Source organism: Somniosus microcephalus, unplaced genomic scaffold (genome assembly GCF_052327205.1).
Source record: "Somniosus microcephalus isolate GS21.2 unplaced genomic scaffold, FLI_Smic_1.0 scaffold460, whole genome shotgun sequence".
NCBI classification, from domain to species: Eukaryota; Metazoa; Chordata; class Chondrichthyes; order Squaliformes; family Somniosidae; genus Somniosus; species Somniosus microcephalus.
The window spans coordinates 54,417-126,505 of record NW_028225647.1 but is presented as its reverse complement, the minus strand read 5'-3'; the positions used below and the strand labels follow the sequence as shown (position 1 = coordinate 126,505).

The window sequence follows — 72,089 nt, the reverse complement described above, 5'->3', positions numbered from 1 at the left end:
AGCGGTTAGCCTGAGGATTGGGATACTTTTAGAAATCAGCAAAGGGGGACCAAGAAATTGATAAAGAAAGGGGAAATGGAATATGAGCATAAACTAGCGAAAATTATAAAAAAAGGATTGTAAAAGCTTCTATAGGTATGAAAAAAGGAAAAGACTGGCAAAGGTAAATGTAGGTCCTTTACAGTCAGAGACAGGAGAATTTATAATGGGGAATGAGGAAATGGCAGAGAAATTAAATAAATACTTTGTTTCTGTCTTCACGGAGGAAGACACAAAAAACCTCCTAGAAATACGAGAAAACCAAGGGTGTGACGAGAATGAGAAACTTAAAGAAATTATTATTAGTAAAAAAACAGTACTAGCAAAATTAATGGGACTAAAAGTCAATAAATCCCAAGGACTAGATGGCCTACATCCTAGGGTTTTGAAAGAGGTGGCCATTGGAATAGTGGACGCATTGGTTGTCATCTTCCAAAATTCTATAGATTCTGGAACGGTTCCTGCAGATTGGAGGATAGCAAATGTAACCCCGCTATTTAAGAAAGGAGGGAGAGAGAAAACGGGGAACTACAGACCCATTAGCCTCACATCGGTAGCTGGGAAAATGCTGGAATCTATTATAAAGGATACAATAACTGGGCACTTAGAAACTAATAGTAAGATTGGGCAGAGTCAACATGGATTTATGAAAGGGAAATCCTGTTTGACAAACCTATTGGAGTTCTTTGAGGATGTAACTAGTGGAGTAGACAAAGGGGAACTGGTAGATGTGGTGTATCTGGATTTCCAGAAGGCCTTCGATAAGGTCCCACACAAGAGGTTGGCGAACAAAATTAGGGCACATGGAATTGGGGGTAATATACTACCATGGATTGAGAATTGGTTAACAGACAGAAAACAAAGAGTAGGGATAAACTGGTCTTTTTCAGGATGGCAGGCTGTGACTAGTGGGGTACCGCATGGATCGGTGCTTGGGCCCCAGCTATTCACAATCTATATCAATGATTTGGATGAGGGGATGAAATGTAACATTTCCAAATTTGCTGATGATACAAAGCTAGGTGGCAGTGTCAGTTGCGAAGAGGATGTGAAGAGGCTTCAAGGGGATCTCGACAGGCTCAGTGAGTGGGCGAGAACATGGCAGATAGAATATAATGTGGATAAATGTGAAGTTATCCACTTTGGTAGAAAAAACAGAAAGGCAGAGTATTTCCTAAATGGTGAAAGATTGGGGAATGCAGATGCTCAAAGGGATCTGGGTGTCCTTGTACACGAGTCACTGAAAGTGAATGTGCAGGTACAGCAAGCCATTAAGAAGGCAAGTGGTACAAGAGGATTTGAGTACAGGAGTAAAGAAGTCTTACTCCAATTATATACGGCCTTGGTGAGACCACACCTGGAGTACTGTGTACAATTTTGGTCTCCTTACCTAAGGAAGGATATACTTGCCATGGAGGGAGTGCAACGAAGGTTCACGAGATTGATTCCTGGGATGGCAGGACTGTCGTATGAGAAGAGATTGAGTAAACTAGGCCTGTATTCTCTTGAATTCAGAAGAATGAGAGGGGATCTCATTGAAGCATACAAAATTATTACAGGGCTTGATAGGGTGGATGCTGGGAGAACGTTTCCCTTGGCTGGGGAGTCTAGAACCAGGGGCCACAGCCTCAGGATAAAGGGTAGGTCATTCAGGACTGAGATGAGAAGAAATTTCTTCACACAGAGGGTGCTGAATCTTTGGAATTCTCTGCCCCAGAGGGCTGTGAAGGCTCAGTCATTGGGTATATTCAAAACAGAAGTCGCTAGATTTCTGACTAGTAAGGGCATCAAGGGATATGGCGATAGGGCCGGTGAATGGAGTTGAGGCAGAAGATCAGCCATGATCTCATTGAATGGCAGAGCAGGCTCGAAGGGCCGAATGCTTCTATTTCTTATGTTCTTAAAACACCGAGCTGAGGGGGCAGACGGGTTCTCGGTTTAACGTGTCATCTGAAAGATGGCACTTCCAACAATGTAATATTCCCTCAATCCTGTACTGAAATGTTTAGGTTATGTGTTCAAGTCCTGACTGGGGCTGATTTAGAGATAAGATTGCTGCCACTGCACCTAGGCTGATACTGTGGGGGAGACTTTCAACTTGCTGTTTGAGCATAAAACTGGAGTCTGTTCATTACAGAAACTGCCCGATGTCCATTGAAGTCAAATTAGGTGAAAATCGGGTGATTACTATATTGGGCAGCTGATTTACAATTCCAGTTTTATGCCCAGCTAGCAAGTTGAACTTTGCCAGATCCCTCCCCACACCAAAGACCCATTAACCTCCCACCCGAAATGAGAGAACAAGAAAGGAAACAGGCAGAAATAGAAAAGGCACAGAGATCGAAAGGAAGGGAAAGACAGAGAAATGGAGAGCAGCAAAAGAATAGCAGAAGAGAAACGTTGAAACAGCAGAAGCATATGAGCAGGGATAGATAATGGAAACAGAGCACCAGGAGATGAGATAAAAAAAAGATCGGGAGATAAGAGAGATAGTAGCAGAGGACAGGATAAAGAGAGAGAGTTAGAAGCAGAAACATGAATACGACAGAGACAGATACGTAAAGGTCCGGAGTTTTCGGTCAGCGGCGAAGCGACCTCAAAGAAAGCTGCCCACAAAGATCTCACGATCTCTGTGGCAAAAACTTTAGCTTTCGTTACCTTAACTTGGTTGTAGCGCTGTCTAAAGGGGATCCCCAGTGTACATTAGCAGTGATGTCGTCAAGCTGTCACGGCAGCCGATCACACTGAAGGATTCTCACGCTCGGCAAACCAGGAAATAAAAGCACTTTTTAAATATTATACAGAGAGCGAAATAAAGTTTGGGACATACACATGGGGGTTAAGTTAGAAGCCAAAATACCATACACATTTTAAAAATTTTTTTAAAGGATGTTAAAATTCTAGTAATTTTTATCATAAAGAAGAAATCTGACATTACACAAAGAACGTCACTTGTAAGCTGCACTGCCTCCTGCCTCTCCCAATGTGCAGCCCATTCAAATGTTTTCACCTACGCAGTATCTACAATGCAAAAGCCTGTGAGTGGCCTGCGCGGGACCTCTCAGACCGCTGCGCGGCCGTGCATGGGCACACCTTAGCGGGAACTCGCTCCGCAAATATAAAACGAGTTGCTTCAGGGCCAGAATGCTCGTTCAGCAGTCAATACACTGTTAAAACCCCAGTTACACCTATTCCGACAAGGCTCAACCTTTCATGGGGTGTTTTAACAGCGATATTAGAGTGGAAAAGGGGACGCTTTCATCAGTTCCAGTGATTTCAGTGGGGGTGGGCATCCACAGTGCAGCCTGTGGCGCAAGCAAGGAATGACTGATATACCTATCAATTCGTCCAATAAAAAGCGACGAGTTAGGAACGTAACTAAAGGTTTTTATTGACTAAATAACAGAGCCCACCCTCGTGGGTGATCGGGTCCAACAAGGAGGAATACCAGCCAGTCGACTACCTTTATACCTGGGCAGGTAGGTGGAGCCATGGGCGGAGTCGGAGGTGGTCAGCCCAGGTATAACAGCGCGACAAGAGGCGACCTCGTATCGTGATACAACAGTGATAACGGTGATAACAATACAACAGTGATAACTATAGTGTAACGATAAAAGTGGTTTACCACATTCACCCCTTGTTTAGATTTGAGTCCGGCGGGGTGAAGTGTACTACCAGTTCTGGTATGTCAGTCTGTCCGGAGGCCTCGTAAGCCTCTCCGATCGTCGCAGCGGCGGTGCTGCATTATCCGGTGTTAGTGCTGGTGTCTGCGTGGTCGGCGAAGGCTCGTGGGGTTCCGGCATGCCGTCTACCTGGGCTGGAATTGGGGGGGTGGTGGGGGGGGGTAAAGGTGGTGTCTCCGGAGTGCCCGAGGGTGTGAGGTCTCGTAAGGAGACAGTGTCCTCCCGCCCGTCTGGGTAAGCCACGTAGGCGTACTGGGGGTTGGCGTGCAGGAGGTTCACCCTTTCGACCAGGGGGTCTGTTTTATGGGCCCTCACGTGCTTTCGCAGCAAGACGGGCCCCGGAGAGGTCAGCCAGGTTGGTAGAGTGGTTCCCGTAGTCGACTTCCTGGGGAAAACAAACATTCGTTCATGGGGGGTGGCGTTAACGGCAGTGCAAAGTAGTGACCGGATGGAGTGCAGCGCTGTCGGGTGGACTTCCTGCCAGCGGGAGGTTGGGAGGCCCTTAGACTTTAAGGCTAAGAGGACGGCCTTCCATACCGTCGCGTTCTCTCTTTCCACCTGGCCGTTCCCTTGGGGGTTGTAGCTGGTGGTCCTACTTGCTGCAATACCTCTTGCTAATAGGAACTGACGGAGTTCCTCGCTCATGAAAGAGGAGCCCCGGTCACTATGTATATAGTTTGGGAACCCGAACAAGGCGAAGAGGTCGTTCAGGCATTTAATGACCGTGGTACTGGTCATGTCTGGGCAGGGGAAGGCAAAGGGGAAACGGGAGTACTCATCAATAATGTTGAGGAAGTACACATTACGGTCAGAGGACGGGAGGGGCCCCTTAAAGTCGATGCTCAGGCGCTCGAAGGGGCGGGTGGCCTTGATCAGGCTTGCTCTGTCCGGCCTAAAGAAGTGCGGTTTGCACTCGGCGCAGGTCTGGCAGTTCCTGGTTATGGTCCTGACCTCCTCGATGGAGTAGGGCAGGTTGCGGGCCTTAATGAAGTGGTAAAGTCTGGTGACCCCGGGGTGGCAGAGGTCGTTGTGGAGGGTCTGAAGTCTATCACTTTGCGCGCTGGCGCATGTAATTCGTGACAGAGCATCGGGGGGTTCGTTCAGCTTACCTGGCCGGTACAAGATATCATAATCGTAGGTGGAGAGCTCGATTCTCCACCTCAAGATCTTGTCATTCTTGATTTTGCCCCTCAGCTTGTTATTAAACATAAAAGCGACCGAACGTTGGTCGGTAAGGAGGGTAAATCGTTTGCCTGCCAGGTAGTGCCTCCAGCGTCGTACCGCCTCCACAATCGCCTGGGCCTCCTTCTCGACCGACGAGTGTCGGATCTCAGGGCCCTGTAGGGTCCTTGAGAAGAAGGCCACCGGTCTCCCCTCCTGGTTAAGGGTGGCGGCTAGGGCGAAGTCGGATGCATCGCTCTCGACTTGGAAGGGGATGGACTCATCCACTGCGTGCATAGTGGCCTTGGCAATGTCTCCCTTAATGAGGGAGAAGGCTGCGCACGCTTCCTCCGTAAGGGGGAAGGATGTGGACTTCATGAGGGGTCTGGCTTTGTCCGCATAATTGGGCACCCATTGGGCATAGTAGGCGAAGAGCCCCAGGGTTCTCTTAAGTGCCTTAGGGCAGTGGGGGAGGGGTAGCTCCATGAGGGGGCGCATTCTTTCGGGGTCGGGGCCGATGAGTCCGTTCTCTACTACACAGCCAAGGATGGCAAGGCGCGAGGTGTTAAACACACATTTCTCCTTATTGTAGGTGAGGTTCAGCCGTTGGGCTGTACGGAGGAATTTCTCCAGATTCACGTCGTGGTCCTGCCGGTCGCGGCCGCAGATGGTGACGTTATCTAGGTAGGGGAATGTGGCCTGCAGTCCGTTCTGGTCAACCATCCGGTCCATCTCCCTTTGGAAGACCGAGACCCCGTTGGTGACACCGAAGGGGACCCTAAGGAAGTGGTATAGGCGCCCATTCGCCTCGAAGGCGGTGTACTGGCGGTCCTCGGGGTGGATAGGGAGTTGGTGGTAGGCCGACTTAAGGTCGATGGTCGAGAATACGCGGTATTGTGCAATCTGATTGACCATGTCAGATATGCGGGGAAGGGGGTATGCGTCCAGCTGGGTGTATCTGTTTATGGTCTGGCTGTAGTCGATGACCAGGCGATTTTTATCGCCGGTCTTAACGACCACGACCTGGGCACGCCAGGGGCTGTTGCTCCCCTCGATGATGCCCTCCTTCAGGAGACGCTGCACCTCAGAGCTAATGAAAGCTCTGTCCCCAGTGCTGTACCGCCTGCTCTTGGTAGCGACGGGTTTGCAGTCGGGGGTGAGGTTAGCGAACAGGGAAGGTGGTGGCACCTTGAGGGTGGATAGGCTGCAGGTGTTACGCGGTGGGCGGTTTAACCTTCGCTGGTTGTCGACTGTGAGTGGGGGGAGGGGTCCACCGTATGCTAGGGTTACACTTTGGAGGTGGGATTGGAAGTCCAGCCCTAGTAGGACGGCAGCGCAGAGCTGGGGGAGGACGAGGAGTTTAAAGTTTTTATACTCTGTACCCTTAACCGACAAGGTCACAGCACAGTAGCCGCTAATGTCCGTGGCGTGGGACCTCGATGCCATCGAGATTCGGTTGCGCGTTGGCAGGACAGGGAGGGAGTAGTGGCTCACCGTGTCTGGGTGGATGAAGCTCTCCGTGCTTCCGCTGTCGAACAGGCAGGTCGTGGCGTGGCCGTTTACTTTGATGTCCATCATCGACTTGGACAGGTGGTGTGGGCGGGCTTGATCCAGAGTGACGGAGGCTAGCGTGTAGGTAAGCGAGTCGTTGTCGTCTGCGGGCGAGGCGGTCGTCGGGTCCGGGGGCCCGGTGGCAGTCGGGCGTGGTGGGTAAAATGGCGTCTCCCACGAGGTAGGACAAAATGGCGGAGAAGATGGCTGCCCCCATAACTCACATGAGGCACTATTGGGGTCGGTTGCCTTGATCAAAGATGGCCGCCCCCATGACTCACGTGTGGGGATACTGGCCTCAGTTGCCGTGAAAGAAGATGGCCGCCCCCACAGTTCGCATGAGGCACTGCTGGCCTCTGAAGATCCGCTCCTGCAGGCCTTAGAGACGTGGCCTTTCTTCCTGCAGGTTGTGCAGGTAGAGTTCCTGGCTGGGCAGCGCGACCTCGGGTGCTTCTCCTGGCCGCAAAAGAAGCAGCCGGCGGCCCGATCGCGGGTGCCCGATGTCGGAGCCGGTACCGGGGGTGGCGGGCCCGGTCGGGTCCGGGACGCCGACGCTGAGGTAGGTCCCGGGGGCGGCGCTGCGAAGGGTATTGCGGTAGGGGTCGGGCCCGAGTCCCAGGGTCGCGAGCAGTACCTGGAAAACGCCTCCTGGTCCTGATGGGCCACCTCCAGGGAGAGAGCGAGGGCTTCAGCTTTGTCCAGGTCGAGGTCTTTAGCTTCAAGCAGTCTTTGCCGTGAGTAGTCAGACCGTAGGCCTTTCACAAAGGCATCGCGGATATTATCCTCCGTATTTTCAAGAGCCGTCACCGCTTTAAAGTCACAGTTCCTGCCGAGTGCTCTTAGCGCCCGTAAAAATTCAGCTACAGACTCTCCTGGCTGTTGCGGGCGGGATCTTAGGAGGTGCCTGGTGTACATGTAATTTACCGGGCTGCGGTACTGCTGTTTCAGTAGGTTGATAGCGGCCTCGTACGTAGTCGTGTCCTGTATGAGTGCGTATACTCTCGGGCTCGCTTGGGCATTCAGAAGTCTTAGTTTGGATCTCTGCGGGGCGCCGGATTCTTCCAGGTAGGATTCGAAGCAGTCCAGCCAGTGTTTGAAGTTGAGGGCTGCGTTTGCTGCCTGTGGGTTTAGATCCAGGTACGGTGGTTTGAGGGCTTGCAGCCAAGCCGGCTGGTGTGGCTGTGCTTCTGGGAGGGCTTCTGGCTGGCCAGTAGTAGACATCTTTAAAATTTAGTCAATAAAATTGATATACCTATCAATTCGTCCAATAAAAAGCGACGAGTTAGGAACGTAACTAAAGGTTTTTATTGACTAAATAACAGAGCCCACCCTCGTGGGTGATCGGGTCCAACAAGGAGGAATACCAGCCAGTCGACTACCTTTATACCTGGGCAGGTAGGTGGAGCCATGGGCGGAGTCGGAGGTGGTCAGCCCAGGTATAACAGCGCGACAAGAGGCGACCTCGTATCGTGATACAACAGTGATAACGGTGATAACAATACAACAGTGATAACTATAGTGTAACGATAAAAGTGGTTTACCACAATGACTGACCGCAACTTCAAGATTCCCGCGTTTATCTGCGCATGCACTAAATCCTGAAGTTACGGTCAGTTTCAGAGGGGTAATGATGGTGAGCGCCGACAGTTTTGCCGTCATTACCACCGCAAAATCCGAGACTACGGATCCACTGGCTCATTGTGAGCAATGCCAGGGGACTGGAAGCATTAACAATGCCAGTTTTTTTGAACGAAAATGCTGGTTTCCACTCATACCAACTCCATTTAAAAAGTTATTTTTTTAATGATATATAGAATTTATACCCATTTATGTGCGTTATACAACATTATACTATAGATAAGCTACCGTAACTTTTACATTGCGTGATAGTCAGACTTCGCTTTGGGATTGATCCTTTGTATGCAACATGAAGAGTTTAAAAATGTGATTAAAAGTAACAGAATGAAAATTAAAACAGTCGGAAAAATAAATGAGAACAACATACCTCATGAAAACTTGCTCTCTATCTGTAAGTCATGGTTTGTTAGATAAAGCTTGGTTTAAGTCAATAAAAAGAGATTTGGTCTGGGCTGATTTGTACATCCATTCCAAAGAGACACAGGAGGAACTGCTGAATTACGTAAGATCTTTGACAACTACACGGTGACTGTAAAGGAACACTCCTTAGAGGCGGCACTAAGACGCACGTTAAAATGATTATGCATGACACACCCCCTTTGGAACCACCTTAAAGTTAGTTCATTACAAAGCAGTGTGTTATGTGTAATGATATCAGCAAATAGTGATGGTATTTGCCTGTTTGATTATTTATGCCTTACCAGCATATTTGCCTGATTGATTATTTATGCCTGACCAGCAGAGGGCATGTGAGAGACAAGCAGTTTAGTTTTAGTTTCGTTTTAGATGGATCTCTAAGATGGTGTCTCCTGTAATGCTGTTAACTGAGTTGAACATACTTTAGATAAAAAGTCATTCTCTTTCATGAATGTGTCGTCATTGAACCCACAATAGAAATCAATACATTATGCAGGCATTATTTCAAAATGACTGCATCCAATTTTCTTTTGTGAATTGTTCCCCGTATCCGCCCCACACCAAAAACGAGACGCCAATTGTCTGACAGTCAGCAGCTTTCTGCCCGTGAAGCTGCCAAACTCGTGATACTTTTCATCCTTTTTCTCGTTGTGCATAAACAAGAGGAAAGTCTCATGCCAACATTTGGGGGGGGTTGAATTTCAGGTGAGAGTAGGGAGCTCTCCTGGTGTCCTGGTCAACATTATGCCCACAATCTATAACACCAAAAAAAACCCAGATCAATTGGTCTTGCATCTCATTGTTGTTTATGGGGTCCTGCTGTCACAGGACGTGTGCAGCATCTGCCTATTCAACAATGACTGAATCTCACATGTGAAGTGCTTTTGGGGCGTTTCAACTTTTGAAGTGTCAGCCAGTGGCTCAGTGGGTAGCACTCTCGCCTCTGAGTCAGAAGGTTGTGGGTTCAAGTCCCACTCCAGAGGTTTGAGCGCAAAATCTAGGCTGACACTCCCAGTGCAGTGCTAAGGGAGTGCTGCACTGTCGGAGGTGCCGCCTTTCTGAGGAGATGTTAAACCGAAACACTATCTTGAAGAAGAGCAGGGGAGTTCTCCCTGGTGTCCTGGCTGACATTTATCCCTCAACTAATATCACAAAAAAAAATGATCACATTGCTGTCTGTGGGAGCTTGCTGTATGCAAATTGGCTGCTGCGTTTCCTACATTACAACAGTGACTACACTTCCAAAAGTACTTCATTAGCTGTAAAGTGCTTTGGGACATCCTGAGATTGAGAAAGGTGTTATATAAATGCAAGTCTTGCTTTTGAAGTCATGACACTATAGATAACCATGTGCTATGTTTCTCAATCATAGTCAGCAATCTTTCATGCAGTGTTTGCTCGCCTATAATTAATTTTTCTGCAGGCCTTTGGCAGGTCAGCATTCAACCAATTGATTGCCCAACAAGTCTTAATTAGCTGTTTCTTCAGTCAATGCTAGAAAATACCCTGAATCCACTTGAACTGGTTCTATGGCAACCCCAGATTTGCCCTTGGCTACAACTGCTCTATGAGTAATGTCTATTAAAAATATTCCTCCATAATCTTTGTTCTCAACTTGTATTTTAAAGTGGTATAGCCATCATTAAAAGTTCTCTGCTGTATTGAAGTTCTTGTTGTTGTCAGGGACGTTTAAAATAGATTTCCCCTTAACTATTTGGTGAACAGTCTGAAACTCTGAAGCTTGCTTCTGATAATTCTTTCCAAAACATATCTAAACCAACTTGTCTATAATAGAAACATAGAAACATAGAAGATAGGAGCAGGAGTAGGCCATTCGGCCCCTCGAGCCTGTTCCGCCATTCAATGCGATCATGGCTGATCATCCAAGTTCAGTACCCGGTCCCTGCTTTCTCCCCATACCCCTTGATCCCTTTAGCCTTAAGAAATATATCCAACTCCTTCTTGAATATATTTAATGAATTGGCCTCTACTGCCTTCTGTGGTAGAGAATTCCACAGGTTCACCACTCTCTGGGTGAAGAAATTCCTCCTAATTTCTGTCCTAAAAGGCCTACCCCTTATCCTTAGACTGTGACCCCTGGTTCTGGATTCCCCGACCATCGGGAACATCCTCCCTGCATCTAGTCTGTCCAGTCCTGCCAGAATTTTATAAGTTTCAATGAGATCCCCTCTCATTCTTCTAAACTCCAGCGAGTACAAGTCCAATTGACCCAATCTCTCCTCATACGTCATTCCTGCCATCCCAGGTATCAGCCTGGTGAATCTTCGCTGAACTCCTTCCATGGCAAGACTATCCTTCCTCAGATAAGGCGACCAAAACTGCACACAATACTCAAGATGTGGTCTCACCAAGGCCCTGTACAACTGCAGCAAGACATCCTTGTTCCTGTACTCAAACCCTCTCGCTACAAAGGCCAACATACCAAACTAATGAATAACCTTGTGAAAAGTTTGCGTAATGGGCTGGGCCAATTCAGCTATTTCAGCGAGCCTTGGGTAACAGACGCAGGTCAACTAATTTTAGAAGAGATAGGGTAAACATATTAAGCTGTGTTTGATTCAGTGTATAGAAGGTGCAGAGCCAAGCAAACATCAAGGAAGGAACCCTCAAGTGGTTTTGACTGAGTCTTGGAGAGAGTGAGTAACAAGCAAATGCTAGATCAGGCTCGGTGGGACGTATGCCTGCACTATCCAATGAACCTGCTGTAGTCTGTTCCTCGCTATATGTCTTTATTAACATTATCCCACTGGTGAGTATGAAATTATGTTTGTGCGACTTGGAAAAACAGGAAGGCAAATTATTATCTGAATGGCAATAGATTGGGAGAAGGGAAAGTGCAACGAGACCTGGGTGTCCTTGTGCACCAGTCGCTGAAGGTAAGCATGCAGGTGCAGCAGGCGGTTAAGAAGGCAAATGGTATGTTGGCCTTCGTAGCGAGAGGGTTTGAGTACAGGAACAAGGATGTCTTGCTGCAGTTGTACAGGGCCTTGGTGAGACCACATCTTGAGTATTGTGTGCAGTTTTGGTCGCCTTATCTGAGGAAGGATGTTCTTGCCATGGAAGGAGTGCAGCGAAGATTCACCAGGCTGACAGCTGGGATGGCAGGAATGACGTATGAGGAGACATTGGGTCGATTGGGCTTGTACTCGCTGGAGTTTAGAAGAATGAGAGGGGATCTCATTGAAACTTATAAAATTCTAACAGGACTAGACAGACTAGATGCAGGAAGGATGTTCCCGATGGTCGGGGAGTCCAGAACCAGGGGTCACAGTCTAAGGATAAGGGGTAAGCCATTTAGGACAGAGATGAGGAGGAATTTCTTCACCCAGAGAGTGGTGAACCTGTAGAATTCTCTACCACAGAAGGCAGTAGAGGCCAATTCATTAAATATATTCAAGAAGGAGTTGGATATATTTCTTAAGGCTAAAGGGATCAAGGGATATGGGGAGAAGGCAGGGACAGGGTACTGAGTTTGGATGATCAGCCATGATCTCATTGAATGGCGGAGCAGGCTCGAGGGGCCAAATGGCCTACTCCTGCTCCTATCTTCAATGTTTCTATGTTTAGATTGTGTGTTCATTCAATATCCCTAAACCTATGTTATGTCAAAAAACTTACATGACTTAGCAAATTTTGAAGGTTGTTATTTTCTGATTTATTGCCCCTTCCATTCCTTCAGACCAACCCTTGTCACTCACCACAAAAAAGGTGGGTAAATAACTTCCGACGAAAGGTCATTGACCTGAAACGTTGACTATGTTTCTCTCTCAAAAGATGCTGCCTGACCTGCTGAGTGTTTCCAGCATTTTCAGCTTCTATTTCAGATTTCCAGCATCTGCAGTATTTTGCTTTTGTACGGGTAAGTAACTTGTTCGCTAGGCCTCTACCTCTGGCACTTTACTATCAACTGCCAGGATGTGCACGAGAGATCCTGGGCAATTGGTTCTCTGGTAGTGATTTCCCCCATAAATTATACCAATATTTAATCATGTCTTGGAGTTTTGGTCAGATCCTCAATTTATTTCTGCTTATATTTTAGGCTGCATATTGTGACGCCACATAGTTCCGGCTAGAATGGAGATGATTGGGTAATTCCCCCTTCAATCACGCTGTAAGTGACTGGGATTTATTTTACACACACAATCTGTATTACGTAGCTATCGTCCACTCACTGCATTTTGACGGTGAAGTAATCCCGCTTTTATCGGGAGTCTCTGCTGTCGTTTCGGTTACGAGTTCTGTATGCTGTAGTTCATAGAGGCTGTGGGCTGGATTTTCATTGGACCGTGGAGTCGGGATTGGAGGCGTGTGGGGGTTTAAAATCCCAAAATCGGGGGTCCCGACCCCATCCCACCCCCCAATCTGCCTCCATGCCAGTTTCAAAAGAGGCGGGTACCCGCCCGCACTGGGACCCGCCTCCTGGAGGTGGGAAGGGGATTAGTGCCAATTAACTGCCTGTTAACAGGTAGTTAACAGGCAGTTTTTAGCCTAATCCCTATTTTCATTGCTGAAATGTGGGATTCCCGATGGCTCCAAACCACGCCAAGTTAGTGAGGTGGGCCGTCGGGATGAAGGGCTTGGAGGTGTCGAGATGTCCGGTGTTCAGGTGAGTGATGGGTGCATGAGTGCAGAGGTAAGTGTGTTTGGTCTGTGTAAAGCGTTTAAAGAAGTTCTACTAACCTTTACTTACCTTTACAGCCTTCCTTCCTTCAGGTCTCGGGAGTCCCTCATCTCACCAGCACAGAAAGCAGAATGGCCACCAGCTGTCAAAATCTGCAGCATTCAGCTTTCTGTTCCAGGGAGATCCCTAAATCATCCTGAGAGGAACAAATTAACCTGGAGTACAGATTGTCAGTGTTTGACAGCTTCAAACAGCTATCGAACGCTGATATTTCATCTGTCAAAAGGTCTTGACAGATGAAATTTCAATCTGTGATGTCACCTGTTGCTGGGTGGCCCTCAACAAGGTCAATCAAGTTAAAATCATGTGGGTTGGCTAGAACTCGATGGAGGCGGGACTACAACCCCGAAAGTTGTAGTCCCGCCTCCTCAATGAAAATCCAGCCCCGTGGGCGTGAAAATGGGCTCGGTAGCACCCGTTGATTGAACATTTATAAAAACTATTTACAAGAGTCCAAAGCCTGTGGTTCTGCTGTGAGCGAGACTGAGCGGGAGGAGGTAGATTCTGCAGGAGAGGGGCTCCCTATTCTCTCATGCACCTGTGCCTCACCCCTCCATGTGGACGGCCCTCTGTGCCTCGGAGTCCGACATGTTGGTCGAGATCAGGGAGTGGCGAGTTTGTGTTCCGGATGTTGCTTCCGGGAGGGGACACGGGGAAGTAGGCAGGCTGCGACTAGTGCCACCTGCCTCCTGTGACGGGGCAGCTACTGGCTGGCATCCCCTGGAGGATCCTGGCTCCTGCAAGGCGTGTGGGTCGGGCACAAAGCCTTGGGGTGACCCTGGGAACTGCTGCCTTCCGGCTCGTCAGCAGCACGTCCCCTCATGGCCCTGGGTCGGTGTCCGCAGCGACTGGCGTTGCAGAGGGCACACTGGTGTCAGCTGCAGTGCGGCTGCACCCGCGACAAGCAAGTCAATTGCCCGTGCAACAACCTGGCAGAGGTTGTCCAGTTTCTGCCCTATCATCTCAGTGAGGAGCGTCACCTGGCAGTCGGTGGGCATGAGATGTCGCAGATACCTGCAAAGCTCCTCAATCATCCTCCTTCTCAGTCTTGGATTCCTGTAGCCCTGATCCCAGGTGTCCTCACGCTTGTCTACCTCGTTTTATAGGGGACAGGGCACAGTTCCCCCAGCTCCCAATGGCCCCTCATCCCCTTACAAGTCAGAGTCAGTTTTGCGGCTATCTGTGAGAGGGGAGATGGGTGTGTCTCATGCTGAGATGGAAGGGGTCAGAATGCTGGAGAAGATGGTCAAGTGTCTCTCTCTCTCCCCACCCCACATCAGCACCCTCATGGTGCAGTGTGGGGACAGGAGTGTCTATGGCACATCACCTGCATTCAATCAATGTTCCAGCGATTGCGGGAAAAAATAAATGCGATGTACACACTGAGGTAAAAAGTCGATGGCCATGAGATGTGCCATTGCAGCAATTTCTGGCCCATTGACATCGCTGCGCCATTATCGTATACGCCATGCAGCCTTCTGCTGGTCACCAACCCCCCGCCCCCCCCCCCCCGCCCATCCCTCCTCCACCCGCTTGTGCATTTAACAAACCTCAAATGTCCCTCCTCTCTCTCTCATCCTTGGATGGCTCCTGGCCAGGAGACAATGCACAAGGAGTTGACAGTCGCCAATATGGCTCCAGCCACCGCACAGGCCACAGTTCTGGGATCTTTCTTTGTTTTCTTCTTGAGAAACACTTCAGTAGAAAAGTTTATATTCAAAACTGTTAATTACTTTTATAAAAAAGTGTTTTAAAAAGTTTTTTTTTTAATTTTAAAAACTTTTTCAGGTCTTTTCAGGCATTGCAGGTCACTCACCTCTCAGTGCTGCACCTTAACTGAGAGACAGCGTCTGTTTTCAGCTTATTATAATGTCCAGCCTCCCCTTAAATGCATCCATACGATTCGCTTCAACCACTCCCTGTGGTAGCGAGTTCCACATTCTCACCACTCTCTGGGTAAAGAAGTTTCGTCTGAATTCCCTATTTGATTTCTTGGTGACTATCTTATATTGACGGCCTCTAGTTATGCTCTTCCCCACAAGTGGAAACATTCTCTCTGTATCCACTCTATCAAAACCTTTCATAATTTTATAGACCTCTATTAGGTCACCCCACAGCCTTCTTTTTTCAAGCGACAAGAGACCCAGCCTGTTCATCCTTTCCTGCTATGTATACCCTCGCATTTCTGGTATCATCCTTGTAAATCTTCTCTGCACCCTCTCCAGTGCCTCCATATCCTTTTTATATGGCGACCAGAACTGCACGCAGTACTCCGTGTGGTCTAACCAAGGTTCGATACAGGTTTAGCATAACTTCCCTACTTTTCGATTCTACCCCTCTAGAAATAAACCCTAGTGCTTGCTTTTTTTTTTATGGCCTTGCTAACCTGTGTCGCAATTTTTAGTGCTTTGTGTATTTGTACTCCGAGATTCCTTTGTTCCTCTACCCCACCTAGACTCGCACCCTCCAAGTGATAAATGACCTATTCTTCCGACCAAAACATAATACCTCACATTTATGTGTTGAATTTCCTTTGCTAATTATATACCCATTCTGCAAGTTTATTAATGTCCTCCTATAATTTGTTGCAGTCCTCCTCAGTATTGACTATTCCCGCAACCCTCCCCCAATTTAGTGTCATCCGCAAATTTAGAAATTGTGTTTTTGATTCCAAAGTCTAAGTCATTAATGTAAATTGTGAACAGCAGCGGTCCCAGCGCTGATCCTTGTGGAACACCACTACTCACCTTCTGCCAGTGACTAGCTACCCTTTACCCCTACTCTCTGCTTTCTGTCTTGAAGCCAGCTAGCAATCCATTCTGCTACTTGCCCCGATTCCACATTCTCTGACCTTGTTCATCAGTCTATTATTGGGTACCTTATCGAAGGCCTTTTGAAAATCCAGATAAATTACATCTACTGCCTTACCACTGTATATTCTCTCTGTTACCTCTTCAAAAAATTCAATAGGTTGGTTAAGCAAGACTTTCCCTTTTGAAATCCATGCTGACTATTCCTTATTATATTTTTGGTTTCCAGATGTTCTTCTATTTTCTCCTTTAGTAGGAATTCCATTATTTTTCCTACCACCGACGTTAAGCTGACTGGTCTATAATTCACTGGACATGTTCTATCGCCCTTCTTAAATGTCGGTATTGTGTTAGCTATCCACCAGTCCTCTGGCACTATGCCATTTTCTAACGAATTATTAAATATGTGTAGTAATACCTCTGCTATCTCTTCCTTAGATTCTAAAATGCGTGGATGCAATCCATCCAGACCAGGGGTTTTATCCTCTTTGAGTCTGATTAGTTTATTTAATATATCCCCTTTTTAAAATTTTAAATGAACTTATCTCATTACTAACCTCATCAGCCAATGTCATGTCCACCTGTTCTATCTCCATGGTAAATACTGAAGCAAAATAATTAATTAATATTTCTGCCATCTCTCTATCGTTACCTGTGGTATTATCCTGTCTATCCCTTAATGGCCCTATTCCCATCCCAACCTTCCTTTTTTTATTGATGTGCCTATAAAATATTTTACTATTTTGTTTTATGTTCCTTGATAATTTAATTTCAGTTTCGCTTTGCCTCCCAAATTGTTTTTTTGACTTTTCTCCTAATCTTTTCATATTCTCCCTGATCATGCACTCCCCTGCTGTCTATGTTTTTTTAAATTCATTCACGGGATGTGGGCGTCGCTGGCAAGGCCAGCATTTATTGCCCATCCCTAATTGCCCTCGAGAAGGTGGTGGTGAGCCGCCTTCTTGAACCGCTGCAGTCCGTGTGGTGAAGGTACTCCCACAGTGCTGTTAGGGAGGGAGTTCCAGGACTTTGATCCAGCGACGATGAAGGAACGGCGATATACTTCAAAGTCAGGATGGTGTGTGACTTGGAGGGAAACTTGGATGTGTTGGTGTTCCTACGCGCCTGCTGCCCTTGTCCTTCTAGGTGGAAGAGGTCGCGGGTTTGGGAGATGCTGCCGAAGAAGCCTTGGCGAGTTGCTGTAGTGCATCTTGTAGATGGTACACACTGTAGATGGTACACACTGCAGCCATGGTGCGCTGGTGGTGGAGGGAGTGAATGTTTAAGGTGGTGGATGGGGTGCCAATCAAGCGGGCTGCTTTGTCCTGGATGGTGTCGAGCTTCTTGAGTGTTGTTGGAGCTGCACTCATCCAGTGGAGAGTATGCCATCAAACTCCTTATTTGTGCCTTGTAGATGATGGAAAGGCTTTGGGGAGTCAGGAGGTGAAACAGTCGCCACAGAATACCTAGCCTCTGACCTGCTCTTGTTGCCACAGTATTTATGTGGCTGGTCCAGTTAAGTTTCTGGTCAATGGTGATCCCCAGGATGTTGATAGTGGGGGATTTGGCGATGGTAATGCCGTTGAATGTCAAGGGGGAGTGGTTAGATTCTCGCTTGTTGGAGATAGCCATTGCCTGGCACTTGTATGGCGCGAATGTTACCTGCCATTTATCAACACAAGCCTGAATGCTGTCCAGGTCTTGTTGCATGCGGGCATAGACTGCTTCATTATCTGAGGAGTTGTGAATGGCATTGAACACTGTGCAGTCATCAGCTTATGTTGCAGGGAAGGTCATTGATGAAGCAGCTGAAGATGGTTGGGCCTAGGACACTGCCCTGAGGAACTCCTGCAGTGATGTCCTGGGGCTGTGATGAATAACCTCGAACCACCACAACCATCTTCCTTTGTGCTAGGTATGACTCCAGCCAGTGGATCATTTTCCCCTGATTCCCATTGACTTCAGTTTTACTAGGGCTCCTTGATGCCACACTCGGTCAAATGCTGCCTTGATGTCAAGGGCAGTCACTCTCACCTCACCTCTGGCATTCCGCTCCTTTGTCCATGTTTGGACCAAGGCTGTAATGAGGTCGGGAGCCGAGTGGTCTTGCCATAATCCAAACTGGGCATCAGTGAGCAGGTTATTGGTGAGTAAGTGCCGCTTGATAGTACTGTCGATGACACCATCCACCACTCTGCTGATGATTGAGAGTAGACTGATGGGGTGGTAACTGGCCAGATTGGATTTGTCCTGCTTTTTATGGACAGGGCATACTTGTGCAGTTTTCCACATTGTCGGATAGATGCCAGTGTTGTAGCTGTACTGGAACAGCTTGGCTGGAGGCGCGGCTAGTTCTGGAGCACAAGTCTTCAGCACGATAGCTGGGATGTTGTCGGGGCCCATAGCCTTTGCTGTATCCAATGCGCTCAGCCGTTTCTTGATATCACGTGGAGTGAATCAAATTGGCTGAAGACTGGCTTCTGTGATGGTGGGGACCTCAGGAGTAGGCCGATATGGATCATCCACTCGGCACTTCTGGCTGAAGATGGTTGCAAATGCTTCAGCATTGTTTTTTGCACTCACGTGCTGGGCTCTGCCATCATTGAAGATGGGGATATTCATGGAGCCTCCTCCTCCCGTTAGTTGTTCAATGTTCCACCACCATTCACGACTGGATGTGGCAAAACTGCAGAGCTTTGATTTGATCTGTTGATTGTGGGATCTCTTAGCCCTGTCTATTGCATGCTGCATCCGCTTTTTAGCATGCATGTAGTCCTGTGTTGCAGCTTCCCCAGGTTGGCACCTCATTTTTAGGTACGCCTGGTGCTGCTCCTGGCATGCTCTTCTACACTCCTTATTGAACCAGGGTTGGTCCCCTGGCTTGATGGTAATGGTAGAGTGAGGGATATGCCGGGCCATGAGGTTACAGATTGTGGTGTACTTAATACATTCCAGAACTGATTTTATTTTTTAGTTGTGAATGAGAAAGAATGAGTCTTGAAAGGAACAGGTTTTACTTCAATATGCTTTGGATATCTACGATCGACATTACTCCTCTCCTGGTGAAAAATATTTCTCTAAAGAAAATTCATGCGTGTAGCATTAGCTATTCTGATATTAAGCCTGTCTTTGTACAACACTGCCTCCTGGTGTTTAATTCCAAGATTCGTTAAATTCAGTCACCAATATTTAATAAAAGTACATTTGTCTTGTTTGCATTCCCTGTTTATTCCTCTTTTTGCTCCTGCTCTCCAGTATCTCAGACAAATGGCCATACTTGATGTGTGACCCTCGAGAGTGAGATTCTGCGGACCACACAGGACATCACAACTGGATTCGATCCCAACCTCCTCTTTCCGTCCACGCCAACGCACTTTCAGGGTTGGGCCTTGGGAAGCCAGAGTGATTTTTTTTCTAAGCTTAGCCTGGGACATCGAGGCCAGTGGGAGTGGCCCAACTGACAATGCAAGCCAATGTTCAACTGAGCACAGCCCAAGAACTGAACCTGCGACTTTCTGGCCTCTATGACTTCATGCCGCACTGACCTGTCTCTCGACCTGCTTGGCAAACAGGACTAATTCCAAATAGAAACATTAAACGTACAGCCTGAATTAAGGTTAGACACAACCCTTAAGAACTTATTCACACAGAACAAAGTCACCGAGTTTGACTTAATGAAAATATTTAAGGCTTAAGTTTGTTAAAGAAAGTATTTATTATTAACGACACTAGCAAACTAATGATTAGAAATAAAAATGTCTGAAGTAAATAGAGACAGTACTACCATATATAGATATCTAGCCCAGAAAAAACTCAAATGTGGGGCGAATTCATGAAAATTAATGCGATTTGTCGTCATTTCCTTCTACAATGGTATTTGGCGCTTCACCAACTGGAGAAAGGTCAAACATGTTCCCAGTCATTCGTCTATCAGCTTTTTAAGTTCTTGCTCGACCTGTTCCACAAATGCTGGGAAGCTCTGATCCATAAGACAGAGTCGCAGGAAAGGACCCAGCTCTTCGCTGTCCAATGCTGACTGCTGATAGGCCAACGGCAGCTTAGGTGATGTAGCTCCTAACATGGACTAGGAAAGAAAAACCTAAGTTACAGAATTGAAACTGTTTTTAACAGGTATAAGTGTCTGTAACTGAATTATGCTTTCTCAAGCTTCTGTATACAGCTTTTACCAGAATACAAACTCTCTCAAAGTAATAAAATACAAGAATAACTGATATTCAACTTAACGTTAAAGGAAGATTAAGGGCTAGATTTTCAGTATAGGCAGTTTTGGGGCGCTAACCTTAGCGCCCGGCCGAAGTTAGCGCCCGCCCCAAAGTAGCGCCCCGTTGCCGGAAATTCAGTGGCTTCGCCCTAAGAGGTTGGTGGAGTGCTAAAAGAGGCGTTCCACTACTATCTTTAGGCGCTAAGCCGGCGGTCCAGAGGGATAGCGCCCAGGCGGGGTGCAGCGCAGGTGCGGTCATTTTTGGACTGACCAGCTCTTAAAGGGGGAAGGGACGAATTGGTCTGCTGCCACGCCCTGCACACTGCAGCCTTGCAAAGAGGCCTCAACACTGCTGCTCAGCCCCAGGGAGTCATGGCAACGCCAGAGAAGGCCCGTGAGCGTGCCCTGCGCTTCTCAGAGGGTGATCTGGACATAATGGTCACAGCTCTGGAGGTGAGGCGCAAGATCTTGTTCCCAGAGAGTGGGAGGAATCCAACCCACCACGACTACACCAAAGCCTGGAAGCAGATTGCCCAGAGGGTGACGTTCACCGGCGATGCCCCCAGGACGCACAAACAATGTCGTAAAAAATACAACGACCTGACCAGGATTGTCAGGGTGAGTACCCTTTCCAGTCTCCTCCTCATTCTTGCATGTACACCTGACATGATGGGCAAAGGGAGCTGAAAGTCCTATTGGCCAGCCCTCAGCCAGCAGCATTGGGACAGTCATGAGCATCAATTGGCCATTCGGCACTCTACACTCTGGCCAAGCTATTCCACCATGGGAGGCAGTGCACACTACATCAGGGCTTCACTCTGGCCAAGCTATTCCACCATGGGAGGCAGTACACACTACATCAGGGCTTCACTCTGGCCAAGCTATTCCACCATGGGAGGCAGTGCACACTACATCAGGGCTTCACTCTGGCCAAGCTATTCCACCATGGGAGGCAGTGCACACTGCATCAGGGCTACACTGCGCACTTACAGCCCGTCCTTTCTCTTGCAGGCTAAAGTAGCCTTTAATCGCCAGGCCCGTGCCAGGGGTGGCCGCGCCAAGCTGCAGAAGCTCACTCGGCTGGAGGAGCGCGTGTGTGTGCTCATGGGAGCCCGTGTGATCGTCCCCACAGCGTGCGGAGTAGCCGACCCTCCACTGCCCGGCAATGGTAAGGACCTCGCCTTTTGGCCCTCTCGCGTCGCACTGGCCCATCCGAGCTACCTCCTTTGCCACTGTCCCACCAATGCGCTGAATGCCACCAGTCCTAACTCCCTCGCTGACGCCGTCTCCTCACTCTGAAGCTACTCTTGTGCATTCCTGCTTTCAGCTGGTGACAACCAGGACCCTGAAGCTGCCAGTGACAGCACCTCCGAGCAGGAGGAGGAGGAGGAGCAAGCCGGACCATCGGGGGAACAGTCACGTCCCGCAGGAGAGGAGGAAATGCTTGACACCTCCTCACTGGACGAGTGCCTGGAGGAACTGTCGCAGGGCAATGCAGCTTCTGGGACCAGTGGCGTCCAGCCACCCAGGAGCCGTGCGCGTGGCCCGCGGCCTTCCCCCCAAAGGGGGGAAGGATCAGAGGGGAGTGCTGCTGATCGGCACACTCGCTGCCACCAACGTGGCAAGGGTCCCCTAGTTCGGCCCCCTGCTCCCCAGTGGGAGAGTCGCGACTCCAGTCCGGACACCTTCACCTCGGAGGAGGTGCAGAAGCTGGATAAGATGGCCGAGGATTCGGACCGGCGCCACACGGAGCTCATGAGCGTGGTGGGGCGCATGCCTGAGGCCATCGAGTCGCTGGCGACCAGTGTGCGCGAGTTCGGGGCAGCAACTGCCGCGAGTGGCGGCATGCTGACTGATGCCGTCAAGACCCTGGCGGATGTGATGCGGGCGCACACCAGGACAACAGGGGCACTCACTGCTGCCACACGCGCTGTCTCAGGCAGGCATCACCAGGGCAGCCGCCGCGCTGGACCATCCCAGCGAGCCGCCCCTCGGCTGATTGTTGCGGATCCTGCAGTGCGGGCCCGGCCGAGTGCCACCGTGCCACAGCACCAGCCAGCGCATCCCAGACGCCAGCTGGCCCACATTGCGCCATCCGTCGCTGCCATTCCCCCACTGGGGCGTCACGGGCAAGTGGCTGCAGCTGATGGTGGCCAGGCTCAGGTGCGCCACTCAGCAGACGGCCCCTCGAGGCCCAAACGCCGTGTAGGCCGCCCCCCAGCGGCATCTGGCGGAAGGGCATCTGAGCCTCAGGCGCCTTCCCCCAGCCTCGCAGCAGCCACTGGGCAGAACTTGCGAAGGAGCAGCAGGCCGGGCAGGGGAGGCAAAAGGCTGGGCAAGGTCTCGCCCTCGCAGGCCACTCAGTAGAGGGTGTGGCCAGCTTTCCTTTTATATGGCGGTGGCCATCTTTATTTTGCCCATGGTTGTGTTGTTGGAGGGCTTATTTTTTGCGTTAGGCCGACGTTGAGGCCCGGTTTGAAGAAATGTGGAGTGACTCCTCCCCAGTTTGTGGGAGTGAGTCGTTTGTTGGGCTTTTTGTGGGGCCCGTTTATTGTTTTTGGGGATTCATGTGGGAAGGGCTTTTCATTTTTGTGTAATAAATAATTATCTTTATTCATGCAGTCTCCATGGTTGTTCTTCTTAGTGTTTGTTGGCTTCGCCGGCTGAGGGCTTGCGGAGCGGCTGCATTCATCTTCCCTCATGGCCCCTGGCCATTCCCTGACAGGGGGCTTAGAAGTACCGTGTAATAAGGTGGCGTCGCGCGGCCCTTGGCCCTGGTCGTTCCCTCCTGGGAACGTACTCCTGCTCCTCCTCCTCCTCCTCCTCATGCTCCTCCTGCTCCTCCTCCTGAGGTGCTGCTCCAACGTCAGGTGGCAGTGCCTGAGTCCTGCGGATAGCCAGGTTGTGTAGCATGCAGCAAACTACCACAAATTGGGAGACCCGGTCCGGCGAATACTGGAGAGCTCCTCCGGAGCGATCAAGGCAGCGGAACCGTTGCTTGAGGACCCCAATAGTTTGCTCGATGATGTTGCGGGTGGTTTGATGGCTCTCGTTGTAAGCCTCTTCAGCAGCGGTCCTGGGCGTGCGGAGCGGGGTCATGAGCCAGGTACACAAAGGATAGCCTTTGTCCCCGAGTAGCCATCCTCTTGGGGGAGGCTGTGCCTCGAACATGTCATGCACAGTACTCTGCCGCAGGATAAAGGCATCGTGGCTGCTGCCTGGGAAGCTGGCATTGACTGCCATGATGCGCTGCTTGTGGTCACAGACCAGCTGCACATTCAGAGAATGGTAGCCCTTCCTGTTGCGATACTGCTCGCCATGCTCCAGAGGGGCCCGCAAAGCCACATGCGTACAGTCAATGGCGCCCTGCACCAAGGGGAATTCCCCGAGTCTGGAAAATCCCAATGCGCGCTGATGCTGGCTCTCCAGGGCCATGGGGAAGGAGATGAATTGGCTTCTCCTTCTGAACAGTGCTTCGGTCACCTGACGGATGCAGCGATGCGCGCCGTACTGGGAGATGTTTGCTATGTCCCCAGCAGCGTATTGGAAGGAGCCGGTGGCATAGAAGTTCAATGCCACCGTCACCTTCACTTCCACCGACAGAGATGTCCTGCACCTGAGCTTTGGCCGCAGATCTCGGCGAAGCAGGTGGCAGATCTCTGCAATCACCTCCTTTCGGAATCGGAGCCTTTTAACACATCGCGCGGCACTCATGTTTAGGTAGGAGCGCTGCTGGCGGTATAGCCTGACTGGGTAAGGCCTACGTGGCCGACGCCTGTAGCCCCCTCTGCCTCTAGCCAGGGCTGCCCCTCTCACAATGCGTCTGCGAGCCCTACGGACATGGAGCTGCAGCTCCGCGTTGGCACCCCATGCAACCCCCATCAAATCCTGGCAAACACTCAAATTTCCAAAAGGCCACTTGCAGCGCTCTGGCCTGAGTCCAAAAATACCTGAGCTCTTGCTGCTTGAAACCAGTTAGCTATCCTCCTTGTTGTGTCTCCAGAAATGCGTTGCACAAGAGTGTTTTCTGAAAAAAGGCTGGCCTTTATACTGGAGAGCACGCCCCCTTTAATTTGCGCCCCCCGGGGCCCGCGCTGGTTGTGTTGCGTTCCTTTTTCCAAACACTCCGGCCGCCAGCCGCACAATGGGGCGGTCCGACTGAAGTTTGGAATCGGGGCGGCCAAAGGGCGTTGCACGAGGATGTGACGTCATTTTCTGCGCGCGCATCCGGGCGGGCACTAAACTTTGTGCCGGCGCTAACGGGCAACTTAATTTGGGGCAGGGCGCAAACTGCGCTGCGCACGGGCACTACACGCATAGCGCCCGAAAATCACTTCTCTTAAGGCGCTAACTGTTGGCGCTAGCAACTGAAAATCTAGCCCTAACTGTTTTAACTTTTCATATCCTTACTGATGATACAACCCCACTTTAAAAGGCAATGCATCCCTATAATTTTTCTAGGTATGTACGATGAAATGAAAGAAGAAAAACTTTTTTAAAATTTGTTCCTGGGATGTGGGCATCGCTGGCAAGGCCAGCATTTATTGCCCATCCATAATTGCCCTTGAGAAGGTGGTGGTGAGCTGCCTTCTTGAACCGCTGCAGTCCGTGTGGTGAAGGTGCTATGGCCAGCTATTGATCAGAGGGACCAGAGCTTCTTGGAAGTCCTCAGCAGTAGAATTGCCAGTGCAGACACGGGTCCTGATGACCCCTCTGATGTGCAGCAAGGTGCTGTCAAGTCACTTGCTAGCGGTGAGGTGGGGCTGACCCATGAGAGGGATGTTGGCAGCAGACAACAAGGAAGTGGGGGCTCCTCTCCAAGCGCTCACACTTCCATGCCACTGCGGAGCCCTCGGTCATAGCCCCACCAGAGTCCTCACCCAACTGAGATGGGCATCTCAGCCCCTGCACAGCCACAGGAGGAGCAGACTTTTGGCGAGCCCTCACAGGCTCGCAAACCTAGAGGATGCCTGGTGTCGAAGCAGGAGCAGCATGAAAGTGAGCAAGAGCCACAGGAGAAGCACCACGTAGGAGCACGCGTAAGAGGAAGATAAAGCACAATTAGTCACACGGGCAGTCATTTGGGTGTTTTTTTGTGTTTAATAATTAAATGCCATCCCTTTGTGAATGTATTATACTCTGGTGATGGCAAACTGTTGACGTTATGGCCTCTATGATTTCGGTTTTAGAAGTTCCACATTGCGGCCTCAGCGAGACTTGCTTGGTCAGGTTGGTGGTCAGAGTGAGAGGAAACCAGAGAGTCATGTCCATTGTGTATCTTGTGCTAAGAAGAAGCCAAGCACATGTGCTGGAATGGGCAGTCTAAGCAAATCTGGCCAAGATGAGTGCATCCCTTGCATTCCGGCCAGCAATGTGCTTGCGTGCTGCTGCAGGTTGATACGCCCCTGCTCTGTCATCCTCCTCCTCCTCCTCCTTTTCATCTGAGGAGGCTATGTTGTGAGCCTCTTGCTCCTCAGGAAGCTGCAAGCCACGATGTTGTGCAGCGCACAGCAGACCACGACCATTCTGGAGACCCTGGCTGCTGAGTACTGCAGGGCTCCACCTGATCGGTCAAGGCATCTGAATCGCATCTTCAGCAAGCCGATGGTTTGTTCGATGATGGACCTGGTCGAAATGTGGCTAGCGTTGTAGCGCTCCTCAGCTTCATTCGCTGGCCTCCTGATCGGCGTCATTAGCCACGTCTTCAGGGGGTAGCCCTTGTCTCCAAGTAGCCATCCGTTAAGTTGGTTTGACGGCTGGAAGAGCAGAGGAACACTAGACTGCCGCAGGATAAACGAGTCATGGCAAGTGCCACAGTACTTGGCGCAAACATGCAAAATCTCCTTTTTGTGGTTACACACCAGCTGTACATTGAGGGCCCTTGCGGTTGACAAAGAGGACCTCCAGCCTCACACCAGGATGACTTAAAGCCCAGATCCCCTTTGCTCACCACATCCCCATCATTCCATCCCTCTCGCAAGCCGTTTCAAAGCTGAAATGACAGACACCACAAAAGAATGGTAAGTGAATTAATAAATTTACCAATAATTAGTAAACACATATATACAGCAAAAATATTAACTATTCCCCCTTGTGCAATCCCTCAGTGTCTCTCGTTACTGTGCCTTTGTCTGCTCTAGTGCTCCTATGAAGTGTTGGCCCAGCGGCTGCAGCAGGGCTGGTGGAAGGTTGCTGAGTGTCTGCGCAGGAGACTTCAGATAGCCTTGCAGGATGTTCTCGACCAGTTCTGGACCCGGAAGGCCCAGCTGCAGACTGCACCACCTCAGCATAGGCGGCAGCAATCTGGGCTGGCTGGATGACAGGCAGTGACAAGGGCAATGGCGGAATAGCAGTGGTGGGAGCAGGAATGCTGTCATCCTGAGAGAGGACATCAGGTTCCTGCTCCACTGACCCACAGCCACTCCCCCGGGGCAGCACCTCAGCAATCCATCGATGGTGGTAGACCCAGCCACGATGGCAGCAGTCAGAGCTTGCATGGCATTATACTGAGACTGCATGAGAGCAGTATGAGATTGGATGCTACCAAGCATAGACTGCATTACAGCACTAAGACATTGCGTCGTTTCCACCTGTGCTGCAATGGAAGCTGCCAGATCGCCCATCACACGCGGCATCAGGCCTGGGTCTCCACGGTCTCTCTGGGAGTCTACAATCCTTTGCAGACTGGAAATGATGGGCTCCATGGTCTGCGCAGAGCCTTGTGCAATGTTGGCGGCAGACTCCTCCACGCTCCTTATCATTGCCGAGAGGCTCTCGGGCACCCTTGCCATTGCAACTATCATCTCCTCGTGCATGCCCATCACCCTTCTTCTAAACGCCTCCCCATCGAGGTCCTCATCTGTGTCTTGTGCAGCAGAACTCGCCCTCCGGGGAGCTGGCCCCCCCAAGCTACCCTTGCCCCCTAGCCTTGCTGCAGCCCACCCGTCCCCGGTGCCTCACCCTGTGCAGATCCCGCTACTATACTAGCCTCTAAAGAGCACGTAGTGCCAGTATCTGAGCTGGTGTCTGCGGGTGAGAGATGCAGTGATGTGGCGTGTTTTTCCTCCTCTTCTCCCACCTCGCTCTCTACAGTGCCCTCAGGGACAGGCTGCTCAGGTGCTTGCTAATTATCTGAAAGCACAAAGGCACAAGAGTCGGGTTAAGGTGAGGGGAGGGGGGCAGGAAGGGAGAAATACATGCATACAGCATGATTAGCTGGAAAGTGCAAAACGCTTGTGGGGTGAGGGGGGAAGTGTGATGTGAGAAGAAGGAGTAGAGATGAACATACCGTTGTTGTCCCCAAGGGGGTTAACGTTGCCAGTGACCACGACGCACAATAATCTGCAGCACTCAATTCTCCAGCACAGACAGTGGTTGGGTGTCAGCTTGTTCCCAGCCTGTGCACTCCTGCTCCCTCCTGTTGTGAGTCACTTTGGCCTGCATGAAAAAGGAAAGTGTGCAAGTGAGTGTGGAGCAATCTGTTTGGGTGCTATCCCTGCCATAGTTAAATAGCTGTCATTGTGTGCAAGGTGTGACATGTGGATGTGAGTGTTGGTAGGTAAAGATTGTTGGCGGGTGAGTTCTGGGGGTGTGGTGCTTTGGGCAGTGTGTGAAGATTGTGGCTCAGATGGTGGTACATCGCATTTGCTGAAGCTTTCACTCACCCTAACCACCCAAGTGAGGTCGTTAAATTTCTTCCTGCTGTGTGTGTGGGTCCTGGGGACCACAGTGCTGCCTGACACATGCTGGGGAACCTCCCTTCACATGGTGCGGATGACTTGTGGTGGGGGCCTCCTGCTACTTGCCGGGTAGAACACCGCCCTCCGTCTCTCCACAGCGAAAACCAATGCCTCCAATGTTTGATCGCAGAATCTGCGGGCTCTCTCCCTGGGGCGTGGATCTGCCATCAGCACACCTGGTTCAGTCCTCCAGCCCATTCTCCTTGTCCTGCTGCTGCTTGCTGAGGCAGCTGCATAGCCAGCAATGCTGAGAATGAGGTGCTGCAGCATCAATGAACCTCCCCTCTAAGAAGTGAAAAAAGCCTGTGACTTGCAATTAAGTTGCACCCGATACTGGGCCACCCTTTTGAGTGCAACGCCAATAGAGCTTGGGTTTTAAGACTTGAATTAGGACTCCAATCATTTTTTTGAGCAGTGAGCACGAATTTTGTGTTCAGTCTAAAGCATTAGCGCTAATTCTCCAACTTTTCTACTGACACCACCCATTCCTTGGCTATAATGAATTTCTAGCCCCCAATGTCAAAACATCTATTTGCTGCATTTCACTAGAAGCCCAAAGTGAATAGACTAGAGCTTTTGTTAACTCTCCAGAGATACAGAATAATGTATTCATCTTCCAAATTTCAGAAGTGGACCTAAAGTTCGGATATTTTTTTTTGTTCCCGAGATGTAGGTGTCGCTGGCAAGGCCAGCATTTATTGCCCAGCCCTAATTGCCCTCGAGAAGGTGGTGGTGAGCTGCCTTCTTGAACCGCTGCAGTCCGTGTGGTGAAGGTACTCCCGTATTGCAGGAAAGACGATACGAAACTGACAGTTCGAGAATATAAGATATTTATTATATGCATCTTCCAATTCAACCGAGTCTAGCCCCACAACAGTTACTAGCCACTAGATACAGATTCTAATCCAGGTAGAAGTCATAGTTTTGGTAAGGGACAGAAAAGGCTCAATTTCATTAATGCTACAAGAAACTGTCAAATTTGGCTATCCAAATTAAGAATAAAAATCGAGAGTAACATCGCATCTCAACTCTTTCAGCAGATCAAGGACGATAAACTAGGGTGCAGTAGAATAACATTTGCTTCCTGGCTGCATGAAAAAAAATAGAAATAGAAACAAGCCCTTTTCGTTCTTAGCTTTCCAGTTCTTTCCTTAATTTTCCCCCTTTTTATTGATTACCCTTTTTCTCTTCTGTCCTTAGTTGTTGCAGCAGCAAGTTTAGAATAATGTAGAGCTCAAAGAAAAAAATAGTTTAAAAAAATCTCAAAGGGGAAATGTGTGGCATAGCAAAGGAAAGAAGTAAATAAAGAAAGCAAGCAAGCTTGCATTTATATGACTTTTCATATCCTCAGGCTCTCAAAGTGCTTGAAATCTAAATACTTTTGAAGTGTAATCACTGTTGTGCAGGCAAAGGTGATAGCCAATTCGCATACAGCAAGATTCCACAAGCAGTAAATACGATGACTGTTTTTTCTTGAATCTCTGGGGGAGTTTGCTATTCAGCTCTCTAAGCCGTAAAAAGCCTTTCATGATCCGAATCTGGGCCAGTCTTTACCAAGTTCAGACTGGGCTCGAGTCTTCAGAGCAAAAATCTATTCGTAATTCAGTATCAAATCGTGAGTCTCGCTCGGAAGCCGCAGTGGCTTTCAAAAACAATTTTAATTTTCGTCTTGGAGTGGGAAATGCCGCATTGCTGTACTTTATTGGAACAGCGTAGAAGGAGTTTTATTCTGCATCAAGTCTGCTCAGTATCTTTTCTGGGAGTATGTGTTTACTGACTGTAAAAAGTGGAACAGTATTTGATTCAGGAATACAGATTTGTTACACAGTAAAACGCGGAAGGCATATAGCTGGCTGTCTTTGCCTACCTTTGCCAGTTGTTTGATGGACACCCTACCCTCGGGAAGGGTAGTTTGAGTCACTGTTTGCCCCTCCTCTGTACCACGTGCCTGTCATTAAAAGATAAAAACGCAAGATCTTAAAATGCTAAAATTAATGGACTGAATCATTCCACGGATAAGTACCATGTGGTTAATGTTAAGAGTCAAACCTTTTGTACCGTCTGTGTAGGTGGTATCTGTGCTGCACAAAGCAAATCTCAGCAGTACCAGTGCGATAATTGCAACATTTGTAACAGACATTAAACCAGAGCTCACCTTACGGTAGGTGGGCTACCCACTCCCAGGTTTCTGCCTGTGCTGCTCGCGAACAAGCCACGCAAGAAGCCGAGAGATGGTGATTCTCTCTGACTTTCCTTCTCCTGTGCATACCTGCTGGTTGCTTCCTCCTAGCAGCAGTAGAGCAGACACTGGAACCTCAAGGGAGTAGTCAATGTGAACCCACAGCCAACTATTTGGTGGCACAATACATCGAAATGCCAACACATTCAGGCCACTGTAATGCCGACGTTTTCATGCCTTTGAATAATTCATGGCTCATGGGAAATTCCTTCAATAAAACTGAAGGCAGAATTGCCCAACAATTACTACCCAATCGTGGGAGAAGCCAGCAAGACTGCTTCTGCCTACAACCTCAGCTCTTCTGTGGGCAACACCTCATCTGCTCATTCTCCCTTCAATGGGGACAGATTTTTGTTTAATTTCACAGAGGTTTAAAGCAATTCAGTTTAGATGAATGAGCAAAATTATATAATTGAGATGTTTTCAGGGTGGGGGAAGGTTTCAGCTTCTCGTTATCTGACATGAAGAATCCTGATCATGTGCTGGATTAAGCAGAGTTTGTTATTCACTCGCTCATGTTTAAAGCTTTCCTAGAACAAAAAAAACCTTTAAAGATTATTCCTCTGAAGAAGTAGTGTATCTATATACTAGTAGAAGTGCCCGGCGGTGCCGAGGCTTTTTCGAGGGCATGTTGTTGTTGGAAGAGAGAGAGAGCGACTGGGGGGGGCAGGGAGGGAGGGAGGGCGGGGGGGAGGGGGGAAGGGAAGGGGGGGAGAGAGAGGGGGGGAGGGGGGGAAGGGAAGGGGAGGGGGAAGGGAAGGGGGAAGGGAAGGGGAGGGAGAGGGGGGGCAGGGGGGAAGGGGAGGGGGAGGGAGGGGGGGAGGGCGGGGGGCCCCCCCCGAGGGTCGCGGCCCCCCCCCCCCGAGGGTCACGGCCCTCCCGTGGGTCACGCCCCCTGCAGAGGGTCGCGGCCCCCCGCCGAGGGTCGCGCCCCCCCCTCGAGGTGAAGACCGCTGATTGCGGCTGTGCGAGACGGCCGGTTGCCAGGGTGACGCTTGATGCTCAGCAAGCCCCGCCCCCCGGCCGAGCCAGAGTCGCCGCGTCTCAGCTCCTGCTGCGCGCGCACCCTAGCGCCACTGGGCTGAGGCTCGGCCCTCCAGCCTTCGAGTGGGGCCGGGAGGTGCCTAGCTCGGGCGTGGGTGCGAAGGAGAAGCCGAGGCTTCGAGGCCTACCTGGAAAAATGGGGAAAGGTAGGAAAATTAATGAGATTAGATAAGTTAATTCATTTCTAAATCATTTTTTTTTAAAAACAATATGTGTTTTAAAAGCAACGTTTTTTTTAAAGACGCAGAAAGCGGGAAAAAGGAAAAGTTTGGAATCAAGATGGCGGCGACTCACCTCGGTTCAGAACGATAAGGCCCGGCCACACACACACTGATTGGCCCGGCGGCACACGCCAGCAACCAGGCGTACGATTGGTCGAGCTCGAGGTCACTCTGTCGCTAATGAGCGGATAATGAGATGCTAATGAGCGGAACGTTGAAGGTTTTTGGGATACCGCGGGCGCGATTTTAGCCCGGCCAAAACGTAAATACGCTTAAAACCGTCTCAGAAGCGTAAGCTTTCTTTGGAGGTAACGCGCGCGTAGGTACGCCCTGTAACTTTCGAGCGCATACCCGACAGACGCACACGCGATGACAGACAGACAGAATGACAGACAGAAGTACCGCTTTATATATATAGATAGATATAAAAGGATACTTCTGTCTGTCATTCCATCTGTCTGTCTGTCTTGAATTAACTCGAAAGTTATAGAGCGTACCTACACGTGCGTTATGTCGAAAGAAAGCCAACGATTCCAGAACCGCCCTAGGCGTATTTACGTTTCGGCCGGACAAAAATTGTTCGCGCGTTATGCAAAAAATCTGCTAAGTAGCATTGATTGACTGACGTCAAGGTCGACCAATCCTGTGCCGGCACGATTGACCAATCCTACAGTTCAGTCGCCTGATGGTTGCCCAATCGCTGCGTCTGTGGGCGGGACTAATCGTTTTCATCTCAGGGATCTGGCAGCCATTGCCTCAAGCTAAAAACCCCATTTACTTCCAGCTCAAAATCTGCTAATCCAGCTTCGAAAAAGTTAGTATCTCTTTTAAAAATAAGATTTACCAAAAACGTTTTATAAGTACTTTCACTTTCATCTTTCAAGGTATTAAAAGGTAGAAATGTTGCCCGGCAGAAGATTGAGAGAGGGACACAGAGACAGGGCCCAAAAGCCTGGGACTCGATTTAAAATGTTGCCCGGCAGCAGATTCACAGAGGGACACAGAGAGGCCGCAAAGCCTGGGACTCGATTTAAACCGCCCGGCCCAAAACAGCCCTGGCAAAGCCGGGCTCCCCCAGCTATTACAACATAAAACAATGAAAACAAACAGGCTTACCAGCTCGCCTGCATTTGTCCTGGCCTCCCACCTATACATGGGTGCATTGTGTTGGCATTTTGGTTTCTCTCATTGGAGAGACGGGATAACGAAAGATCTCATAGAAACGTAGAAACATAGAAGATAGGAGCAGGAGTCGGCCATTCGGCCCCTCGAGCCTGCTCCGCCATTTAATGAGATCATGGCTGATCATCCAAATTCAGTACCCTGTCCCTGCTTTCTCCCCATATCCCTTGATTCCTTTAGCCTTAAGAAATATATCCAACTCTTTCTTGAATATATTTAATGAATTGGCCTCCACCGCCCTCTGTGGCAGAGAATTCCACAGGTTCACCACTCTCTGGGTGAAGAAATTCCTCCTCATTTCAGTCCTAAATGGCTTACCCCTTATCCTTAGACTATGACACCTGGTTCTGGACTCCCCGGCCATCAGAAACATCCTTCCTGCATCTAGTCTGTCCAGGCCTGACAGAATTTTATAGGTTTCAATGAGATCCCCTCTCAATCTTCTAAACTTCAGTGAGTATAAGCCCAATCGACACAATCTCTCCTCGTACATCATTCCTGCCATCCCAGGTATCAGCCTAGTGAATCTTCGCTGCACTCCCTCCATGGCAAGAATGTCCTTACTCAGGTAAGGCAACCAAAACTGCACACAATACTCAAGGTGTGGTCTCACCAAGGCCCTGTACAACTGTAGCAAGACATCCTTGTTCCTGTACTCGAACCCTCTTGCTATGAAGGCCAACATACCATTTGCCTTCTTAACCGCCTGCTGCACCTGCATGCTTACCTTCAGCGACTGGTGCACAAGAACACCCAGGTCTCTTTGCACTTCCCCTTCTCCCAATCTATTGCCATTCAAATAATAATCTGCCTTCCTGTTTTTGCCACCAAAGTGGATAACCTCACATTTATCCACATTATAGTGCATTTGCCATGTTTCTGCCCAATCACCCAACCTGTCCAAATCGTACTGGAGTTTCACGACATCCTCCTCACAGCTTACCCTCCCACCCAGCTTTGTGTCATCTGCAAATTTGGAGATATTACATCCAATTCCCTCGTCCAGATCATTAATATATATTGTGAACAGCTGGGGTCCTGGGGCCGATCCTTGCGGTACCCCACTAGTCACTGCCTGCCACTCGGAAAATGACCCGTTTATTCCAACTCTTTGCTTTCTGTCTGCCAACCAGTTCTCCATCCAAGTCAATACCTTGCCCCCAATCTCATGTGCCTTAATTTTGCACGCTAATCTCCTATGTGGGACCTTATCGAAAGCCTTCTGAAAGTCCAAATACACCACATCCACTGGTTCTCTCTTATCTATTTCCTTTAGCCTTAAGAAATATATCTAACTCCTTCTTGAATATATTTAATGAATTGGCCTCAACAGCCTTTTGTGGTAGAGAATTCCACAGGTTCACCACTCTCTGGGTGAAGAAATTCCTCCTCATCTCAGTCCTAAATGGCTTACCCCTTAACTTTAGACTGTGACCCCTGGTTCTGGACTACCCCGCCATCGGGAACATCCTTCCTGCATCTAGTCTGTCTAGTCCTGTTAGAATTTTATAAGTTTCAATGAGATCCCCTCTCATTCTTCTAAACTCTAGCGAATATAAGCCCAATCGACCCAATCTCTCCTCATACATCATTCCTGCCATCCCAGGTATCTGGTGAATCTTCGCTGCACTCCCTCCACGGCAAGAACATCCTTCCTCAGATAAGGCGACCAAAACTGCACACAATACTCAAGGTGTGGTCTCACCAAGGCTCTGTACTACTGCAGCAAGACATCCTTGCTCCTGTACTCGAATCCTCTCGCTATGGTCTATCCCAGCATCCAAAGCAATACTGAAAGCCCTCGATTATAACAATGGGGTCTACAGTTTTAATAGGGATCTTTCACAACTACTATCAATCCTGGGATAACCCTATTTTCATTTCAGTCTTGCTTTCTCTCACTCAGTGAGAATTGGAAGTCCACCAACTAATTAGGTTGTGGAGAAAGAACAGAACAAGAGAGAGAAAAGGAAGTGAAAGTCGGACACGAGAGGATGGGGAAAAAGAGAGAAAAGAAAAAAGTAATTCATGCTCTGATCTGGATGGTGTTGAGCTTCTTGAGTGTTGTTGCAACTGCACATCGGAAGTCATCGCAGGAATCCTCCTCAATCGCCTTCTCCCAGTGGCTGAAGAGTTCCTCCCAGAGTCGCAATGTGGATTCTGCCCACTAAGGGGCACAATGGACATGATCTTCACCGCGCACCAATTACAAGAGAAATGCAGGAAACAGCACCAGCCGCTGTACGTGGCCTTCTTTGACCTCACAAAGGCCTTTGACACGGTCAACCATGAGGGATTATGGAGTGTCCTCCTCAAATTCGGCTGCCCTCAAAAGTTTGTCACCATCCTCCGCCTGCTTCATGACGACATGCAAGCCGTGATCCTGACCAACGGTTCCACCACAGACCCAATTCATGTACGGACTGCGGTCAAGCAAGGCTGTGTCATCGCACCAACGCTCTTCTCGATCTTCCTTGCAGCAATGCTCCATCTCACCCTCAGTAAGCTCCCCGCTGGAATGGAGCTAATATACAGAACAAACGGGAAGCTGTTCCACCGCCGTCGCCTCCAGTCCAGATCCAAGGTCGTCCCTTCCTCTGTCGTCAAATTACAGTATGCAGACGACGCTTGCGTCTGCGCACACTCGGAAGTCGAACTCCAAACCATCGTTAACACCTTCACCGAAGTGTACGAGAGCATGAGCCTTACACTAAACATCTGTAAGACAAAGATCCTGTACCAACCTGCCCCCGCCACACAGTACTGGCCCTCGATTATCAAAATCCATGACAAGGCCTTGGACAACATGGACCACTTTCCATACCTCGGGAGCCTACTGTCAACAAGGGCAGATGTCGATGACGAAGTCCAACACCGCCTTCAGTGTGCCAGTGCAGCCTTCGGTCGCCTGAGGAAGAGAGTATTTGAAGACCAGGACCTCAAACCCGGCACCAAGCTCATGGTCTACAGAGCAGTAGTAATACCCGCCCTCCTGTATGCCTCAGAGACATGGACCATGTACAGCAGGCACCTCAAAGCACTGGAGAGGTACCACCAATGCTGCCTCTGCAAGATCCTGCAAATCCATTGGCAGGATAGGCGCACCAATGTCAGTGTTCTCGCTCAGGCCAACATCCCCAGCATCGAAGCTTTGACCACGCTCGATCAGCTCTGATGGATGGGTCACATTGTCCGGATGCCCGATACGAGACTCCCAGAACAAGCGCTCTACTCGGAGCTCCGACACGGCAAGAGAGCCCCAGGTGGGCAGAGGAAACGCTTCAAGGACACCCTCAAAGCCTCCTTGAAAAAGTACAACATCCCCACCGACACCTGGGAATCCCTGGCCCAAGACCATACAAAGTGGAGGAGAAGCATCCAGGAAGGCAGCGAACACCTCGAGTCTCTTCACTGGGAGCAAGCGGAAGCGAAGCGCAAACAGCGGAAGTAGCGCCCCACCCACCCGCCCCTTCAACCACCGTCTGTCCCATCTATGACAGAGACTGTAGGTCCCGCATTGGACTCAGCAGTCACCTGAGAGCTCATTTTTAATGTGGAAGCAAGTCATCCTCGGTTCCGAGGGACTGCCTAAGAAGAAGACGACATATCCAGGCAAGTGGTGAGTATTCCATCATACTCCTGACTTGAGCATTGTAGAAGGTGAAGAGGTTTTGAGGAGTCAGGATGTGAGCAACTCTACGCAACCTCTGGCTAAAAAAGCAGGACACAGTGTTGATATGGTTGATCCAGTTCAGCTTCTGGTCAATGGTGATCGCCAGGATCTTCATGGTGGCTCAGTGATGGTGGTGCTATTGAAGAACAAGCGGAGGTGGCTGGGTTTTGTCTTGTTCAAGATTATCATTACCTGGATAATGTTACAAATGTTACCTGTCACTTGTCAGCTCAAGTCTGGATGTTATCCAGGTCCTGTTTGTAGGCTGGCATGGGCGGCTTCATTTTCAGAAGAGCTGTGAATGGAGCTGAATACTGTGGGATTGTCAACAAACAGCCACATTCCTGACCTTAAGATAGGTCATTAATAAAGCAGCAGAAAGTCCCCGAGGAACTCCTGCAGTGATGTGCTGGTGCTGGTGCTGGGATGTGCTGGTGCTGTGATGACTGGCCTCCGACAAGCACACCATCTTCCTTTGCACCGTCCTACCTCACCATCCTCGGCCTCTTGCATTGTTCCACGGAAGCTCAGCGTAAGCTCGAGGAACAGCACCTCATCTTTCAATTAGGCACTTTACAGCCCTCTGGCCTCAACATAGTGTTCAACAATTTCAGATCATAACCTCGGCCCATGTCACATATATATATTTTCTTTTTTTAATCCACACTTTTTATTTTTTCTTCCCTCCCTTCAGCTGTCCTTCATTCTGCCAGCGCAATTCACACCCCATCTAGAGCCATCCTTTGTTCCTTAGCCTATCCCATTACCACCTCCCCTTGCCTTGAATATCTCTTAATGTCTCTCAATGTCTCTTAATCTCTCCTGCTTTCTATCCTATCACTGACCATCCCTTTTGTTCTTTCACCCCTCCCTCTTCACCCACAACTGTGTGGCTGTTCATGGTTCCAACACCACCATCAAGTTTGCGGATGATACCACGGTAGTAGGCCAGATCACCAACAATGATGAGTCAGCCTACAGGGAGGAGGTCCAGCATCTCGTGAAGTGGTGCGCCGATAACAACCTGGCCCTTAACATCAAGAAAACCAAAGAAATCATTGTGGACTTCAGGAAGTCTAAAGGCAGAAGTCACACCCCCATCCACGGGGCTGTGGTGGAAAGGGTGGACAGCTTTAAGTTCCTCGGAGTCCACATCACGGAAGACCTTTCCTGGTCCCTCAATACCTCCTCTCTGGTGAAGGCGGCCCAGCAGCGCCTATATTTCCTAAGGAGGCTGAAGGGATGCAACCCGTCACCCCTGATCCTCTCTAACTTTTACCGCTGCACAATAGAGAGCATCCTGACAAACTGTATCACAGTATTGTATGGCAGCTGTAGCTACTATGACCGGAAAGCCCTGCAGCAGGTAGTCAAAACTGCCCAACACATTACCGGCACCCGGCTACCGACCATAGAGCACATATACCAGAAACACTGTTTACGGAGGTCATGGTCCATCATCAAAGACCCTACCCACCCCAGCCACAGTCTGATCGCCCTCCTGCCATCTGGGAGACGCTACAGATGCATTCGCACCCGTACGACCAGATTTAGGAACAGCTTCTTTCCCAGGGCTGTCATCCTACTGAACTCCACAAATAAACTCTAAAGCCTGCACATCTGCCAATGCACTTTATTATGGTTATGTTTATGTTAATGTATTACAAGCCAAATGTATGTTGAATGTTTAAATGTCTTAATCTAAATGTACACTCTCGGGAGCCGCAAGCCTACATTTCGTTGTACTGCACTTGTGCACTAACAATGACAATAAAAGTTGATTTGATTTTTGATTTGAAACTTGCTTTCCATTTCCTGCTTTTTTTTCCAGTTCTGAAGGTCATTGACCTGAAACGTTAACTCTGTTTCTCTCTCCACCGATGCTGCGCTGGCCTGCTGAGTTTTTCCAGCGTTTCCTGTTGTTATTTCGGATTTCCAGCATCCGTAGTATGTTGCTACCATCTTCCTTTGCATCAGGTTTCACTCCTGCCATTGAAGAGCTGTCTGTTTGAATGCTACGGACTCCAGTTTTGCTGCTCACTGTAATCATTTCAGATATAACAAGTGACTCACACTTGTTCAAAGCTACTAAAAAACAAAACCCTAAAATGTAATCGGAATAATCTCCACAGCTTTCGCAATCTCAGTCATATGCTCTTCATAATGAGGCAAAGGATGGGGTTGATAAATAGCTCGTAGAGGATTTCGGGCCATGGCGTACTCTTGCTGAGGTAGTAGCTTAAAGGATAAGCATGAGGACATGACAGCTGGGATTGCTCACCAACACCAGCATGAATAGTGATGCTTCTCACACCGTGGAGCTTTTAATGTGACCTAGTCTGTAACGCCACTTGCAGATAAGTTGCTTGTCAGTGGTGCATGAGATTTCACAGGTACAGGGCATTCATGTTATCGAGAGGGATCATCTCGAATATTTTGATGGCATGTTAACGTGACACTGTTGCATATTCTCTAATAGAAATTTCAGGTCGATTCAGCTCAATTGTGGTGCAAAATAAACTGGGGTTGGGCAGGAGGGGTTAATTTACCCTCTGCTATCCTACCTCAAGCTCCAAACTTCCAGAGTGGCTGGTGTTTGCTGGCTGGCTCAACTGTAGAGCTTGCTTCAGATTCTTTCCATCGGGATTCTGTACATCTATATACTGAAGGAGTTTCTGCACACAGCTAGAGCAGTGCTCCAGTGCTTGCTCGTGTGAATCTCCACTGAACTGCACTCGAAACATGCGGCTTTCATTCTAGAGGAGGGGGAAAAGGAAGAGAACAAAGGAAGATTACAACTGTGCTTTTTTTACATTTTCAGTTTGTCAGAATAGAATAATTCTGACTTACTGTACATGAACTGTCAAAGCTCCTTAATATCAAACATGTTCAGATACTCTGCGGTTTGTAAACTGAAACATTTAAAAAAAAAATTCTATTCTTAGATATCACAGTGTGATTTCACAACATGAACTCTCAAATTACTTTGATTCCTCATCAAGTTTTTAGTTCCTCTTAGGCAGATAAAAATGCCAGTTAGATATTATGCATTTGTCTGCTGCGTAAAGATACTTTAAACAATTATTTTTGCCAGGATGAAGCCACGGATGGGAAACTATAGTTATGAGGAGAGACTTCAGCTACTGGGACTGATTCTATTGGAGCAGAGAAGGGCGAGAGAAAGCGAGAGCGAAGAGAGAGCGAGAGCGAGAGCGAAGAGAGAGCGAGAGCGAGAGCGAAGAGAGAGCGAGAGAGAAAAAGGTGAGCGAGAGAACGAGAGCGAGAGAGAAAAAGTGAGCGAGGACAGTGGGATTTGTTTTGGACTGCTCCGAGTCGCCAGACACAATGGGGTGAGATTCAACTTCAATGGGGGACAAAAATCAGGCAGTAGATGAGACAACCCGTCCGATTTTCAAATGGAATGGAACATTGGGAAGGATTTACAACGGGCGGCCGGTCCACTATTGGATTTTGCAAGCCGCCGTATTTGAATTTCACCTCGAATAAGACAAATGGTCTCTTTCTGTGCTGTAAACTTCCAAAAGTTATATTTAAATGCAACACATTTACGTGACACTGGATTTTAATAAAAGACTTGTTAACTGTCGTAAATTAACTTGAAATAGAACTTCAAGCTGTCTTCAGGACGCATTACAGTTGGGGAAAACTGAGTCACTGTAATAACAGAAAATGCTGGAAAAACTCAGCAGGTCAGGCAACATCCGTGGAGAGAAATTTGAGTTGACGTTTCGGGTCGAACCCTTCTTCAAAATATTGTACTTGGTGCTGGTGGAAGATTCTTGAGCATCCTAAAAAAGGATATCAAATGATAAAATAGAAAATCCCCAACATGATTTTTTAAAATGTATTTGTTCACAGGATGTGGGCATCGCTGGCAAGGCCTGCATTTAGTGCCCATCCCTAATTGCCCTCGAGAAGGTGGAGGTGAAAGAAAGAGGTCTCAGTCGAATCACCTGTCAGATGAATTTTATATCAGACAATAGAAATTCAAGAGCAAAGAACGTGCAAACAGCTACATCAGAGAGGCAACCCAAGGCAGAGATGAGGAGATGGATTAAAAGCTTGTCCATCAAGTCTAAAATTAAAACAAAACAAGCTGGTAAAATAGGGTGGAGTCTATTGGTCCTGAAAAAAAAATGATCTGCAACTTCTTACCTTAACTTTAGACCCAAAGAGCACACAATCTGCTCTACGGACTGCTTTCCACCATTTGTGAGCTTCAATTAGGGAAAATCCTTCCTGAAAAATTAAGGACATTAGTACAACCCTCAAGTGGACAGTGTGTCAGCTGTGACTCAGTGGGGAGCACCCTCGTCTCGGAGTCAGATGGTTGTGGGTTCAACTCAGAAAACAGAGAGTGGGAGTAAAGGGTCGCTATTCACAGTGGCAGGAGGTGGGTAGTGGTGTTCCACAAGGGTCAGTGCTGGGACCACTGCTGTTCACAATTTACATTAACGATTTAGACTTAGGAATCAAAAACACAATTTCTAAATTTGTGGATGACACCAAATTGGGGGGGGATAGTCAATACTGAGGACGACTGCAACAAGTTACAGGAGGACATTAATAAACTTGCAGAATGAGCAAATAATTGGCAAATGGAGTTCAACACAGATAAATGTGAGGTATTACATTTTGGTAGGAAGAATAGGGAGGTCACTTATCACTTGCAGGGGGTGAGTCTAGGTGGGGTAGAGGAACAAAGGGATCTCGGAGTACAAATACACAAATCACTAAAAGTTGCGACACAGGTTAGCAAGACCATAAAAAAAGCAAACCAAGCACTCTGGTTTATTTCTAGAGGGATAGAATTGAAAAGTAGGGAAGTTATGCTAACCCTATATCGAACCTTGGTTAGACCACACTTGGAGTACTGCGTGCAGTTCTGGTCACCATATTATAAAAAGGATATAGAGGCACTGGAGAGGGTGCAGAGAAGATTTACAAGGATGATACCAGAAATGTGAGGGTATAGATATCACGAAAGGATGAACAGGCTGGGTCTCTTTTCTCTTGAAAAAAGGCTGAGGGGTGACCTAATAGGTCTTTAAAATTATGAAAGGTTTTGATAAGAGTGGAGAGAGAGAATGTTTCCACTTGTGGGGAAGAGCATAACTAGAGGCCATCAATATAAGATGGTCACCAAGAAATCCAATAGGGAATTCAGGAGAAACTTCTTTACCCAGAGAGTGGTGAGAATGTGGAACTCGCTACCACAGGGAGTTGTTGAAGCGAATAGTATAGATGCATTTAAGGGGAGGCTGGACAAGCATATGAGGGAGAAGGGAATAGAGGGTTATGCTGATAGATTTAGATGAGGAAAGATGGGAGGAGGCTCGAGTGGAGCATAAACGCCGGCATGGACTGGTTGGGCCGAATGGCCTGTTTCTGTGCCGTATATCCTATGTAATCCTATGTAAGTCCCAATCCAGAGATTTGAGCACAAAAATCCAGGCTGACACTCCAGTGCTGTGCTGAGGCAGTGCTGCACTGTTGGAGGTGCTGTCTTTCAGATGAGATTTTAAACCGAGGCCTCGTCTGCCCTCTCAGGTAAAAGATCCTATGGCACTATTAAAAGAGCAGGGGAGTTATCCCCGGTGTCCTAGCTAATATTTATCCCTGAATCAACATCGCTAAAAAAGATTATCAGGTCATTATCACATTATATGATCTCAGGATGTCCTAAAGAGCTTTACAGCCAATGAAATACCTTTTGAAGGGTAGTCACTGTTGTAATGTAGGAAATGCAGCAGCCAATTTGCGCACAGCAAGGTCCCACAAATAGCAAATAATGTTTTTAATTATGTTGATTTGGGATAAATATTGGCCAGGACACCGGGGATAACTCCCCTGCTCTTCTTCGAAATAGTGCCATGCGATCTTTTACATTCGCCTGAGCGCAGACGGGGCCTCGGTTTAACGTCTCATCTGAAAGACAGCACCTCTGACAGTGCAGCACTCCCTCAGCACTGCACTGGAGTGTCAGCCTAGAGGTGTCATAACAGTGAAGGAAACCTTGAAAACGGATGCTTTTTTCATTGGATCGGAGAATGTTAAGGGGAGATCCAAAAGAGGTTATCAAAACTATGCATGGTTTTGAGTGGGTAATGTGAAAAATTGTTTCAGCAAGTTGGCTAATTGGCAACAAAGGAACATGGTCTGAGGATTATACTAGAAGTTAGAAGAGAAGTTTTGTTTTACATAGAGAGTTGTTAGAGTATGAAACACTTTGCCACAAGTGGCTATTGAGACAATAACATAATTTAAAATAGAACAGGATAACTATTTGAAAAGCAATTAATATAAGGATACAGGGAAATGAGATTATATAACTCCAGTCGAAGCACTGGCTGAATGGCCTCCTCCTGGGCTGTAATTTCAGATACTTCCAAATGTTTATACATAAAAGTAAACTTTGTTACATTACTCTGTGAAAGAGAATCAATATTAAACCAGTAAATGTCCTTTTCAACATTTGAAATGAATCTTTCTGTTCACTACTTTAACATTAATAAAAATAAAGAAACGCTGGTTAAAGAATGTAATATGTTACCATTGTTTGTTTTTAAATCTTTGCGTGTATTTGTTCAATTTACAGATTTTACAAGGGACTTATCACTGGAATGCTCTTCCACTGGACTACTCTGGATTTGGAGCAATATCCGTCACAGAAGATGGTAACGCTACCCTATATCCCTAACTTGAGTTGTCTTCCGAACACTCAAGTGTCATCTGAATGGTTACAGTTCCGAACTGGGAAGGGGGAGGAAAGTCCTGGCTTCTCAACCAGTCAAATTGCATATTCTGCAATTTTGTCACGTCACTGTACAGCAGGGTATTGCCTGACTGCACAGTGCCATTGGCATTTTGAATGGGCTGCTACAGCATGTAAATGACCTTCTCCACTGTGCTCTGGGTATGTGGAGGGGGTTGAAGGGCCAGCACCAGTCAGTGGAATGATGTATCTCTCTAATTTGCTGGAGGTGTTCCAGCTTGTATAGAGGTGACCTATGGAGGATCCTAGCACAGGTCGGCTCTGCAGCATAGTGTAAGATTTGAATCACAGAACTCGTCTTCAGGACCTCGGACGTGCTCCAAACCCACTGTCCTCTTTCTACTCAGATGCAAATCTGAGGAACTGGATTGTGGAAGAATTTTCTGCGCAGACAAGAAATAATACTTCATTAACTGACACATTATGCATGAACTGTTTTTTCTACAGCAAGATTGATCAGGAGACAGAGAAAGAATAATTTATTTATTTACTTAAAGCACAGCACACATATGAATACAGATTATCCATGTGATTTGCACAATTTCACTATTATTATTATACAAGACTTCATGAATATTCACAGGATGCTATTACTTCTTACTGATGAATAACTTTAAAAACACTGCACATACCACTTACCAGGACCTGGAATCACAAAGACATGCTGGCTCCCGTGCCTGGAAGACTTAAGTAGTTACCAATCCTTTTTTTCTGGCCAACTGACCATCTTTAGAGGGATATATGTGGTTGTGTACACTACAGATTTTTGTTACTGCTTTCAACTTTACATTTAGTCAGATATTAATTAGACATGGTTCCCAGTATCTGCATTTCTCAGCACTTAGGAACTTCGTTGTATTCACACATTTCTGTAGTGTGGACAATTCTGTTTTTGATGCCAAAAAAATGTTTGAATTTGAGGTCCCGTTCAACACAGACCGTTCTGCTTCAATAAAATCAACTGTCGTCGGCACCACAGAAACAATGTGACAAAGGTCTCCATTTGAAGCTTTCTTTCCCTTTTAGATGTTGACTAACATGCTGCGTATGTCAACATTTTCTATTGTCACATTTTTAGCATTCAGAATAACAAGTCAGATTCATTTACATTTATAATGACTCATTTTTACCTTCTTTTGAAAGATACGTTTGAACAATCTCAACCAACAGCTAACTGGATGTTTTTAATTACCCACCACAGTAATTTATCAAAGATGACAAGATAATTACGGATGAGGAAGGCCATTTGACCCAATTTAGTTCATCCAGCTGGAAAAGGCTTATAGTTTTCCCCATTGCAGTATCTAATTGTTTCTTAAATAATTCTAGGACTTCTCCTCCACTATTCTATCTGAAAATGCATTCCATGTGTTGATCACTCTGTGCGAAGAACTACTGATCATAGAATAATAGACATTTACGGCACAGAAGGAGGCCATTCTGCCCATTGTGTCTGTGCTGGCCGAGAAAGAGCTCTCCAGCCTAATCCCACTTTCCAGCTCTTGGTCCGTAGCCCTGCAGGTTACGGCACTTCAAGCGCATATCCAAGTACTTTTTAAATGCAATGAGGATTTCTGCCTCTACCACCCTTTCAGGCAGTGAGTTCCAGACCCCCACCACCCTCTGGGTGAAAAAAGTTCTCCTGAACTCCCCTCTAATCCTTCTACCAATTACTTTAAATCCATGCCCCCTGGTTACTGACCTCGCAGCTAAGGGAAATAGGTCCTTCTTATAATGTATGTACCTTTAAGGGGGAGAACTACTTTTTACAGCTCCTGTATCCTGTAGTACTGGCAGTGACCACACCTGTATATAAACCCGGAGTAGTGATCTGTACAGTCAGTTGCAGTTTGAACCCTCATTCAGTAAACACCTGTTGATCGTTCCCTGCAGTCATTTGTCTGATTATTGAAGGACACAACATTAAGATACCCGGATCGAACATTGGCGACGACAAAGATTCGAACCTACCTGCAACTCTGCATCACCTCCCAGGGATTCGCTCCTGGAGAACAGTGGAAGGAGGTCGAGTCCAGAAGCACGGGCATCGCAGGGGAGGCAGTCAAGAGCCAGGCTTGGCTTTCCAGTCACGGTGGTCCAGCGAAACGGGCTGGCAACAGGTACTGCGCAGTCCCTTCCCGGACAGCGGCGGCTAGAGTCGACCGAGTGGCACAGAAAAAGGCCGAGCAGCGTCGATGGGGGAGAGAGGGCAGAGCGCACAGGGCGCAGCCGGTGTTCAAGGGCCGAGCAGCGTCAACGGGGGAAGAGAGACGAGAGAGAGCAGAGCGCAGCCGGTGTTCAAGGGCCGAGCAGCGTCAACGGGGGGGAGAGGCGCGCAGGAAAACGCGAGGTGCTGCCATTGCCACGAGGACCGCAGAGAGCGGCATTGGCAGCAGTGCAGGAGCAGCGCATGAAACCCACAGGGCGTCGCCATTTGCCACGAGGACCGCCGAGAGCGGCGTTGGCAGCAGCGCGGGAAACGCCATTTTAAGCCGCAGCGGGGAAGAAAGGAAAGCGCGGGAGACGCCATTTTAAGCTGCAGCGGGGAAGAAAGGAAAGCGCGGGAGACGCCATTTTAAGCCAGTCTAACCACACCCAAAAATGCCGAAGAGTGGCAGTATCACAGCGTTCGACAATGAAGTCGAAGATTGGACGACATATGTCGAATGCATAGAAGTATACTGCAAGGCGAATGAAGTGCCAGATGACAAGAAAGCGCTGGTATTGTTGAATTCAATGGGTGCAAAAACGTATGGCTTACTACGAAACCTAGTAACCCCAGAGAAGCCAGTAGAAAAGGATTTTGAAAACAGTGTCAATCTTACTGGACCACTTAAACCCCACACCGCTGCTGATAGCAGAAAGATTTAAGTTTCACAAAAGGAACCAGCATAAAGATGAAAGCAATGCTGAGTATTTAACGGAACTGCGCAAGCTATCGAAACACTGCCAGTTTGGAATGGGACTAGCAGATACTTTAAGGGACAAGTTTGTGTGTGGGCTTCAAAGTGAAGGAACCCAGAAACGGCTTCTATCAGAAAAGGATCTTACGCTGGACAAGGCTTTCAGCATTGTAGTATCACACAAAGCAGCAGCACGGGGCGCTGCAGAGATACAACGGAGACCGCAAGAATATGGCACAAATGAAATGTCATACGGAACAGTGAAGTGCTATCGCTGCGGCAGAACAACACACGACCATAATGATTACTGGTTCAAGGACAAAGTGTGCAGACAGTGTGGAAAAGTAGGACACATAGCAAGAGTCTGCAGGTCGGGAAAGAAAACCAGCAGCAAGAAATCTCCACAGGAGAAGTACAAGAAGGTACATAAGGTGATGGAGAGTAGTTCGGATGAACAGAAGAGTGATACAGACTCCGGAAGCAAGGAGCTGGGTTGTCTGAAACTACATAATGTGATCAAAACGGAGGATCACCAAACTATCTGGGTCACGCTCAAGATAGCAGGAGTCCAAGTGAAAATGGAATTGGACACAGGATCAGCCCTAACAGTCATAAACCGAAGGGACTACAAGCGGCTATTCTCACATATACCTTTGAGAGATACAAAGATTGTCTTGAAGACGTACACGGGGCAAAAAGTCTACCCCAAAGGAAAAATAAGGGTGAACGTTATATATAACGGCAAGGAAACACCAAAAATGGACCTATATGTATTGCCAGATAGAGGACCACCACTACTAGGATGTGAATGGATCCGGAAGATACAGCTAGATTGGCATTCCATACAAGCACTGACTGTAGATGCCAAAAAGGATGACGACGTCACACCTGGACGACTGTCAAAAATGCTAACTGACGCACAAAAAGTGTTCCAGCAGGGACTCGGAACACTAAAAGGCATAACAGCGATGATCAAAATAGAGGAAAATGCAAGCCCAAAGTTTTTTAAGGCCAGACCGGTACCTTATGCGATCCGCCCAGCCGTCGAAGCAGAGCTGGAAGGTTTGGAATGTTCAGTACTGTCCAAAGTGGACTGGAGCGAGTGGGCTACACCCATCGTTCCTGTAATGAAGAGGTCGTTGAGTAATATGCCTGGGGAACCAAAGAAGGTTCGCATCTGTGGGGACTTTAAGGTGACAGTGAACCCAGTCCTTCACACTGTACAATATCCGCTTCCGCGGATTGAAGATATTTTCGCCTCGCTATCTGAAGGGAAACGCTTCACTAAGATTGATCTGGCCCAGGCGTACCTGCAAATGGAGGTAGAAGAAGCCTCAAAACAGTACCTCACAATCAACACTCATAAAGGTCTCTACCAATATAACCGGCTGGTGTTCGGGGTAGCATCAGCTCCGGCTATTTGGCAAAGGGCAATGGAACAAGTCCTGCAAGGGATTCCAGGGACCCAGTGTTATTTGGACAACATCCTGGTCACGGGCGAAAATGACAGTGATCACCTCGCCAACCTGGAGCAGGTGCTCACTAGATTGAAGGAATATGGGCTCCGAGCTAATCGCCACAAATGCGAGTTTTTCCAGAAGTAGATCTCGTATTGTGGCCATGTTATTGATAAAGAGGGGTTACATAAGTCCCCTGAAAAGATTGAGGCAGTAGTCAAGGCTCCAGCACCGGAAAATGTGTCACAACTGAGGTCATTCCTCGGGCTGGTGAACTACTAGCATAAGTTCTTGCCGAATTTGTCTACCGTACTACACCCACTGAACACCCTACTGCAAACGGGGTTACCATGGAAGTGGAGTGACGAATGTAAATGAGCTTTCCAGAAGAGCAAAGCATTGATCACATCAAAAGAGGTGTTGGCTCATTTCAACCCAGCACTACCAACTCGGTTGGCATCTGATGCATCACCCTATGGCATTGGAGCGGCGCTGTCGCACAAATTCCTGGTCGGCTCGGAGAGGCCAGTAGCCTTTGCGTCTCGGTCACTAACCTCAGCCAAGCATAACTACGCCCAGATTGACAGGGAGGCCCTCAGCCTAGTGTGGGGAGTGAAAAAGTTCAATCACTATCTGCACGGGCAGAAGTTCACCTTGCTGACTGACCACCAACCATTTGTCTCCATCTTTAATCCAAAGAAGGGCGTTCCGGTGATGACTGCGCAATGGCTACAAAGATGGTCCCTTTTTCTAGGGGCACACCAATATGATATCGAGTATAAGGGCACGAAACAGCATGGAAACGCTGATGGGCTATCACGCCTGCCACTGTCTACTGCGGAGGAAGCACCAGCAGCGGATCCTGTCCAAAATTTTCATTCGACTATAATTGAATGCTTGCCAGTAACTAACGCTGGTATAGAGGAGACCCGAAATGACCCGACACTGTCTCGGGTATATGATTTGATGGTGAAGGGACGGCCAGCACATGGCGACTCACTGTTGCCAGCATTCTCATCCAGAAGAGAACAGCTGTCAGTATGCCAGGGGACCTTGATGTGTGGATCCCGAGTGGTAATTCCACCCAAGTTAAGGGAGAGAGTGCTCAATGAGCTTCACGAAGGTCATCTGGGAGGGGTGAAAATGAAAAGCCTTGCTAGGGCTTATGTGTGGTGGCCGGGGATCGATCAGCAAATCGAGGACCTGACAAAGAGCTGCTCAGGATGGCAGAAGGTCCAAAATGCACCACCACATGCCCCTCTACACCCATGGGAGTGGCCCTCATCTCCATGGCAATGGGTGCATATTGATTTTGCTGGTCCACTCAATGTTTTTAATAGCCGTGGATGCGCACTCGAAATGGCCTGAGGTGATCAAAATGTCCTCCACCACCATGGAGAAAACTATTGCAGTCCTACGGACCATTTTTGCCAGGAACGGCTTGCCAGAGCAGATTTGCTCTGATAACGGACCACAGTTTGTGTCCGAAGGGTTTCGAAGATTTATGAAAAGGAATGGGGTGAGGCATTACACATCCGCCCCGTATCATCCAGCCACAAATGGATTGGCTGAGTGGTTCGTACAAACCTTTATAAAAGCAGTAAAGGCCATGTGCGATGACGACATTCCACTGCAGCATAAGGTGGACAATTTCCTGTTAGCCTACAGAAATGCAACACATGCAGTCACCAACTAGGCCCCGGCCATGATGTTCTTTAACCGAAGGTTGAGATCTCGTCTGGATTTGCTCAGACCAAATGTACGAAGAGATGTTGAGAATAAGCAATCCCAGCACATCAATGAGAAGCCGACAAGGAGCTTCAATGTAGGGCAACCAGTCTTGACCCGCGACTACCGAACAGAGAAATGGCAACCAGGAACGATATGCACACGGCAGGGGCCACTAATGTACACAGTGGATGTTGGGGAGAACATTGTGAGACGCCATGCTGACCAGATCCTAGAGTTACAGGAACGAGTCAACCCCATGTCTCGGCCATACGTACCTGGTGAGGAACCCGACGTACAGGTCGCATCTACCTCAGAAACAATAGCATTGGAAGCTGATGAATCAACTGACGACAGGGTGTTAGAATTGCCTCCGCACCAAGAGCGAGACACTCGGGAAAGGCGTTGTCCAGAAAGAATCAGGAAGCCTCCCCAAAGACTGAATTTATAAATAGACTATTTTCAGTTAATGTTGCATGTTAAAAGTGTTAATTGTAATTAGTTTGATATTTAATTGTTAAATGAGTGTTATGATACTGTTAATCTAAAAGGGGAGGAATTGTAATGTATGTACCTTTATTAAGGGGGAGAACTACTTTTTACAGCTCCTGTATCCTGTAGTACCGGCAGTGACCACACCTGTATATAAACCCGGAGTAGTGAACTGTACAGTCAGTTGCAGTTTGAACCCTCATTCAGTAAACACCTGTTGATCGTTCCCTGCAGTCTTTTGTCTGATTATTGAAGGACACAACATTAAGATACCCGGATCTAACACTTCTTATCCACTCGATCTAGGCCCCTGATAATTTTAGACACCTCAATAAGTTCTCCCCTCAGCCTCCTCTGTTCCAAAGAAAACAATCCCAGCCTATCCAATCATTCCTCATAGCTAAAATGCTCCAGTCCTGGCAACATCCTCATTAATCTCTTCTGTATCCTCTCTAGTGAAATCTCATCTTTAGTCAGTATACATTTTTCTTCATTAATTTAAACCCGCTTCTCTTTGTCCTACTCCCACAATTTAAAGTAATATTGTCAACTTTCACTCCTAAATGGCCTGGCTCTACTTTTAAGATTATGCCCTCTCGTTCTGGACTCCCCCACCAGAGTAAATGCTTTCTATCTACCCTATTGAATCCCTTTATCAGTTTAAACGCGACCTTCATAAGGCAAGGGATTGGAGTGCTCAGTCTTAAAGCCTCAGTCATAGATGATTACAACTAGAAAACGGCCTAAAGTGCCTTCATGCAGAACAGTCTGCCCCTAAATCTTTTGCACAGAAAAGAATCCGGTGGTGTAGATTGCATTACTGCACAGAAGAGGGCATGAGAGGAACACAAATGTAGTTATCCCTCCGCTGCCCTTGTCATATTAAAAGCATAGTTTTATGATGAATGTGTGATAGCGATAATCATTATGGTTTCTGTTTGTGAAGGTCAACATAATGCTTCTTTTAGGTAGCAATATGCCACAGCAAAGGACTGCTCTATATGCAAAATATATGGAGCAATGTCTTTTTTATTTAAAGTATTTACAGATTGCAGATCAGGAGCAGTCATTAAGTCATACATAAGAGACGTCGTTTATTAAAATTTCACAGTAGTGCCTGGAGATGGTTTCCTCTTGCAGAATTGCAAATTCTCACACAATTAAGAACTGCTTGACTAACACCTCTCACATAGCAGATATTGTGCAACAGTCCAGGGGGGTAACGGCCTCAAAGTATTCTAAGTATTTAAAGCTAGATCTTAAATATTTTCTGCAAAGTCTTTTTGTTATTTCATGGTTTCTCTCACTCCTTCCGGAAAATATTAGCTCCCTGCTGGGATACGATTCCATGGGGTCCTCACCGAAGTAGGCATTCTTTGCATGCAAGGCAGTAAGCACGCTATTTGGCCATGGCAGTATTGCAGCTGAGCCTGATCCTATCCATACCCAATGTCCCCCTAAAAATTTTCAACAGCGGTCACTGGATAGCAATCAGGAGACAAAATCCTGGGTGATTTTCCTCTCCCCAACTTGGGAGAGTTAGCAATCCTAAAGTGCATGCTGGTCGAGACCAGCTAACTCAACACGATTATCACAAGATCAAACATGGGACATACAGGAAACTTTGGTTTATCTGGAGGTTATATGTCCGGAATACTCGATCTAACGGCAAAAATCAGGAGCCGTTTTCTATACGTTTTTTTTTAGTTCTCGTTGCTTTTTTTTTCCCCCCAGTCAGGCACTGCAAGGTCTGTAGCTATAGCAACAGCTTCAGCTAGAGACGCTTGCAGCTGCAGCCGACTGTTTAGAAGCTGTTGCTAAGCAACAGTGTTTGTTGTCAGATACGGAGATGAAAACCTCCGTATGCTTCAACATTAACTTTGTATGTCCGGCAGTTTTGACAGATCGGCAACAGCTCGGCCCCGTCAGTGCCGGATATAACAAAGTTTCCTGTACCTGGTTTCTACGACTGCCATGGCTCTCTTGCCTCCGAGTTAGAAGGTTGTGGATTCAAGTCCCACTCCCGAGATAATTGGCTGCTGCATTTCCCACATTACAACACGCTAGTGCACTGCTGCACCATCGGAGGTGCCGTCTTTTGGATAAGACGTTAAACCGAGGCCCTGTCTACTCTCTCAGGTGGATGCAAATGAACCCATGGCACTTTTTCGAAGAGGAGCAGGGGAGTTATCCCCGGTGTCCCGGCCTATATTTATCCTCACTCAACATCACAAAAAAAATGATTACCTGATCATTATCACATTGCCGTTTGTGGGAGCTTGCTGCGCGCAAATAGGCTGCTGCGATTCCTACATTACAACAGTGACCACACTTCACAAAGTACTTCATTGGCTGTAAAGCGCTTTGAGACGTCCGGTGGTTGTAAAAGGAGCTCTTTCTTCTGTATGACACAGCTGCTTGCTGCCTTAACTGAATTAGTCAGGAAGCCTGAAGTCTCATTTATTGCACCTAACTTTGTAATTTGCACTTGCTCCATTGTGATCGGCACCAGATTTCAGGGAGAAACCAGTGCAAAAGCATAGAAGTGAGCTCATCAAATTGTCACTTAAAAGGTAGATTATCTCCTGCAGTAACCAGAGCTACCAATTTAGACCAACTAAGCAAGAATGCTATAATTAAATGAGCACATACTGCTTCCACATTAATGGTTATGTAAATATTATACAAACTGGATTCAGTCCAGTTTCGTAAGAAATCTCTCTGCTGACACCATTTCCCCCCTTGGTAATGATTTGGTTACATTTTTTTTTTAAAAGCCCTTAATTAAAACCATTGGCAGCTATGCATTCAGCTGTCTAGGCCCCAAGCTCTGGGATTCCCTCCCTAAACCTCTCCAACTCTCTCTCCTTCTTTAAAGATAATCTTTAAAACCTACCTCTGTCCTAATGTCTCCTTCTTTTGGCTCGGTGTCAATTTTGTCCGATTACGCTCCTGTGAAGCACCTTGGGATGTTTTACTGGGTGAAAGGTGCTATATAATTGCAAGTTGTTGTTGCTAATTTTGTTCTTGCTTTCACTCTTTTACTGATTTTGACCCAGATTGGGGAAAAAAAAAAATCAGTGCTGAACACTTGAACACGAGTAGCTCCATGACTTTAAAAATGGATTACTGCAGAATCCCTGTTCTGGATTAAAAAGGATATATTTAATCCTCACATCAGCATAATCCTTTTCAATAATATTGCAGGACTAAGACATTTCATTTCAAAGATTAAATGCAGTATATCCATCAGCCGACTAATCTTCCTCCTTTAGCAGCACACCAATTGTTCCTCTCTGGCAGCACCCCAGTCCTCTTTCTGTCACTCTCTCTCATTCCAACAAGCTGCCAGTGCGTAGTTGGCTTCATACCCATCTGGTCTCCTTTTCTGCCATTGAGAACTTTGTCATAAAAGGTGTCAGTCTTGGCTCAGTGGGAACACTCTCGCCTCGGAGTCAGAAGGTCATGCGTTTAAGTCTCACTCCAGAGACTTGAGCACACAAATCTAGGTGGACACTCCCAGTGCAGTACTGAGGGAGCGCTGCACTATCGGAGGTGCTGTATTTCCAATCAGATGTTAAACCAAGGCCCTGTCTACCCTCTCGAGTGGGTGTAAAAGATCCCACAGCACTATTCAAAGAGGAGCAGGGGACTTCTGCCAGTGTCCTGGTCAATATTTATCCCTCAACAAACATCATTAAAACAGATTATCTACTCATTATCTTGTTACTGTCTGCCGTGTTTTGCTACATTTGACTACACTTGATAAATGGCCATTGGCTGTAAAGCACTTTGGGACGTTCTGAGATTGTGAAAGGTGCTACATATATGCAGGTTTTTTCTTTCTGAAATCCTTCTTTATCTTGCCTTCCTCTATTATTCGCACAGCTGTTCATGTACTTAATATGTGCTCTTGCTTAATCCAGTTAATATGGAATCTATAAAGGACATGTGCATTCTCCAACAAACGGGTCTAACCACCGCCCCTTGACATTCAATGGCATTACCATCGCCAAATCTCCCACCATCAACATCCTGGGAGTCACCACTGACCAGAAACTTAACAGGACCAGCCACATAAATACTGTGGCTTCAAGAGCAGGTCAGAGGCTAGGTATACTGCGGCGAGTGTCCCACCTCCTGACTCCCCAAAGCCTTTCCACCACCTACAAGGCACAAGTCAGGAGTGTGATGGAATACTCTCCACTTGCCTGGATGAGTACAGCTCCAACAACACTCAAGAAGCTCGACACCATCCAGGACAAAACTGCCCGCTTGATTGGCACCCCATCCACCACCTTAAACATTCACTCCCTCCACCACCGGCGCACCGTGGCTGCAGTGTGTACCATCTACAAGATGCACTGCAGCAACTCACCAAGGCTTCTTCGGCAGCATCTCCCGAACCCGCGACCTCTTCCACCTAGAAGGACAAGGGCAGCAGTCGCATGGGAACACCACCACCTCCAAGTTCCCTTCCAAGTTACACATCAGCCTGACTTGGAAATATATCGCCGATCCTTCATCACTGGGTCAAAATCCTGGAACTCCCTCCCCAACAGCACCTTCACCACACGGACTGCAGCGGTTTATGGTGGCTCACCACCACCTTCTCAAGGGCAAATAGGGATGGACAATAAATGCTGGCCTTGCCAGCGACGCCCACATCCCAGGAATGAATTAAAAAAAATAAAGTAATCACGAATACCAGCCTTAGCATCAACACAAATGTCACATTGAGGAGCGTCAGTAGCCGACACCTGAAATGTTAACTTGCCTGCTCCCTCCAGAGATGCTGTCTGCTGGTTTCCAGCACTTTCTGTTTTTGATTCAGATTTCCAATAACTGGAGGGTTTTTTTTTGCTTTTCATTTGGATTTCTCATTAGCTTGGTTTTGGGACTTGAAAACATGCTGACAATTTTCTGCATTAGTCACACACCTGGCTGACTAAAATACCTAATGTTGTCTATGCCAGCAGCCTAACTTCAATTAGTGAGACACAAAATGCCTTGGCTCCATACATCCATTGATGCATTTGAGGGGAAGCTGGATAAACACATGAAGGAGAAAGGAATAGAAGGATATGCTGATAGGGTGAGATGAAGAGGGGTGGGAGGCTCGTGTGGAGCATAAACACCGGCATGGACCAGCTGGGCCGAATGGCCTGTTTCTGAGCTGTAAATTCTTTGTAATAAGTTTAGATTAATACTGAAAATTGGGTATCCTTTTTCTGATGGGAAGCTATTTTCATTAAATAAAGACATTTGTTGTCGAAATCAATTTTCTTTAAGTTATTTTAATTCACTTCCTTGATATTTCAAGTTATGGAATATAGCAATTGAAATAATCAACTTTATTCTTTCTACGTGCATTAAGGAAAAGAAACCAGCGAATGAAAGATTAATGTGTCAGTGAAGGTATTTTCCCATCACGGTGGCCCAATGAGGAATGTGGATTTAAATTAATTGTTTTGGGTCTCTTCTCTGCTGGGTTTTTCCTGTCCCACGTAACACTGTCATCTTAACATAATCGGAGAGCAGTTTGATGTTTACTGGAATGTTAATTAACTTTCTCTACTGAAACAGTACATCATAGCTAATCCCTAGTAAAGCCCATGCTCACATCATAGTGAGAAGCTGCTATTTTTAAGGCAGCTTTAAACCTTCCTCTTCCATAGTGCTAACGTTTGCTAGGGTTTCGTTTCATGGGTGCGAGCCGCATATTCTTAGAGCTCACCCAAGTGCCCATCATTTGTTAGCCTAGACAGGGAATGTCAGCAGGCTATTCACCATGGAGCACATTGTCAGCGGTGGCTCAGTGGGTAGCACTCTCGCCTCGGAGTCTGAAGGTTGCGGGCTCACAGTCCCACTCCAGAGACTCGAGCACAAAAATCTCAGCTGACACTGCAGTGCCAGTGCTGAGGGAATGCTGCATCATCAGTGGTTCAGTCCTTCAGAGGAGACGTTAAACCGAGGCCCCGTCTGCTCTCTCAGGTGGACGTAAAAGATCCCCATGGCACTATTTCGAAGAGGAGCAGGGGAGTGTTCCCTGGTGTCCCGGCCAGTGTTTGTCCCTCAACCAACATCACTAAAACAGATTATCTGGTCATTATCACTTGCTGTTTGTCAGAGCTTGCTGTGTGCAAATTGACTGCCGCGTTTCCTACATTACAACAGTGACTACACTTCAAAAGATACTTCACTGGTTGTAAAGCACTTCGAGACGTCGTGAAAGGCACTACAGGAAACTTTCTTTTAACCGGCACCTAACTAACCAGAAACCTCTGTTAACCGGCAAAATTCAGGAGTAGGTTCAGGTAAGTTTTACTTCATATTAGTGGCAGTTCCTGGATCTGTGGCTGTGTAACTGGGGTTCGTGCACTTGTTGCGAAGCAACAGGGACGCTTGGTCTGTGGCCGGAGTTCCTGCACATGTTGCTAAGCAACAGGGAAGCCTGGATTTGTTGCTGTGTACAGAGCTCTCGTACCTTTTAAACTATACCTCTCTGTAATCCGGACTTTTTGATAAACCGGCACCACGCCGGTCCCGTTGGTGCCGGATAATAAAGAGTTTCCTGTATATAAATGCAAGTCTTTCTTCAGCCTCACCCATCAGATCTTCACCGATGTCTACAGGTGCATTCTCCAGCAGAGCTAAGTGGATAGCAATCAGGAATGGGGACACCAGCTGGTTTTTGCTCTCTCTAGTTAGTGGCACTGCAGACATCTACTGCTCCAGCTGAAATCAGCTAATCCAACACAATCAGGCCTGGGGTCTTGTGGTGCTTAGTATCACAATACACAGTGCATTTACCCCACCGATCCAGCAAAGGAACACCAAGCCACAGGTATTAAAAAAACATCTTCAGGACTGAACCAAACTAAATTCCATTGAAGTTCTCCCACAACTTTGGTTTAAGAGTCACGGAAACCCTGGGGGAAAAAAATTGATGTTATGGCTGTTTTCCTGGGGCTTTTACAACTTGTAGTGTCCGCGTATCAATAATACACGGACTGCAGGAGAATAATAACAGGTATTTACTGAACAGAGGGGAAGCTTAAACTGAAAGTACAGAAGCCTACTATGGCTTTATATGCAGGTGTGGTCACTGCCGGTACTACAGTATAAAATCAGTTCTCTCTTAAAGGTACATACACAACAATTCCTCCCCTTTTAGATAAACAGTACATAACATTCATTTAACAATTAAATAATAACTAATTACAATTACAATTTTCTCTGTACTATATACATCAACTGAAATAATCATTTATAAGTTCAGTCTTTGAGGAGGCTTCCTGATCCTGACTGGATAGCGCCTTTCTCAAGTATCCTGTTCTTGCGGCGGAGTCGATTCTGGCTCATTCTCATTGGTTGGTTCGTCAGCTTCCAATACCACCGATTCTGAGGTAGACGCAATCTGTACTTCGGGTTCATTACCAGGTGCACATGCTCGTGGTATGGGTTTGGCTTGTTCCTGTGACTCTAGAATCTGGTCAGCATGGCGTCTCACGATGCTCTCTCCAACGTCCACTGTGTACATTAGTGGTCCCTGCTGTGTGCATATCGTTCCTGGCTGCCATTTTTCTGTTCGGTAGTCGCGGGCCAAGACTGGTTGCCCCATCTTGAAGCTCCTGGTTGGCTTCTCATTGATGTGCTGGAATTGCTTATCCTCAACATCTCATCTTATGTTTGGTTTGAGCAAATCCAGGCGACATCTTAGCCTTCGGTTGAAGAACATTATGGCTGGAGCTTGGTTGGTGACTGCATGTGTCGCATTCCGGTAAGCAAACAAGAAATTATCCACCATGTGTTGGAGTGGTATGTCGTTGTTATACATCGCCTTTTTAAAGGTCTGAACAGACCTCTCAGCCAATCCATTTGTGGCTGGATGATATGGGGCAGATGTGTAATGTTTCACCCTATTATTCCTCAGAAACCTCCGGAAATCCTCGGACACAAACTGTGGTCCATTGTCGGAGCAAATCTGTTCTGGCAAGCCATTCCTGGTGAAGATGGTCCGTAGGACTGCAATAGTTTTCTCTGTGGTGGAGGACATTTTGATGACCTCTGGCCAATTCAAATGGGCATCCACAGCAATTAAAAACATTGAGTCCATAAATGGACCAGCAAAATCAATGTGTACCCGTTGCCATGGAGATGAGGGCCACTCCCATGGGTGTAGCGGGGCCTGTGGTGGAGCGTTTTGGACCTTCTGGCATCCTGTGCATCTCTTGGTCATATCCTCGATTTCTTTATCGATTCCCGGCCACCACACAAACGCCCTGGCTAAGCTCTTCATTTTTACCCCTCCCAGATGACCCTCGTGAAGCTCATTGAGTACTCCATCTCTCAACTTGGGTGGAATTACCACTCGGGATCCACACATCAAGGTCCCCCGGCACACTGACAGCTGTTCTCTCCTTGGCGAGAATGCTGGCAACAGCGAGTCGCCATGTGCTGGCCATCCCTTCACCGTCAAATCATAGACCCGAGAGTGTGTCAGGTCATTTCAGGTTTCCTTCTCTATACTTGAGTTTGTAACAGGTAGACATTTGACTATGGTCGAATGGAATATCTCAACAGGGTCCACTGCAGGTGCTTCCTCCACCGTAGGCGCGACAGCCCATCAGCGTTTCCATGCTGTTTCGTACCCTTGTACTCTATGTCGTACTGATGTGCCCCTAGAAAAAGTGACCATCTTTGCAGCCGTTGCGCCGTCATCACCGGAACGCCCTTCTTTGGGTTAAAAATGGAGACCAGAGGCTGATGATCAGTCAGTAAGGTGAATTTCTGCCCGTGCAGATAGTGATTGAACTTCTTCACCCCCCACACCAGGCTGAGGGCCTCCCCGTCAATCTGGGCGTAGTTACGCCCGGCTGAGTTTAACGAGCGCGACGCAAAGGCTATTGGCCTCTCTGAACCATCAAGGAATTTGGGTGACAGCACCGCTCCGATGCCGTAGGGAGACGCATCACATGCCAACCGAATCGGTAGTGTTGGATTGTAGTGGGCCAATACTTCTTTTCAAGTGATTAGGCATTTACATTTCTGAAAGGCACGCTTACACTCATCACTCCATTTCCATGTTACTCCAGTTTGCAGCAGGGCGTTCAGTGGGTGCAGAATTGTAGATAAATTCGGCAAGAACTTATGGTAGTAGTTCACCAACCCGAGGAATGACCTCAGTTGCAACACATTTTCCGGGGCTGGAGCCTTGACTACTGCCTCAATCTTGTCTGGGGACTTATGCAACCTTTCCTCATCAATCATGTGGCCACAATACGAGATTTGTCTCCTGAAGAACTCACATTTGGGGCGGTTGGCTTGTAGCCCATATTCTTGTAATCTAGTGAGCACCTGCTCCAGGTTGGCAAGGTGTTCACTGTCATTTTCGCCCGTAATCAGGATGTCGTCCAAATAACACTGGGTCTCCGGGATCCCTTGCAGGACTTGTTCCATCACCCTCTGCCAAATAGCCGGGGCTGATGCTACCCCGAATACCAGTCGGTTGTACTGGTAAAGACCTTTGTGAGTGTTTATCGTGAGGTATTTCCGAGATGCTTCTTCCACCTCCATTTGTAGATACGCTTGGGCCAGATCAATCTTCGTAAAGCGTTTCCCTCCAGATAGTGAGGCGAAAATATCTTCTATCTGTGGAAGTGGATACTGTACTGTGTGCAGGACTGGGTTCACAGTTACCTTGAAGTCCCCACAGATGCGAACCTTCTTCGGCTCCCCAGGCGTGCTGCTCAATGATTTCTTCATTACAGGAACGATGGGTGTGGCCCACTCGCTCCAGTCCACCTTGGACAGCACACCCGAACGCTCCAGACTCTCTAGCTCTGCTTCAACGGCTGGGCGGATCGCGTACGTTACTGGTCTGGCCTTAAACATTTTTGGGTTTGCGTTATCTTCGATTTTTATCGTTGCCATTACTCCTTTTAGAGCCCCAAGTCCTTGTTGGAACACCTCTTTCGCGTCAGTTAGAATTTTTGACAGTCGTCCAGGTGTGACGTCGTCATCCTTTTTGTCAGTCACAGTTAGCGCCTGAATGGAATGCCAATCCAATTGTATTTTTCGGATCCATTCACATCCCAGTAATGGTGGTCCTCCATCTTGTAGTATATATAGATAGTTTCTGTGTTTCCTTGCCGTTGTATTTAACTGGCACCCTTATTTTTCCTCTGGGGTAGACTTTTTGCCCCGTGTATGTCTTCAATACAATTGACGTGTCCTTCAAGGGTATGTGTGAGAATAGCCGCTCATGGTCTCGTCGATTCATGACAGTTAGGGCTGATCCTGTGTCCAATTCCATCTTTACTTGGGACCCTGCTATCATGAGGGTGACCCAAATGGTTCGGTGATCCTCCTTTGCGATCACATTGTGTAACTTTAGACAACTTAGTCTCCTGCTCCCGGAGTCATTATCACTCTCCTGATCTTCTGAACTACTGTCTGTCATTTTTTTTTTACTTTCTTGTACTTTTCCTTAGTAGTTCTTTTAGTGTTGGTTTTCATTCCCGACCTGCAGACTCTTGCTATGTGTCCCATTTTCCCACATTGCCTGCATACTTTGTCCTTAAACCAGCAATCCTTCTGATCATGGGTTGTTCTGTCGCAACGATAGCACTTTTCTGCTCCATATGCCATTTCGTTAGCGCTGTATTCTTGTGGTTTCTGTTGTATTTCCGCAGCTCCCCGTGCTGCTGCTTCGTAGGATACTGCCACGCTGAAAGCCTGTTCTAGCGTCAGGTCCTTTTCCGAAAGTAGCCGTTTCTGGGTTCCTTCACTCTGGAGCCCACAGACAAACTTAACCCTTAAGGTGTCTGGCAGTCCTGCTCCGAACTGGCAGTGCTTCGATAGCTTGCGCAGTTCCGTAAGGTAGTCAGCATTGCTCTCATCTTTGTGCTGGTTTCTTTTATGGAACTTGAATCTTTCTGCTATCAGCAGCGGTGTAGGGTTTAGGTGTTCCTGTAAGATATTAACAATCTCTTCAAAACTTTTCTCCACTGGTTTAGCTGGGGTAATTAAATTCCGCAATAGGCCGTACGTTCTCGCGCCCATCAAATTTAATAATACCGACGCCTTCTTTCCATCGGCCACCTCATTTGCCTTGCAGTACACTTCAATTCTTTCCACATACGTGGTCCAGTCTTCTACCTCGTTGTCGAAAGCAGTGATACTGCCACTCTTCGGCATCTTGGGTGGTTTAAAATGGCGCCTCCCACGCTTTTCCTTCTTCCCCAATGGAATAAAATGGCGCCTCCCGCGCTTTTCCTTCTTCCCCTTGCTGCCACGCTGCTCCTAGCGTTCTACAGGGTAATGGCGGCGACCCGCGGCTTCGGCGCGTCTCACTTTTCCTTCCCCTCGTTTTATTTTCTCTACGCTGCCCGGTTCTTGAGCACCGACCGCACCCTGTGTGCTCCACCCTCTCTCTCTCTCTCTTTTCCTCCCGACGACGCTGCACAGCCCTTTTGCAGAGCCGCTCGATCGAGCCCGAGCCCGCCGCAGTCCGGAAGGGTCAGCGCACTACCTGCTACCAGCACAATTTGCTGGAACACCTTGACTGGGGAGCCAAGCTCAGCTCTCCACAGCCTCCACTGCAATTCCTAGAACTCCGATGGATCACTGGGCGGTTGCCCGCGGTCGACGCCCATTGCTCTGACTTCGACCTCCAAGAAACTTCTTTTCAGGGAAAGATCCCCGTGAGGTGATGGTGCTGCAGGTGAGTTCGAACCTGCTCGTCGCCAGTGTAGTGTCCGCATATCAATAATACACGGACTGCAGGAGAATAACAACAGGCATTTACTGAACAGAGGGTAAGCTTAAACTGAAAGTACAGAAGCCTGTTATGGCTTTATATACAGGTGTGGTCACTGCCGGTACTACAGTATAAAATCAGTTCTCTCTTAAAAGGTACATACACAACACAACTCTTCCGGATTTATGGTGCAGTGGGCAAAAAAAAAACCTGGAGAAATTCACCCCACCCCCATCACCAACTGAATTGTGGAGAATCTTCACTTAACATACCAGTATTTCCTTCTCAAAAAATCTTACTAAAAACTGTGGCACTCCGTTACACGGCTATCAACATTAAATACTAAACAGCATTTACAGAGTCACAAATGCAACAGTAATATTTTATCAAAATGCAAGATAATCGGGATCAATTGACAAAAGCTGCAATGTGGTCCAATTCAGTTCACATCAGACACCACAAGGGCAAAGTATGAGTGGTTTATAACTTTCATCTGAATTTAGAGATTCATCTTGAGTTCATTCTCTTTTTCCTCCAAACTGCTTACTTTGAGCTGTGATTTTGCTTTTAGTTCAATTTTAAAGGCATGTTGTGCTGTCGGCTGCTGTCTGCGTGCTCTTTATTGTCCGTGAATAATCCATTTTTATTCTAAAAAAGGTATTAAATCATGCCTTCTGATGTCCATAGAAGGCCACTAACAAGTTTAGTGACGCAACTATATAGAAACATAGAAGATAGGAGCAGGAGTAAGCCATTCGGCCCCTCGAGCCTGCTCCACCATTCAATGAGATCATGGCTGATCATCCAAACTCAGTACCCTGTCCCTGCCTTCTCCCCATATCCCTTTAGCCTTAAGAAATATATCCAATTCCTTCTTGAATATATTTAATGAATTGGCCTCAACTGCCTTCTGTGGTAGAGAATTCCACAGGTTCACCACTCTCTGGGTGAAGAAATTCCTCCTCATCTCTGTCCTAAATGGCTTACCCCTTATCTTTAGACTGTGACCCCTGGTTCTGGACTCCCCCGCCATCGGGAACATCCTTCCTGCATCTAGTCTGTCTAGTCCTGTTAGAATTTTGTAAGTTTCAATGAGATCCCCTCTCATTCTTCTAAACTCCAGCGAGTATAAGCCCAATCGACCCAATCTCTCATACGTCATTCCTGCCATCCCAGGTATGTCTGGTGAATTTTCGCTGCACTCCCTCCATGGCAATAACATCCTTCCTCAGATAAGGCGACCAAAACTGCACACAATACTCAAGGTGCGGTCTCACCAAGGCCCTGTACAACTGCAGCAAGACATCCTTGTTCCTGTGCTCGAATCCTCTCGCTACGAAGGCCAACATAGCATTTGCCTTCTTAACCGCCTGCTGCACCTGCATGCTCACCTTCAGCGACTGGTGCACAAGGATACCCAGGTCTCGTTGCACTTCCCCTTCTCCCAATCTATTGCTGTTCAGATAATAATCTGCCTTCCTGTTTTTTTTCCACCAAAGTGGATAACCTCGCATTTATCCACATTATACTGCATCGGCCCAATCACCCAACCTGTCCATATAACAAGTACATTGCTGCCCAATGGCTTGGTGGGTAAAGGAAGTGCCCAGTACAGTGCTAAACCACACAGTTTAGAAGGTCCTGGTCTCTGTTATCTCAGCCAAGAAGCAGCTGGGACTTGAGAGCTCCAACAATAAAAATCAACCAGAGTTCCCATTTTTGTTTCGTGACTCTTGCTGCAAAGTGCACGTGTGTGGACGTTGAGTGAGAAAAGGGGCAAACCTGGCTATGATGCTCCCCATGGAAAAATTGGCCCGACAACACTCACTGCCCAGCTTTGGAGGTAAAGAACGCCCATTTAGAGGAGATACCAGAGGGCTGTCTGAATCGTCGAGACTGTACACAGGCAAGAAGCAGCTCTTCAAGGTGAGGAAAAAAAAAATAGAAAACTGAGGACTCTCTCACCTACAAAACAACAAGAACAGGTGTCTGGCAATCTGGACATAACTAGGCAACTGGTGTAAAGGCACTCGAGAGGTTTGCAATGTAAATATGCATATTTACCGCCAGGTTATTAATGCCCAATACTCTACTGCGCTGTGTCTTACAATTGGTAATCAGCTGAAATTATTCAAAACATACAGCTCCATCATGAGGACAGACTTAAGGTGATTGGCAAAAGAACCAGAAGCAACATGAGGGAAAACTTTTTTTTATTTTTTTTTTTATAAACGCAACGAGTGGTTAGGATTTGGAACGCACTGCCCGATAGGGTGGTGGATACAGAATCAATAGCAGCCTTCAAAAGGGAATTGGATAAATATTTGAAGGAGAAAAAATTGCAAGGATATGGGGAAAGAGCGGGGGAGTGGGACTGACTGGATTGCTCTTCGAAAGAGCCGGCGCAGACTTGATGGGCCGAATGGCCTCCATCTGTGCTGTACTATTCTATGATTCTATAAAGGGTCAGGAAAAAAATAATCTAAACACTTCGATCTTCTGGGTAAAGGAACTGGCACATTCCGAGTCTTCTGACTGGTATTTTTTATATTAAAATCAGTAGAAAGAAATAACATGGCAATGTGCATTGAGTTCTCTACAGTAGGATTGCGTGGCAGAGTCTGAACTGTTTGCTTCCTTGACTGCAACAATCAAATGGTGCCTGTCAAGCGCAGAGTCTTGTTCATGTAATTAGCAGGAGGATTTTCCTCTTGAATAAAGAATTGGTACATTCAATGGTGAAGACACTCACCCAATTAACTTAGAAACCCAGTTGATTTTCTGTATGCAAATGGTCTTCATCTCAAAGTGAACAGCCTTGCATATCTCCCACATCATGTCTACTATATTGATAGGAAGCTCTACATCCATATAAAGTCTTTAATTAGATTTATTAGGCACATTGTATGATTTCTTTGGAAAACAATGCACAAGTAATTTATGATGTTAACCTGAAAGCTGCGTGAGACATTGTGACTTGATTTGGAAAGAAAGCCGTTGAGATTTCGCAGAAATGTTGGTTCTGACACTTATGAAGTTAAATGGAAGAGCCCAGAATTACTTTGAAAGCTATTAGCCCTGACAGATCATGAATTTCTCTGACACGGAGCACTGTGTTGGGAGGTTGAAACTGGGGTTGAGTTTGTTGCATTTTAACAAGAACTTTTATCAATTTGACAGGCTCCTGAACTAAATCAGAAGTCGTGCTTACTGAGAATAGTTAACCTATTGCAGACATTTTTGTGTTTGCGACACTTGCAAGGCACTTTTTAGTACAGGAAACTTTGTGCTATCCGGCACCGACGGGACTGAGCTGTTGCCGTCCCATCAAAACTGCCGGACAAACCAGCGCTAATGTTGAAACATACGGAGATTTTGAGCTCTGTATCTGGCAACAAGCCCTGTTGCTTAGCAACAGCTTCTAAACAGTCGGCCGTACCTTGCAAGTGTCTCTGTAGCTTAGCAACAGCTTCAGCGAGACCCTGCAGAGCCTGACTGATGAAAAAAAACCTAGCAAAACGGCTCCTGATTTTTGCCGGTGGCTCAAGCATTCCGGGCAGTTAACCTCCGGATAAACCAAAGTTTCCTGTATGTGCCATTTGTTTCGGCAATTTGATATCAACTAAAGTTTCGATTTCGGTTCAGCCTTTCCACCATTTCGCCTGTTCAAAGCCAGACTAATTTCCACAAGCAGTCGCAGTCCCTTATGGACCGAAACCTGCACTTTTATTCCCCATTGCGCATGGGTTAGCCCTCCCAGGATTAATAATTAACCGTGAATAGTTGTAAATGATAACTTGAGAATACATGGGATGCCCATCAGTTCTAGTATCAACTCAGAAGGCAAAAAATATGCCGCTAGCTTAATCCGTACATGCTACACTCATTTAGTCAGATTCACTTACAGAAGGAATAATGTTGAGAATACACAGCAATATATTATTACAGGACGCTGATCAACCTTACACGCAAACGGCTTGCTAACTTAAAAACAAGAGTCTAAAGTCCTTGCACCTTTCCTCGACAAATTCTAGAAAACAATCTGTGGTGCTAAATAATATTGAAAATTATTCTTTACTGAGTCCCGAATGACCTGTATAAACAGCAAGGCGAATAGGGAACTAAAGACCCCTAAAATGTCTGTGGGTTAAAAGGCATCTTTTCCTTGCAAGATCAAACTATTTCGACAATAGTTAGTCAATCAAAATATTAACCATTTTAACACTTAAGTAGACAAGGTGCAAAGGGCATGGAAACTTCAGTCGATTTGTGGTATCCAACAGCAATTGGAAAACACAATTCTCTCTAATGGCATACATTAAAATTCCAAGCAGTCACTCAAAGTATCAAAGTAACTTTATCTTAATCCATCTCTCAACACAAGGCACTTTCCCCTTTTCCAGAGACTAAGGTGGTAATTTTACACTAACTCGCCAGGTGGGAATCCCATGGGATTGGGTGGAACGCCGGTTTTTCACCCTACCCAATATTAGTCTCCACCGACTTCAGAATGTAAACCAGCATTGCACCCGATCTCATCAGTTTACCGACTGACGGGTTAGGTTAACTTTGACCCCCAATTGTCGGAGGTCTTCCATTTTAAACCTGTGTAGTGGTGGACACCATCCACGCATGGGGTACTCACCCGTAAGCCGAATGGAAGTGCCGGCTTCCTGCATGCACTGCGCATGCAAGGGAAACCGGCACTTCCGTTCCCCTGAAAGAAGGGGTTCAGAAGTCGAATGCGTGCGCAGGAGAGGCTGCGCGTGCGCATCGAACTTACGTTTTTTTTGCAGGTTTTCCCGGGAGGGTAAGTCTCCAGAAGTTAGACATGTAAAAAGCAGTCGCAAGGCCTGCTTTTTACAAGGCAAGTGGTGAATTAATTAATATTAAAACATTTTTTCCACAGGTTTATTTTTTTAAATACTTTAAAGGTAAGTTTATTTTTAGCCCTGTTAGAAAATGTAATTAATTTTTTCAAAAATTTATTGTTTAAAATAGTTATTTCATGTAATTTATAGTTTATTTTAAAAATGTGATTTAAAAAAAAAAATTATTTGAAGATTTAGTGATGTTTTGGGGCTTGTAATATTTATTGGTTTGACAGGTCTTCCTGTCAAACTTATGAATGAAGCATTTCCTGCTACCATTGGCTCTCCATGGCCCACGTGATCCCAGGGGACACTTCGAACTAACTGCGCCCCTGGGATACGCAAGCACTGCGCGCCAGCAGTTGGAGGAGGCCCAGGATCGCAATTCCACGGGGGCCCACAGCTCAACGACCGGCGCGCTAGGTAAGTGCAGGTCAGGGGCTTGCACCCGCGGGAAGCCCCCGACCCGAATTTCTGGGCCATAACAGGGGCATCTCTGGATTCTGTTATAAAGTTGGGGGTTCTACCACAGCAGGCTAGGAGATTGATCTGTCAGAGCAGAAAAGTGTTGTCCATTCAACACCCCCACTCCATGCCTAAAGTACAGAGAAAGCACAGCCTCCTGTATCATCAAGCTGTTCAAAATGCTCATGACATGGTGGCAGTCCCTGCCATTTTGAAGCGAATGAGGTCTGAATCTATGCTAAATCCAGGAAGATGATTACCCAAATGGGATAACTATTAGCCCCTTGAGCCCCCACACACACATCTGAGGGCAGAATATAGAAAAGGTCACAGGAAAAAAAGAGCAGAGAAAACGGTGCTAAAAATAACAATTTGCAACTACTTAGCACACAAATCACATGTCCTTTGCTTGTATTCATTCGTATATTATTTAAAGTAAGATCATTGGCATCTGAAATAATCTTATTGTAAACAACATGAATTCAAGTTCATTAACAGAAATAGTCTTCCGGGTCTTCACAAATGAGTTCTCTACATTGTTCTTCAGAAATGCACTCAGAAGTTGTCATTTCCGCAGAAGAACAGAATGAGGGATAGGAGGAATACACAGGTGTCTGTGGAGGGAAGAGGATAACCATGTATTTGAGAGAGATTCGAGGGTCCAGCGCTTGTGCTGCACTCCCAATCCAAGTTCTGCCGGGAGCATCTGTAATTCAGCCACATGGTCGGTCCACACACACACACACTCTCATCTGCTTGCTAGAGTTTTCTTTATTTTTCCAAGTACGACGAAGCATCCCGCACGGAACGAAACACCTCTTAGCAGGTCCTTTTCGGTCAACTTTCTAGTTGAGAAATGAACTGAGTGGCTGTGTTCGTGAGTTGCACTGTTGTACTGCGCAGGGAGTGGCGGGGGGGGGGGGGCGGGGAAAAGAGTCATGCGGTGATGTTATGGCAATCTAAATATCAAAATCTCCTTGTGGAATTTCCCTGCATTAGACTGCCAGCTGGACTCATTTCTGTGGTCTGTAGAAGATATTTCAAATTCAAAAAAATGAACAAGATTCGATCAGGTAGGTAACAAACCTCCACAGTTCATAATTATCCCTTCTGAAGTTGGAGGCAAGGAACAGGGTTTTGACAGCAAGGTCTCAGTGCATTGTAATTTACACCTAGAAGTGGAAAAATACAACTTAAATCTGCTCAGACACACTTACCAGTAGGGTTGCCCCACCTTGAGTGATGAGGAAATGGCCTGACTGCACAATCGTCAAGGAGAGAAGACCCTTTTCCGGACCGGACTCAAAAACCTCAAAGTAAAATAAAACTGGTGTACTGCATCAATGGGTTAACAACAATATCAGAAATATTTTCACAGCATTTAATAATCCACGTCTCCCAACATTTCAGGAGCTTTACAAATGTGACTAGAATGCCTGCATTATCACACTCTTCTGAAACCAGGAGCCAGATTGGAAATTTACTGTATCCCTATAAGTCGACGTGTTTCACGGAGTCCACAAGTACTATACAAACCTGCCTGCTTCCTGCTAGCTCACATTCCACCCATCACCTCCCACTCCAAAAAGAAACACCATCTCACACCAGCCTCGTACACCAGACATAATCTCACCCCTCATATGCCTCCTGCCATTTCACAGCACCCTCATATGCCAGTCATAATCTCACACTCCTCACATACCATCTGTCCTGTTTAATATCATAAGAATCATTGTTTGGTTCACACAGGCTGGGTGGTTGCAGTTGTGCCACATTATGAGCACTTTAAACTGGTTACTGCACATTGGGAGCAATCAGTCTAGGCGAAATTAGCATACTTTCTGGTGCATGAATCCAACATCAGTGACTTATCTATGTAAATAAGGGAGAGAAGAACAGAAGGCACAAACAAAAAGTGAATAATATATATATGATAGGGGCCGAGGTTATGATCTGAAATTGTTGAACGTTGAGTCCAGAAGACTGTAAAGTGCCTAATCATCTAGAGCCATCCCGATTCTTAACCTGTCCTATTACCGTCTCCTTTTGCCTTCAATATCTCTTAGAAACATAGAAGATAGGGGCAGGAGTAGGCCATTCGGCCCCTCGAGCCTGCTCCGCCATTCAATGAGATCATGGCTGATCATCCAAACTCAGTACCCGGTCCCTGCCTTCTCCCCATATCCCTTGATCCCTTTAGCCTTAAGAAATGTAGCCAACTCCTTTTTGAATATATTTAATGAATTGGCCTCAACTGCCTTCTGTCATAGAGAATTCCACAGGTTCACCACTCTCTGGGTGAAGAAATTCCTCCTCATCTCTGTCCTAAATGGCTTACCCCATATCTTCTTAATGTCTCTTAACCTCTCCTGCCTTCTATCCTATCACAGACCTTCCCTTTTGTTCTTTCATCCCCTCCCCCTTTCCCAGCCCCTAAACTTGCTTTAAAATCTGTTCCATTTCCTGCTTTTTTCCAGTTCTGACAAAAGGTCATCGACCTGAAACGTTAACTCTGTTTCTCTCTCCACAGATGCTGCCTGACCTGCTGAGTATCTCCAGCATTTTCTGCTTTTATTTCACATTTCCAGCATCTGCAGTATTTTCTTTTTGTATGTAAATATGGGGTTGTTTTCTCCTCTGTCATCTCTAATTACGTGACGGAATAGGCAAGACTGGGGGCCGTCCAACTATGGGAATGGAAGTTCACACAACCAATTGTTCAACAAGTGAGAGAGAAAACTCACAGCCAATCAACCTCATAGAAACAATTTACATGGACCACCAGTCTATAGTCGTCCCAGATTTACAGGCTATTGTGTGTGCTGCTGTACCAGACCGCCACAAATTATGGTGGTCGTCTCAAAAAGGGGCTTTGACTATCAGACCAATAGCTCCGCTTTATCCTGGAAATGGACAAAAGGCTTGAGACAAGCTTATGAGGAGAGAAGCACCTTTGAAGTCTATTTTGATTGCAGCATATAAGTATGGCACGATTTTGCTCGTTCACCCCACTGTTCTACTAACTATGGTTAATGAGGGGCTGCATATACGATTCAATCTCACATTGAACGTCACATCAGATGCCGAATTCAAAATAATACATTTACTAAAAGGAGAACGTCTGGATAAACAGGACTTTTATTGATGGTTGAAAAATCAGGTAGAAGCGTAGGAACACTTTTTCCCCAACAGCACAAAACAAAATATCTCGTGAACGCCTGAATCAGGACACGTGCATGCTTTCAAATAGCACCTCCCGCCCTCGTATACCGTACCCCAATAGCACCTCCCACCCTCATATACCATACCCCAATAGCACCTCCCACCCTCATATACCACACCCCGATAGCACCTCCCACCCTCATATACCATACCCCGATAGAACCTCCCACCCTCGTATACCATACCCCGATAGCACCTCCCACCCTCGTATACCATACCCCGATAGAACATCCGACCCTCGTATACCATACCCCGATAGAACCTCCCACCCTCGTATACCATACCCCGATAGCACCTCCCACCCTCGTATACCATACCCCGATAGAACATCCGACCCTCGTATACCACACCCCAATAGCACATCCTGCCCTCGTATACCATACCCCGATAGCACCTCCCACCCTCATATCATACCCGGATAGCACATCCTGCCCTCGTATACCAGATCCGATAGAACCTCCCACCCTCGTATACCACACCCCAATAGCACATCCCGCCCTCGTATACCATACCCTGATAGCACCTCCCGCCCTCGTATACCATACCCCGATAGCACCTCCCACCCTCTAATAACCTACTCCGATACCACCTCCTACTCCTCCAATACCACAGGCTATTTATACCACCCCTAAAACAGACCCCAATGAACCATCCTATCGGCCATGTACCATCTCCTGCCCCACGTGCCCTCCCACGGGCCATGAACCCTCCCACAGACCCTTTCCCCCCTCGGCCACGGCCCCCGCCCCCACACGGCCCCTGCCCCCACACCTCCACCTCCTCCTCCTCTTTCTCTCTCTCACCTCCCAGGCGCTCGACGCCCCGCCCGGCGCCGCGAACCGCCCGTACCGCTTGAGCAGCCAGTCGGCGCTGCCCAGCCGCCCCTGTCCCGGGCCCCGGCTCCCGGCCGCTCCCCGCCCACCCCGGCCCCGTGCCGCCGCCATCATCCCACAGAGCTGGGGAAGGAGGAGGAAGAGCAGGAGCCGGAGCCGGAGAAACAAATTAACCAATCAACAGCCAGCAAGGTGGGGGCCTCCACCAATAAGACTGAAGCGTTAACCACCGCGACCAATCGGATCGAAGCTCCCTTGCGATTGGCCAGATAGCCGCGACTGCCCGGTGTCCAATTAGCGAAGACTATTTTTTAAACCAATCAGATTAAGGGAGGGGAATGATGTTCCCAATATCCTGAGTAGCCCCTTGGCCCCTTTTTTATCATGAGGCCTTCCAGAAATCTCTTAAGAAGTAAACTCTCAATAATCTGCTTTGTAAAACGAAAGATGAATTTTCCACTTAACCCCCCCCTCGGTTATCGTCCCTCACGCCTGCTCCGCCATTCAAAAAGATCGCGGCTGATCTTCGACCTCAGCTCCACTTTCCCGCCCGAGCTCCATATCAATTCAATTTTCAATTCAAATCACTTTATTGGCATGACAAGTTACATCTTATGTTGCCAAAGCATCGAAAAACATTCATGTTTGTACACAAAAATACAGATCTATCCATACAGTGTATAAACAGATATATCCCTGAGCGTATAAATATACTTTCATATAATTTATATATACTCTTTTCTTATATTTAGTGGTTGTCCCTCTGTTTATGGCAAGCTGTAACATAGTGTGCCGCTAAGGTTACACAATTTCTCCCTTCCCCTAGTAGGTATGGGAGTTTTTGGTCTTCATTCAAATTTCTGAATTCTGGGCATATTTTTGTGAATTTTGGGTAAAAATTCTCCCTGATGCCCTGATATTTTCTATAAGCTATGAGGAAGTGCATCTCTGTCTCCACCACTCCCTGACTGCAGTGAGAGCATATCCTGTCCTCTCTTGGTAGCCAGGTCTGCCTGTGTCTACCTTTTTCGATCGCCAGGCTATGTTCACTAAGTCTGTACATTGTCAAGGTTTTTCTCAGTTTGCTATCCTTTACCATGGTCAGGTAATCAGCCATGTTGTATTGTCTGTTGATTCCCCTTGATTCCCCTAGAAGCCCCAAAAATATCTATCTCGGCAAAAAATCCGGTCTCCACCCACGACCCTTGCTCATACACCTTTCCCCATGTGGGAGTTG

At 47.4% G+C, this 72,089-nt stretch overlaps 1 protein-coding gene across 1 annotated transcript; it reads right to left on the bottom strand.

Annotated features, from left to right (window-relative positions):
* Positions 1–19,697: 19,697 nt before the first annotated feature.
* On the bottom strand, positions 19,698–70,996 carry LOC147081742 (meiotic recombination protein REC114-like). Its single transcript, XM_085980728.1, has 6 exons — positions 70,823–70,996; positions 68,015–68,107; positions 40,498–40,581; positions 38,886–39,077; positions 29,830–29,910; positions 19,698–20,085 (listed from the first exon to the last, which is right to left on the bottom strand). Exons 1-6 carry the CDS (start codon positions 70,964–70,966, stop codon positions 19,921–19,923), a joined length of 759 nt encoding a protein of 252 aa, XP_085836854.1. The 5' UTR covers positions 70,967–70,996; the 3' UTR covers positions 19,698–19,920.
* Positions 70,997–72,089: the final 1,093 nt, after the last annotated feature.

What these genes read in the sequence shown, in the direction of transcription:
- LOC147081742 (XM_085980728.1), bottom strand. Translation starts at nt 70,966, where the DNA reads ATGATGGCGGCGGCACGGGGCCGGGGTGGGCGGGGAGCGGCCGGGAGC. An exon ending in AAGGTGGGGCAACCCTACTG is followed by an intron (nt 40,582 to 68,014) that starts GTAAGTGTGTCT and finishes TTAATTTTTCAG; the next exon opens with GAAGGATTTTCCCTAATTGA. An exon ending in TCTTTGGGTCTAAAGTTAAG is followed by an intron (nt 39,078 to 40,497) that starts GTAAGAAGTTGC and finishes CCCCTCCTCTAG; the next exon opens with AATGAAAGCCGCATGTTTCG.